Raw genomic sequence first — 72,089 nt, 5'->3', positions numbered from 1 at the left:
CTCTTGCAAGAGGTAGCCTCATGTGATATTCATGTGAACTGCATTAGACTGAGGAGAGATTCTCACTGGTAAATATTACAGCTCCTTGGGAACGTGTAAAGGTAAAAGAAGGCAGGTGTCAGCATGGCCTAAAATAGGCTGTTCACCTCCGTGGGAGGTTCATAAGACACCCGGATGGGATGCAGACAGACAGTGAAGCCCCACGCAGACTCTGAAGGCTGTGACTAGTCTAGCAGAGGCGGCATCCAAGCACAGCCAGAAAATGAAAATGCACTTCACAGAAACAGGAGGACGCAACTCCTCTGACTGGCAAGCTGCTAAACCATTAGGATCACAGGTTTCCATGGGCCTCTGTGTGGCACCTGGGTTTCTGTCTGCAGCCTTGCAGGTGGCAGAGAGAAGGCCCCAAGCGTGACATTTGCACCTCCGTGATCTGTAGTTGCAAATGCTGCATTGCACCTGCAAATTTGTGCCCTGACCCTACGGGTGCTCTTCAGAGCCAGCTTCCAGTGGTCCCTCAGGACTCAAAGGTTAAGGCCCATGTCATTGGACACCAACAGCATGCTATTCTCCTTTGAGTGGTGTAGTGTACACATCACCACAGACAGAAATTGGATGTTAAAAAGCATTGCTGGTCACAACATGAGGACAAGAAGTCAAAGGGGAACAGCTTCTCCCCAGATTTCTCTCTCCACATATAAATCATGCTGCATCAGTCTCCCCACCATGAAAGCTTACACCCTGAATCTCTATCTGCACTTTCCCATTGCCCCGAGGAAGTCCAAGGAGAACATTTAGGGGCCCAATGCTGCCTTCAGTGTGCTTTGTATTGCTAGCATCTGTACTTACAGACATGGTCTATCCCAGCAGCAATCCAATGAATAAAATGCACAGCATTAACTCAGAGTGTGAGCAAGGTTGCAGCCTAGTACTCCGAGTGCAGCATCCTGCACACTTCTGGCTCCTGCTGTCCTCTCTGTAGGAACTGCCAAAGTATTTTCAGAGCCACTAGTCACCGAGAGCCAGACCGGTCCTTCCAGGGACACAAAGGAGCCCTATAGATGGTTTATAAAAAAATGAAGTGCAAAGTCTCCAGCTTTCCTAGTCCCTCTGTAAGTCAGAAGCAGCAATATAGAAGCCAACAGAGCAGGGCCTGTGAAAAACATATGACAGAGACAGTGAGAGAAAACTATTTTTTTTCTGGGATCTATAGAGACATTATGGAGATTTTGTGGACAGTGGAAATAAATGTGAAAGGTAAAGAGGAGGAGCTACCTCAAAGGACAGCTTAATTCCCATTTCGGTTGTCTCTGATTTTGGAAAGAAAATCTGATGTACTGACACATAAAAAGAACGGGATACAGTATATGCTGCCAGAGACAAACTTCCTCCTGCCATCATATTCGGGCATTTTTGCTATTCCCCATGCCTTTGTTCCCTTCACCTTGCAGAGCTCCTCACTGCTGCCCCCACAGCCAGGATAGCATTCCTAATGCACAGCTCCAAAAATCTCCAGCGCTGTTTCAGCAGCAAGAGGAGAGTTAATGAGGCTCAACACACTTCCTTACCAAACTTTATAGGGGAAACCCCTTGAGTGTGAGCAGGAAATCCATCCTATAAGCGTTACAATGTGGGCTCAGTTCCTCAGCTAGAAACTGAAGAAAATACCAATATTTTCCAAAATATCAAATACTAAACGTGGGGGGTTCCCCAGCCAAATTTCCCTTTGGTTCAGAGGGGCAATTTTTCATTTTGGTATTGTTTTGATTTCTGAAATAATTGATTATATACTTCAAGAATATTGAAAATTTCCTGAAGCCAGATTCTGCTGCCTGTATTTATGCTGACTGTGTGCAGGCAATCCTAGTGATGCTAGGAAAAAGGAGTTTTTTACTACAAGGAAGTCTAGAAAGAATTGGACCCTTCCTAAAATCCATCTGAAAGATGGGGAGAAGCAAAAAGACCCCTGTGTTTCAACAAGTACATTTTGGCAAATACCTGAGCTGCCCGATGATCCCAAACAGAAAACTGGGGAGGCAGACTGCAGTCTTTCTGAATGCCTTCAGCAAGCCCAGATCCCCTTCCGACACTCATACTGGGAGCGACAGCAGAAAAGGAAATCTTTACGAGGGCAAAGCAAATGCAGCTGCAAATCTGGGAGGCCAGGTAAAAGGATACGCGAGCACATAAAGAGAAAAACAGGTTCCCTGTGCAAGTTTTCCAGTCCTCTGGCTCGTTGCTGCCCCGGTCCCAGGATGATGGCCCTCACAGCATGTTTTTCCAGGTACACTGAGCCCGGGCTGCAGAGGCAAACCACAGATCTGCTCCCAAATGCACCCACTTCCCATCTTTGGGCATGGTGCTCAACCTTCCTGGGGTGCCCAGCAAGCAGGATAAGGCCCAAGGCCTGTTCTGCCCCTGGGACCCTGTGGTTTAGACATAGCCCAAGTGCCACTGGAGGAAGCAGGCGCCTGCAGTGTACAGGAACAGATTTTTTTACGAGATGCTGTTCCCTTCCCATCAGCGAAGGCAATAGAGAGCCCTTTCTCCTCTGGAGCTTTAGGCCGGGGAGTTCACGCAGCCTCCTTCAACTGACAGGGTTCCAGCTATTGATTTTCCCGACTTGCTCATAAGTTAATATTTACCATAAACATCTCGATGAGAAATTTCAAAAAAAGAAATGACATTTTCAAAACAGCAGAAGCCGGGGAGATAATGAACCAGACACAACTTTAAACAAGATATTTTAAAAAGCATTAAACCTTCCTTCCTTCATTTTTAATTAGTAGCAAAAAAAAGAAAATATGAAAAGAAAAAAACCCAGAAGGGTGATAAGCTGTTTTTATTGTTGAGTTCATTACTGTGATTATTTTGGGAGAGAAGACATTTTTCTCTTAATTCATGAGCCAGAAACGAGGTCTTTGGAGGCTGCATTAAAAAGATCTCCTTAAAATAACGTCGGAGAGATGACTTTGGTGGAAAACTCAGTCTGGCTTAGCAATACCCAGGTGACCCACAGCAGGCTGCTGGGGTCCCAGGGGTGTTTTCCACCACGCTGCCCTGGAAATGGCAGCAAACACATCCCCCAGCCCCTGCCTGAGGACAGCAGCCGACGAGTTCACCGTCAGTGAGGGCAAAGCATGAAAGAAAACACACAGCCGACGGAAAAAAACGGTGCGCACACGGCGGGGAATAATATTTCGCTTGTGTGGCAGCCGTCCTGCTCTGGCAGAGTAAACAGAGCAGGTTACCCAGCCATGAATGTGACACTGTTTATAAACAGGAGCCCCGCTGCCCGGGGACGTGCGTGGGGAGCGCTGGGCACGCGTGAGGTCACCGCACCACCTTTTAGGATCTGCATCAATCATGTCAGCGCCGCATGAAGCGAGCCATTCAGCCCGTGGGCCTTGGGACAGGTAGGGACTGTTAGCGGGCCCACCGCTTCTCTTAAAATGCTCCGGGGTGTGCTGGTGCACCCACCCAGCGTGTCTCAGCAGCCCCTTCAGGAGCAGAAAACGAGGTGAAAAAGTGGGTGAAAGCAAAGCTGGGGAGGTAAATTCGGAGTTAGCCTTCACCTCTGCAGGAGGAACCGTCCTGATGAAGGTGGTGGTGGGGAAAATGCAACGGCGTCGTGGCCTGCTGGATGGCTCCTCTGGTTATTTACCAAGCACAGGGAAAAACCTGACTTTTTGCCAGAGGAATCAATATTTCTGTGATTAAACAGAAGCCACTTGGTGCACGGGCTTGCACCTGAGTGCCTGCGATTTGGGGGCTGGAGAGGAAGGCAGAGCAGGGACAGAGGTAGGAGACCAGTGCACGACCTGCTGCCAATTCTCTTCTGGCTCCTTGGAAACTGCACATCCCGTCTGGATCACGAGAGAATAGTGATAAAAGGCCAAGGCTGTAGCTCAGGACACAAGTGGCAGAGACCAAATAGAGCCGTGTATCACTGCGGGGCTGTCCTGCTTTTGGAGGACCATAGTCCCTTTTGATCCAACTTGCCCAGCTTCGGAGACGGATGATGGCATCAGGGTGGGTGCCTGCAACACTAAGGATCTGGCTCGCAATCTTTAACTCTGCCCAAATTTCAGCTTAATAACATGTAATTATGTAAAATAATTGTAAAAATGACAATTACACATGAATCATGTGTAATTATGCAAAAGAAATGTAAAAAAAAATATAAAAGCAGCACAAAATCCTTATGATACATTGATGGTATATGGACATGTACTATTCACTACTCTTAAATGCAAGTTGATTTAGAAATATTACTTTGACCATAAATCAACTGTGTTCTGTGTGATTCCTGTTGATCTACAGCTGTGACGCTTTCTCAGAGAAGAACAGATGTAAATATCAGAGCAAATTGGGAAGTGTTCTGGGAAATGTTTTTCACTGAAAAATGTGGTTTTGTCAAAATCAAAGCCTTAGGGAGGAAAGGTTTTCTTTTTTTCTTTTCTTTTCTTTTCTTTTTTTTTTTTTTTAATGAATATGCCATATTCACATACAATTGAAAAATGTTTTAAAAATGATCAAAATATTCTCTTTCTGTACTTTCAAAAAAAAAGAGTTGTAATCTTTATGCTGAAATTAAGCCTCTGTTTTGAAATTGAAGTAAATTTACACTAAAAATGTCAAAAATAAAAAACACTTAAGTAAAAACACTTCAAAGCTTACCAAAGAGCAAGTTTTCAGAACTAGCTTCTTTTAGACCCAATCTAAAATTTTGTATTTTATTCTTTACTCCATAATTTTTCCACAAGATTTCCACTTTGGGGGCCAACCGAGACTGGAGAAGTTCTGTAATTATGCAAAGTACGATAAAAGCAGAAAACCATTTGCTTCCACCTCTGCTAATATGCAGATGTGTATTTCCAGCAGACTACAGAGCGATCACACAAAGCTCCAGCATCTTCTCCAGAGACGCTTCACCAAGGCAGAAAGGAAAGGATGCAACCCTTCAGCCAAGTCACCTCTGCTCTGTTTCCACGGTCCCGTTTTGGACTTGAGGGCAAGGTTTTGACTTGAGGAGCAACAGGGAGGTGCTCTGGAGCTGGTGCTTTCCCTCCCTGTTGAGAGGTGGCACCTTGGTGGGGTCCCTGCCTTGCACAGGGCTCAGGTCTCTGAGTCTGAGTCCAGTTGAGGCCATGGCCTGAAGAAGCAGGGACCTGCTACAGGCCTCTTCTCACTTGAAATGAAGCCCTGACTGAAAAACAAAAGATTTGTGGTTGGGTTTGTTTGTTTTTGATACTCTTCCCTTCTGATGGTGAGTTCTTTTCAGAGGCAGTTAAATACTAAGCATCAGTCTGTTAAATTTAGTGACAATTTCAGGTGTAGGCGGCATCAAGACAAGGACAATTTCAATTTCACACCAGCAAAACGATTATTTATTTTGTGTTTGGAAAGCAAGAGTGCTTTCTATTCAAGACCAGCTTTTGTTTGAAATAACACAGCCCCGTGTCTCCATGGCCCTAATCCCAGGGGCTCACCTCTGCAGGAAGGACCTCTCACAGCCAGCACCTTGCTGGAAATTGGGGGGATTCAACAGGGAGGCTGAGGTGCCTGAAGCACAGGCTGGGACTTTCTGTGCACACCTGTCCTAATGCAGGAAGGGCTGTTATTATCCTGGGGCTTCCCCAAATCTGGTGAGAGCCTCTGAGAGAAGAGCCAGCTGCAGGATGAGACCTGGGATGGGCACTGCACACCTGTGCTTCATTCCTCTACAGCAAAGAGCTTCCTTCCTTAAGGCTCAGGTTTTATATTACCAGGTAAATTTCCTTTCGGCTTCATTTGCATGGAGCAAGAGTGACATTCTGTGGCCAGTCAGATTTATGGCAGCTCACTCGCGTTGCCTTTTTTCCCTTTCCATAAATACCTCGGGGTACAAAACTGTCCTCTGCTAGCCTTTTGTTTTGTTTGTGGCTTCTCTCGCTCCTTGCAAGAAATGAAACCAGAGGAATTCTCAAACACATTTATGTGGCGTAAAATCCCCGGGGACTGCTTTGCCACGAATCCCTGACAAATTCAGATGGCTATGTACTGATTATTATTTCATGAGAGCGTCGCCTGATTGTAATGTAAGTAACCAGGAGCACAGAGAGCACACAATGCAGTCCTCAGGCTCCACGCTATCTGGCTCAGCCTACCGTGCTTGGAAGGGATGAGGAGACCACGTTCCAAAAACCCATAAAAAAAATCAAGCAGAGTGCTGTTTGAAACAAAGCACTGGGCTTTCTAAGCACTCATGTGCTCCAGATAACACACCAGCGACACTAAATTGAACCCGTTTAGTTGTAAACATGATATTACACTTGACAGTTTCCAGTGGTAAAACACCAGACAGTCCATGCTGGGGAGAGAAGAAACGCTGGGCAAGGAACAAAGCTGATCACAAGTGTCCATAAAAGGGGCAATTTTGGGGGGGAGGGAGAGAAAACCCTCACCGCTCCAGCATTTATCAGTGGTTTGGAATCAAAACTAAGCTCAGGCACACGTGGCACCGAAAGCAACCTGCCCGGTTTCAGCAGGCACTGGAGTTTATGTTGTTCCACTGTTTATTAAAAACGGATGGGAGCACTTGACAGAAAAATCAAACTTCTGGTCATGGCTCATTAATCTCTGTTGTATCTGTCAGATATGTGTGTCTAGAGTTTCAACAAGGCTCTAGAATCGGGATTGCCGCTGAGCTCTGTTGTTTTCTCTAATTTTGAATGAGGAGAAAGGCTGCCAATCACCGCCGGGGAGCGAGCGGGGTCACTTCCTCAGCCCTTTGCCGTGGGCATCTCCCTGCCCCGTGCTTTGGGTCTGGTTTCAGGGGCAGTGAGCACCTCCTTCCCCTTATCACCACCCAGGGGATGGATGGCTGCTCGCCACCAGAACACATCCCTGTGGATGTCGGGGTGCCAGGAGGATGATGTGGCAGTGGATGCTCCTTCGTCCCCGGTCCTGCTCTGGCAGAGAAAAGTGTTCGTGGTGCCCGGCTGCTGCAGACAGCAGAGCCCCACCGGTGTAAAACCAGCATAAGTGATGGGCTCAGCAGGCCCTGAGTGGGCTCAGCGGGATGGAGACGAATATGGTACGAAACAATTAGCTGCAGATGGTATAGAAATCTCGTTTTCTGGAAATACAGATTTTGCCTGGAGATCTTTCTGTATATATTGGATTTGTCAAGCCGATAATGACTTGAGCATTTGGAGGGGTAGGAGAAGCCACTGCAGGGCCAGATGCGGCTGCGATGGGGAGGACAGAGGGTGTGTTTCAGCCTCAAAATGCAGCCGTCACACCAGTGCCACCATCTCAGTCCGTGGCCATGGGAGGTGGAGGGCTGAGGCACCGAGCAGAACCAAGCATGGAGCTTGCCTGCTGCCTCCCCGTATGCCACTGCTTCCCTTGTTTGCTTTGGATGTTGCTGATTGCAGTCTCTCACTCTTTTCTTTCCCCTTTCTCTCTCTCTCTCTTTTTTTTTTTTTTTTTTTTTTTTTTTTAATTACCAGTGGTGCTGCTTCCAGAGCTAGCAGTGCTGTCAGGCTCTTCCAGCGCTCGGCACAAGATTTTGCTGCTGCTGCCCTGGGTTTCCAGCACAGAAATCAAGGCAAGGGGGGCTCCCAGCTCCACCAGCCAGAGGACAGGCTGGGGAGTCCTTTTAATCCTGGTGCCAGTAGCACGGGTCTTCTCCAGGCACAAACAGTGGATGAACACAGGTCAAATACAGACATAGAAACATTAAAAAGATCAGATTTTCACAATTTCAGGTATGTCACTGCCAGACAATCACTCCCTTGGTACTCATAACCTATATGTTTTATATATATATATATAGTGGCAATAGTGGGAGCATGCTGAACACCTGTGTGCCAGCTCCATTCCCCAGGAAACACACGGAGTCTCCCTCCAGGGGAGGTCTCTCCACGTGCCAAAACCTGTCCTCACCCACTGCGCCAGCCCCTGGTGTGCAGGCATGGCTGTGACCAACAGATCCCACCAGATCCCTCCCGAGGATGCTGGCATGGTGTGCCGCAGATCCAGTCTGTGGGCACTCAGATGGGCCATGAGCAAGCCACCAGCAGACAGCAAAAAGCAGAGCTTGGCATTTCCAAGGAGGGCAGGCACAGCCCTGCTTTTCTACACAGCTTGGCCATGCTGAACCCCTCACAAGACCACTTTGAAATCAGGGTATGAAGCATTTGTCCCATTACAAAGCAGAATGTCCTAGCAGATCTTAACAGACAGGGTGGACCCAGCCTCCTGCTCATCTACCTGCAATGTGGTGGGCTCTTCTAATCCTAAGAGCAAATTCCGTTGTCATTACATGAGCTCCTAATGCACAGAATATTTTTCCAGTGTGGGGCCTTTGGCGTGTGGATTACCAGGATGCTTGATCTGCTCGCTCTTGCAGACATGTGAGCAGTTACACTAGCTGCTATAACACGCTGCTGCTCAGAGAAGCCTGCACAGCTATATATATTTGTAGCATATCTGAAGCCTCTCTGTATTTAACACCTTATTATTTTTTTTTTTTCAATAAAGCGTAAGTGACGTAGGAGCCATTTTCAACAGTCGCATCTCCACTTAAGCCCAGATCCTTTAAGCTATTCAAGTACTTAGATACATGTGTATATAGATATATATATACCCACATGGAAGTGTTTAAGGCACCTCGGCGGTTGGATTACCAGCTCCCACTGAAGTCTGTCCCCAGTTCCAGTTTCCTCACAGTCGTGTAAGTTGTTCCTTTGGGATTTAGATACTGAGGTGACAGGTACCTAAGGTGCACAATAGCTGGATGACACGCAGAAGATAAAGATGGGTGTTTGAGCACCGTGGGATACAGGATCATCCTTAGCTGAGTGGCAGCTCAGGAAAAGGCTGTGTGGCCCTCCTAGGCATCTCCTGAGCACCAGGGGCAAACTTGTCAGGCAGTAAGTGCAGACGGGCCCATGGGGGTATGAAATTTGTTATGATGATACAGAAGGCATGGCACAGAGAAAATCTCCTCTTAAGCCAGCTTTTTGGGACCTGAGCTCTCCGAAGAGTAAGCACCACAAGTCAGTGTGGACATAGCTGGGAGAAGAGGGGGGATCCTCACATCAACCTGCTGGAAGTTCAGATTTGGTTGAAATACAGAGTGGGGTTGTGTTTAACGGCTACACATCAGGGTCTGTAATCTATCTTCCAGAAAGCTGATGCAAGCATTGCCGGGCAGTCAATAGCTGAGTGACCTCTTTGGGCTGTGTCACTTCCTAAATCTATGCATCAGTCAAAGATACAAACCATCATCCCGGGACTTATTCTATTCTACCATCATTTGGGGTTCTGGATTTTATTCCAGGAGACACAGAGAAACCTGCTCCAACTCCACTTCTATCTGGGAGACAGAGGATAAAGGAGACCTTGGAGCCCCTTACTGTGTGTTATGGCAGAAGCACTCCTTTTCTTCTTGTAAGGACTTTGTGCCTCCTTGGAGAGGAATCAGGAGCAGCCACTGTGTCCTCTGACTTCATGGTTTCCTTTCTGCTCTCTATTACTGGCATTTTTTTTATTTTTATTTTTTTTTCATGCATCTGGTACTTGAATAAAATAAAATGCTGTTTTCAAGTGTGTAAATATACAATAATAAGTTACTGGTAGCTTGTTGGGCAGGATAGTGAAAAGTAATTACGAATGTTTTTGTGCTTAGTAAACAGTATGGCTGCAGATATTCTCTGCTTTGAGCTGCAAAACCAGAAACTACTACAAAACCTTTTGTTATACGAGACAATATGTCACTGAGTAAAGAATCTTTTGTGAAGGGAAAGGTTAAAAAAAAAAAAACAACAAACACAAACCAATGATATTATATTGTTATGCTGAAAAACAACCTTTCTTCCTAAATCTCTGCTTCTACCATTAGCTCTACAAAGCTCTTCTTCTTACCACAGAATACATCAACTGCAGGTCTCCAGTTAACTCATGTGTGAAATGTGCTTGATACCAAATGAATGGATGATCATAAAAACAGCGTTCTTTTTTCCTGGAAACACAAACCAGCGGTGATACGTATTGCTTCTGTTTTCAGCCAAAGACGATAGTACCAGATGGCTAACACAACCGTAACAGCTAGCTGCATCTGGATAAAAAGTTTGGATGGTGTGAGCTAATCTTTAAAAAATGCCAGATAACTTTTATCTGTTTAAGTTATGTTAGTACTCAGCATATTTCCTGCTCATGCGATGCTCAGATTGCTCAAACATGCCTTAGACAAGTTCATTAAGCATCATTAAACTGAACAAAAGGCTAGTAACCATCTTTACAAAGTCAGAGGTCAGCTCCTGGGGTATGATCCAAGATCCACTGAAGGCAATGGGAGATCACCTCTCCCTGATTTCTCACTGATATCTCACTGATCACTGTGCCCTTTGAATTAGGAGCCTAGAGGTTATTTCCCCTTGTCTGCATCTATTATGGCTTCAGATGAAACTTATACTGGTTAAGGAAGAGAACAGAGAAGACCACTTGTCCCTTTGGATAAAATGACTGGACTTCTCATAATTAAATATACTTTTTCCATGTGAAAGCAAAAATATTTGGGTAACGGTGTTTGGCTAGCTATGTAACCCGAATATTGAGCAGACAGAGAAGAAATACATCTTTTTACTGTATATGATTATGAGACAGACAAAATCATAATTTGTAGGGAGGCCCTGGGCTTAGCATTGACACAGCCAGGTATCATTTCAAATTAGTTTTAATATAATATCCTTGAGAATCAGCTACAAATGAAATTCATGCACTGTTGGATGGGAGAGTTGTTGGCAAGGTTTTTGAGGAAGACAGTTCACTGTCTGTGAACAGTGAGAACAAAATCTGTGGGTGATGAACTAGGTACAGGCTTGCAGAAGACATTGTTACTTCTCTCCACAAACTGTGCCAAGCTACCAAATAATAATCCAAGTGCTAGCTGTTGGGTTGTTTTTGGCTTTCTTCCCCCTCCCATTTCTTTCCTGTAAAGACATCAGTGCAGCTTCAAATGCCACAGTTTCCATGATAATCTTTTCCACAGTGTCTCAGACACTCTACAGGGAAAATCTCACGATTACCTGGTTGGGAATTGCTCAATGTTTTGTGGTGTTAAAATGTAACAAACATTTTAGTATCTTTGATGCAGGAACATCCACAAAATTGCAAGAATCATACAGCCAGGATGGAAAAGAGAATGGCCTTGCGATGACCGATGCTGTTTCTTGAACATTAGTGGGTTTCTTTGTTTAATCTTCCTCCAGCAAACAAAAAGTGACTTGGCTTCAAAACAATGGGGAGGAGAGAGAAAAATAAGTGGAGAGGGTACTAGTGAAAGATTTAGTTAAAGTCTATTCTTCTCTGTTGTTTCTCAGTATAGGGGACAATGGTTTGAGAACAACAGGATCAAGTCACAGCCTGGATGAAGCAGATGGGGCAGACCACCAGGCAGCGGGTTCCCAATAAACACTGTGGAGGGCAAATTTAACTTTTCTCACAGACCAAAGGCCATTATAGCAGTGAGAAAGTGTGACCTGACCCTACTCAGCCTTCACATCCATCTGCTCCTGGGAAATCCTCATATAGAAGGGCCACCTGAACTGGCCCTCTCCTCCACCAGCAGCGTGGGGATCCAGAATAAGAATTGTCCAGCAGTCTTCTACAGAGGGGAGGATGGTCATTGCCTCAGACCATCTGGCTCAGGTGCATTGTCTTATCCTCTCACCTGGAGCCTACATTGTGCTGCAAGGTGAGGTGCCATGCCAACAAACGATGCTCTTGCATAAAGAAGCTAGAGACATCAGTGGGAAAATGGATGTTGATAAGGGAATGCAAAGGAAGAGTGAGCCAACATTGTTTAACATCATGGTCAGGAGCTTTGGTGAACCTGGCACTTTCAAAGCATGAAATGAGGTAAATTTACGGTCATCTGATGGGAGTTCCTCCCAAGGGGAAGCATGAGCAAAAGGCTGAAACTGCTTATTTGGGAGTATGATAGGTGGGCAGGAACGGTTGGCTTAATGGGGCATTTAGATCCAAGAGTCAGTTAATGGCAGTGGTCATGGGACAAGTAGGAATAGGCAGTGAACTTCAGAAAAATGGAAACAAGCAGTTTACATCAGTTGCAATACAGGAACCGGAGTAGAAAACAGTGGAGAGAAGCTGCAAACTAAAAGAATAATGTTTTCAATAGCAGTCAGAATAGGCTTGAGTGGCACTCAAATTTTCATGATTTGACTGTCATACTTGCACAACTTTTATCTGAGCCTTCTTTCCCTTCTCAAACTTGGAATAGACCCTAAGACATCCTTCAGTGACCCCACTGAGGAGTCGCTGAATTATAAACCCCATAGACGGCTACTACATGTTGAAGTTTTTAGTGTCATTGGTCTCTGAGAACCACTACTAGTCTACTGCAGGTATATGTTATGTGCCTTTTCTAGATTTTGAGAGATCTTGATGTTGAGCTATTAGCTCCCATGCCACCTCCCAAGCCTTTCCATAGTCTGAGCTGTGTGTGTACATAGCCATAACAGCATGCAGATCTGATGAAAAGGTATTAAACAGATTTTAATCCCATGTATGGAAAAGTGTGAATACATTTTTATGTCTCTTTGGGCATATATCATTAGACACAGAGACTGACAGACAATAAAATAAAAATAATCATCCCACATATTGTATGTCCAGAATATTCCAATGTCAGTAAAGTTGTTTCCATACTAACTTTTTTTTTTTTTTTTTCTGATTTGTATTTTTTTCAGTTCTTTCTCACCAGCATTTGTTTGTTTGCTTGTTTCTTGGGTCTCTGAAAAAGCACAGCACAACTCCCTTTTGTATGTCCAATATCTACCATTGCCTTTGCTTTCAGACATGAAGTTTCCTAGACACCAAAACAAAGCATTCTGCACAAGCTCAAGAGCTTTGCTTTCATACGTCACAAACTAGGCAGTTAATTCCCACATATTTCAGTGCTCTCCTAATCCAGAAGAAAACTGCACTTGTTTGAGTCCAAAGTCCTAATTTTTGACTCCTTTTTTTCCATGGGAGTTATGAATTGACCAGGCTATACATATTCAGCCACACTATACAAAAAATATGCAATATATGCAAGGCCAAAAGAAAAGAACAAGAATGGAGTCTGATTCTGTAGCCCAGTGACAACAGGAAGCCCATAGGAGGGTACAGCAGTCATTACTTCTGATTCCTGCCCTGCCCCGGCATCTTATCCTCAGTGTGTAATTCTTAGATAGTTCCTGGGTTGCTGTAACAAAACCTTGACTACACCTTCAGTTCTGACTTGGAAAAAGTGGTCAGACTGCATGCATAACAGAGAAGATACCGCAACTACAAAATCAATAAAAAATGCAAAGGGCACTCATTGTGCAGTGCAGTCCCATTAACATATCACACACAAAATCTTAATTTTGTTTTTTCCTGCCTTTTTTTTTTTTTTCTTCTTGTAACCATATGGCTTTAACATTATATTAAAAGTCCTCTCTGCGTAATGCCCAGGATGTGCTCAGCAGGCATAGCAGGAACTGAAATGTGGGCTTCTGAGTTTAGTAAATTTAACCTCTGCTGCTCAACACTAAATACGCCAGTCAGGCGAGATGCACTCCATGCCAGCATGGGTTATGTTAACATATTTGTTCGTTGTCTGCTGTAACTGCTCACACCCGTATTTTCAGAGCAGAAAAGAAAGACCAACAGGCCTGAATGATGGTGGATTTCAGTGTTCCGGGACTCAAACTTAAATAATAAGACCTATTTTTAGTATTAAGACACATATGCATACACAGGGGTTGAGAGGGAGGAAAAGAAAAATACTCAGCATGGGTGTTAAGGAGAAGAAAACAGCATCTGCTTTGCTGGTTAGTATTTGGTGCCCTCTTCTGCACCCATCCATATTTTTAAAGCTCTTTACAATCAGAGAGGAGCATCTGTCTGTCGTCCGTCTTTACATAGCTGTGCTTTGCTGCTAGGGGCAAGGGGTCATCCCAGCAGATGTCAGCCATCGTGGTGGTGGGAAAAGGAGAATCTTTTCTAGGTGAGGGGAATGGATTTGTTAATATTGTTGAGATTAGGAGGCTATGAATAGAAATTAAAAAATATTTAACTGAGATTTCATTTATAACATCTAAATTATTATATTAATAAAAGTAAATTGTGTTTTGATCGTGACTGAATAAGAAACATACCGTGTATATAAGGTATATAATCATTTTAATCACATGCTGATCCCAGGACAATCTCATCCCAACATGTTATGAAATTACAAATAACATATAGTGCACACAATTCTTCATAGTAATTTAAATGTCACTTTGCTAAATGAACTTGAAGACAGATTTGCACTTCTTGAATGCAGAATCATTCTAATATTAATTTCTATTTTTTTCCATTACTGAAAGATAATTTTATGCTAGAATTTCAAATACTTAAATCCAAAAGGCTCACTAATTCTGTTCTCAGCTTTTGACTTTCAGCAGTACCAAATTCAATAGGAAAGCTTGTTAACTACCTTTATCTTTTTACGCTGAACCTCACTGCAGATGCACAAGCAAGGCATTGCAAATGTCTTACAGCAGTTCTCCACCAGTCTGTCACAGTCTGGGCAGCTCTTGTTTCCTGTAGAAATATTAATTTGTTTTGAAGAGGGATGATGCAGAGGTTATCATCATGCCAGCTCACAGCTCCTCCGGTGAGAACTGAAGAGAGCAGTACTTAAATCATAGATGTTATGAACATGACAAGACTCAGCTTCCTGAATGTCAGCCCACCTGAGCCCCTGACCCAGGGCAGGGCTGCTCAGAAACATCATCCTACCAAGAAGCAGAAGAATGAGGTCTGTTTTTACCCTCCCAGGTATGCCTCTGTTCCTGCCTATTGCTGGTTGACTTCATGAGAAGAAATCCATCTGACATTTTAAAATTTACTTTCTTGGATACATAGGTTTGAGCAGCTGCTGCTAACCTCCCCTACAGTTTTGAAGCCAGTTTGTTTTCAGTCAAGCTAAACCTTAGAGCCAAAACTGTCAGACTTGGGTGACTACATTCCACACTGAGACAGCAAAGCAATTGGCCTGATCTTTGAGGATGAAAAACATTCAGAGCCTGCATCAATCCAGCACCTCCAAATCTCAGGCCATCCATTTAAGTGAGCAAATGCGCATTCAGCTTCCCATAGATTCCCACTTGAAAATGCTGGCTAGTGTTTTCGATTTCCTTCAGTAATAAACTGCCAGGCTTGCTGACTTGTGCTGCAAACTGTTACCTTCTTTTTTTTTTTTTTTTTTTCTTTTCTCACTTTGTGGGAGGAAATGTATGGCTTAATGTAATTACTAAGTTTTATACGTATGCCAGAGGGTAGGTAGAAAGGGGTATGCCATAGAAGGAGGCTTGGAAAAATATACAGACTGCCACCCTGAGCAGACATCTGGCCTCGAAAGCTCTTGCAGAGAGGGTGCACTCGGGTGAGCCCAGGAGGTGCGGAGCATCCTATTGTCACTCAGCAGATCTGAGCAGCACCAGCAGTCTTGCTCTACTGGGTGGTCTGCAGGAGCACACATCCCAAATGCAACCCAAAAGCCGACTTTAGCCATAATGTTGCTCAAGTAGATGGGATCCAAATTTCAGTGTGATGAAGCTTTTAGCACTAAATGGCTGGCCTGATAACAGGTGTGGTGTAACAGTTCTCCCTGTAGCATGGACTCCATGGTTTACTCCATGGGAAAGCCTCAAGGATATGTAGTCCTTCAGTGCCTTCTGCTTATGTAAAGAAGTCAGCCTTTTCTTATAAACAATTAACTGGGGATCTTTTTTAATATATATATATATATTTAATTAATTAATTAATTATCATTATTTTTTAATTCTGTTTTGTTTTGAAGCTTACTCCAGTAAAGAAATCCATAAGATGTCCATACGCAGGTCTTACAGGCCAGCAAAGTACAGACAAAAGAAATTCAAGTGTTATTTCAAACTGTAGTTGCTTTCACTCAAACAGAGCTAATAGAAATAGAATAAGTAATACACTGATAACTCATTTTAACTCTTCACTGAAGGCACATCCATCTACAGTGCACAGGAAGTGATTTTACCTTTGCATTTTTTGACTTAGATGGCTAATTAAGAGAAGTTAATCTGAACAAATTTAAACTATTCAAAGTTTCAGCCTGAGAGATTTTTTCAGGTTTACATAGATCATATCAAAGTAACTGATTTAAACTTTTTAAACTTTTCTAATGTGGACAAGATCAAGTGCAAAAGCAAATATGAATACAGACTGGGGAAAAAAAAAAATCCCAGAGTTTACAGTACTTTTTTTTTGTTGTTGTTTGGGTGATGCCTTACACTTTTATATCATGTGAAGCTGACCATCCACCAAAAGTACCAGTCAAGGAGGTCACTGAAATATGGAGTTGCCCTTTGCTTGTATTTGGATAAGTCTGATTGATAAAACATTGTTCAACATTATTCAGGAATGACATCAAATGTTTTGCCTCCATAGGCAAAACATTGCAGTCTAGACTGAGAGGAGGCTTTTGACATCCTTGCGTTATTCTCAATTTTGCAAAAAAAAAATCACATTGAATTCATGATTAAATGAAGGCATTTAAAAATACTAAGCCAAAGCTGCTCTGAACTTAAACAAAGATGAAGTACCAGTGGAAAGAAGAAGGATGTTTTCCTCCTTTTACCACTGTACCTACAGTTTTTGAAGGTGATTAACTGTTGTGTGCTCTAATATTAAAAGGTTTTTTAAAAGGCATTTTATTGGGAGGATTTCTGATTTAAAGAGGTGCTTCAGGAAGTAATCAGCTGTTTTACTATCCTGTTGAGATAGCTATTTCTCTGTCAGTGTAAACTCAAGTAATATTCATATCAGTTTAAGCAATGCTATGGCATACAATCACAGAATAAACGGCATGTAAAGCGGCTTTTAACACTGCATCATCTACATAGTAAAAATATATGCCATTAATAAAATGTACTTAAAAAGACAACAAAAAGGTTGACAGGTAAACTCCCTAGGAGCAACAGGTTTTATCACTACACTGTCATCACGCTTCTACAACCTAATATAACTAAGATAACTCCGATGAGTCAGTTAAACCAGTTGTTCTACCAGGCATGACAGTGAGGCTCTGAAAAAGCCTATTTTTTACTCTAAATATCACCTAACACATCCAGCAGCTAGCAACATCCTCAGTTCAGAGATCATGAGGGAAACACTCCAATCTGCTACCTAAGCTGGCTCATGACTGATCAGAACACCATCACTTCCTGATGAGAAACAGCTGAATTCATCCCATTCTAGAACTATAGCATGTTATTTAAATATATCAACAAACAACTGAGTCTCTTGTAATCGTATCTGAAAAAAATAACTCAGAACTCATCTGACTAGAATGAGCTCTGAAAGTGTGTGTTGCCACCCAGCTCCCCATGGGTCAAGGCAAACGTTCCTTCACCTGGTGCTAGCCACCTCAGCACCTCAAAGGGACACTAAGGCCAGGCCACCCAGCCTGGTGTGAGCCCAGGTGTGAGGAGGACATCTCCCCCAGAGGCAATATCTATGTAAAGGGACCCAGTGTCATCGTGAGAGGGAATCTTAGAGAGGAGGTGTTTTCCTCATATTCCTGAAGCCAGGGCCTAGAAGGTCACACTCCCAGGTCCATGTCTACTTCAACAGAGGGCAGGGGAGAGGGAGGCAAGAGGAGAAGAAGGCCTGGATGAGGATGGAGAGGGAAGGATAGAAGAGTGCCTGGGGGAACTAGAGAAGGAAGCATGCTGCCACGGAGACCACTGGACCAGCAATTGGTGGCTTTGGTTCTTTTGGTACTCTAGGGTTACACACTAATAAATTAAGGATTGTCAGGGAAAAGTCCTGGGCAAGGGAAGTCCACCAGCTGTACTCTAAAATCACATTTACAGTAGCTCCTTGCACAGTTTTGGTCTGTGCTAACTAGAACTTTGCCATGCATAGTTCAAGAATTAATGCAGCACCTTCCTACCTTCCTAGGGATGTTTTGGATGTGGCTGCCCTTTGCTGAAGGATAAGAACTTTACAAATAGGTTTTCAAGACACTTTGAGACAGTTGGCCTCAATGCCAGAAATGGTTCATGGGATTCTTGGTCTACCACCACCAACATAGCTTAAGGGTCTTCCAACTGAAGATATACTCAGCCTCTGCAGAAATTCAGCATCAGATGTTAGCTGTTGTTCCCAAAAGGTCTGGAGATGTTGACAAGGTGTGTGTGACCCTAAGAAGGTCAGAGCACTCTTAGACATGCCTCTTGAGAACAGCCCGAGAGTGGTAGTGTCATTCTGAACTACTTGTTAATGGAAGTGAGGTATTTCTCTTGGTGGCTTCCAGGAATGCAAATGAAAACACCATGGAGCATGGGCTTGCAAGCAATATGAAAATGAAAAGGATTATACATCTCCCCACTCAGGTATTTATTTCAATAGTTGTAATGTTTCAGATGAGAGGATATGTCTCACTGCAGTCTCAACTTACAATAAACACAGATATGTTTGATAATAAACACATACTGTGGCCCACAGAAAGTACAATCTTGCCTTACTGCTATGTAATAAACCTCCTGGATTCCTTTTATGTAATTAATCAATGCATGGGGAAATTTTTATTTTAACATCATGTTACTCCTTATCTATTAGAGCTCACTCCCTGGAGAGACGTATCCCTAATTATCATAATTACCATAAAGTTCAGCTTCTGGAAATTTCATATTATACATTTAACTTTTGGCATCAAAAAATGTGAAGTGCAAAGTACATATGATGTGCTTTTCTGAACAACTTAACAGTAATAGTATCTACTTCCTTGCTCCATACAATTTTTGTACTTCTGACGTGGAATTACATAAATGCTATGCACTCTTCTCTGTTACCAAAGTAAGGGAAAGCACTAATTTGCTTCAAAAACACTATACTCCTTCCTTGTGGTAACTATTCAGAAACTGTATTCTCAATTTTAAGAAAAATTCTCATTGAAATTCCTGTAATCATAATAACAGGTAATTTTGTGAACTCTTCTTTCAGGACTGACTAAAAAAAAAACCAAAACAAACCTTCTTGAACAAAAGTCTTCTGTCTACAGATATATTCATTCCACTTGGCTAACTTTCTTTTTGTTTATTTTTGAAAGGGTTACAGTGATACTGACATACCAGGATAGCTCCCAGCAATAATAAGGCATTAGATGCTTTCCAAGAAATAATGGTTTCTCTGCAGCTTCTAAGTGATGGCCTACTTGGTAAATGAGTTATTCAATAAATTCTGTGAACAAGAGCTTTTCCTCTTGGTTGCATTTACTCAAATGTTTTGGATGGACACTAGATCTATACTTTTTTTTTTTTCTTCTTTTTTTTTTTTTTTCTTCTAACAATATGCTATAATTCTTTCTATGGATATATAGCCCAGGGGAGTTGTGGAATCTCCTTCTCTCTGGAGACATTTAAAACCCACCTGGACATGTTCCTGTGTGACCTGATCTAGGTGTTTCTGCTCTGGCAGGGGGATTGGGCTATATTATCTTTCAAGGTCCCTTCCAATCCCTAACATTCTGTGATTCTGTGACTCAGATAACCCAAATAAAGGATTTAAATGGTGCGCTTCTGTCTCACCATCATCCATTTATCTTCATTCCTTCCTATTTGGAATTTTCACTTAAGAGAAAGCCTACTTTGTTAATGTCTCTCTGTGTTCTACTTTATTCAGATCTGCTTCTTTTACTTCTATATCTTAATTTCTTCAAACATTGGCTTACAAATTCTTTAAATATTAACTAAAAGACAGACATCTTTATTGTTTTGTGTTGGAACTGCTCATAGTGTACTATATATGTCATGGAAATAAAATAAATTTAAAAGCCAGATTTTGATCTATATCAAGAAAATCTACCATAAATAATACCATAACAGCTTGTTAACAGAGAGTGAGAATATTGCTATGTCACAAAGGATTCTAGATTTTTCCAAAGACAAATAAAACAATAAGCCATTAGTATTAAAATTAAGCCATGGAATAGGGAAGAAAGTTCAAGAATGTGAACTTACTTTGAGCTACCCAAAATAATATAAAATATTCCAACAATCATGTTTTTATAGATTAAAATTATAAGTATAACCGGCAGTTTAAGGGGAAGTTATTTAGAGAAGATGAACCATCTTCTTATAAAACTGGTTCTGATTCTTTAAAAACATTTGGCTTCCATCTGCTACAAATTATGAAACAAGCACAGAATAGGTATAAAAGAGAGAATATTAATTACACTTTTTATTCTTGTCTTTGATTTATGGATATGATCATACTTGTGTTAGCATAAACTAGCACTATACATGTTGAAGTAAACAGCACATTTTAAAGTAGGAGTTAAAAGCTAGTGGACAGCTTTTTTCCCCCCTGGAAAATTATAGAAAATAGTATCTCAAATAAGACCATGAGCACTGAACTTCTCATCACACATTTGAACCCATCAGCCTCAGTCTATGTGATTTGGCTTTAAGCTTTCTTTTCTGAGTGTGCCTTCTAGGTCTCCACTGCTTTATTTCAATGAAAAATGTGCTTGTATTTTAAAATGTTTTGACCAACCAAAGGAAAGACAGATAGTAAATGGTTTGAAAAGAAACAATTCAAATTAAATGGATCAATTTTCAAATGTCAACTGCATTACAGTACTTTTTGACTCATTTTGAGCATATGACTCTCGTGCCTCGTGCTGCTGCTTTAAATCATAAACTGAGGATAAGAGAGACTAAGTATATTGACTATGAAATCCAGAATCTTTTTAGAAGTCTTTTGCCAAGGGATAAAAGAAATCTGATGATAGCAGTAAATATAATGAATCCAGAGTACACCATGAAAAACAAAGTAGTGTCTTCCAAAGGCATGTAAACTATAGTTGAAGCAATTCTACTGAGCCCACCAAGGAGATTTCCATTGGCTATGGTGTGATAAACATTTATATGATAGGTGTAATATGTTTTTTTCCCCTCTAATAATGTTAGAGATTTTGAAAATATTTTCAAATGTACAGCTGGTAATTCTTAAACACTCCTGACTGTTAGTCCTGTCCTGTCTTGTGGTTTATGCAGTTTGAAAATGTAGCTCAGGTAATGGAGAAAGGCATGGCAACAAATAATGTAAGGGACTGTAAGAAAAGCTCTTTCCTGGTGGCAATTTGGTATAGCAATAATAGCATAATAGTTAAATGTATGGCCACAGCTCTGACTGGAATGGAGAGAGCACTAAGAAAAACCCTTAATAAGGTTTTGAAATAAGAGTTTCTGATATGAGATAAATTAATACCTGTTTTACAAGGAGAAGAAGAAGAAATTAATTAAACATTACAACTCTAAAAAGCACCAACCCTTAACACATTGGCTTTCTGATATTATATTTTGGGAATCTCTTAATTTTTTTTTTATTTTTTTTTTCAGCAGAGGTGTGAATACCCATACATCCTTACAGCTCCTCCTTTGGGCCAGCTTGTTCAGATGTCTAGAGTAGGGTTCAAAGGGTCTTCAAGAAGTATGTGCATATCTTTGAAGTGTAAATCAGTTGTTTAATGTCCATCACACACAAAAGGTAGCTAGGATTTAACATCTAAGCTTGACACACTGACAAGGCATCTGAAGACTCTTTGCTGACCAGGCAGGCATCAGTCATGGGTGGGATCTCCAGGGCTCCTGGGAACAGTCCCTCAGCAGAGCTGCTATCATCTACCACCCAGTCAAAGTCTCTGGCCTAAAAAAAAAAAAAATGTAATGAATTGGTCCTGGAAATGCTTAGGACCTGGTTTTGGGTCATTTAATAATGTCATTTAATGTGCCACTGATGGCAAAAGCTTTGCTCACCAGGTGAGGAGGTCTTTAAATAAACGTGGAGAAGAATCTTGCAGTTGGTTCAGAATTTCAAGAGAAGAGAATACCCTAATTTTTGCCATATATTCAGCCAATTATTCTCTGCCTTCTTTATTGGCATCTGTTTTTCCCAGAGAAGTAAACTATTCTTCAGCTTCTGTTCACAATTCAGATTCTTCAGATACAAAAAATGCTCTGCTATTTGTGTTTAATTTTGCTATAATCCTTGACTGTACATTTCCATTATTGTGCTTTCTTGACCTTACATTTAACTTCTGGAGGTTTCTAAATTTTACCTGTTTCAGAATTCACTACCAGTAACTGCAATATAATTACTCAGTGATAGTCACAACTTGTTTTACACATTGCAAAAGCTAAAACACATACATTGCCACTACCTAATACTTTAGCTGGTAATTCAGTAGATTATTGCAAAGAAGGTTGGAGAATCAATGAGTGTCTTGTAATGAGTGAGCAGAAGACTCACTCAGATATGTCAATCCATTTTGCCAGATCTGTTCTACTCCTGGAACAGAGGATCCAAATATTTCACATCTGATTTACATTGTGAACATGAGATGAAAATTTGCTTTCTCTTAAGAATTTCAAACAATTCCAATTTTGTGCATCAAAAGATTATATTAATCTGAAAAAAAATATGAAAACGAATGTATGTCTGCAAACGTTCTCTACATAATTAGAGGGTGCTTGACTATCATATTCTGGCAGAGTGTAAAAACCCATTTCAACAAACCTACATAAACAATTAAAAATAACAATGAAGCTACATATCATTTGCAGAAAATTTCAAACAGAAAGAAACAAAACAAATTTTGTTTCCCCAGGTCCTCATTTTTCCTGGTCCTCATTTGTGAGGCCAACTTCTTGTAGGCTACCAAAACATGTTCAAAAAGTGACCAGAGTGTAGAAATACTATCTCGTGTGTAGAAATACTTTACCAAATAATTCACCATTTCATTTCATACTCTCCATTGTATGTCTCGTTGGATGAAATGGCATTGTGACAAAGCACCTCACCAGAGAGTTTTCTTATTTCTAAGTATAGTACACATCTGTATTTCTTAAAACACTCCATCAGCTTGAGCAAGAGGTATCATTATCAGGTAAAGATGAAGAAATAGCCTTGACAGGATAGGAAGGAAAATGTCCATATCAAGACAAGAATAGCCCTATCAAAAAAAGCGATGAGAAAAGGATAGGTACAAACATGTAAGGAACATTTCTACCTGCTGTGTCTCTCAGCCCTCTATCCAGACATCAAGAGAAAGTACTTCTAATATAGAAGAAATAGCCAAATGCCTAACCATGAAAGAACTGTAAATACTATTCACAGGAGTAAAGTTACTCATTTGCTTGAGCATTTTCAGAATAAGATGTATTATGACAAATGCATCAAAAGGCCTTATCCAGTGCAAATCAGCACCTTGGCACGGAGTACATAAATAATGTTGCAACTGTTTGAGGGGTATGGAGGAAAGGTGGATCTTGGTTTGCTTGTTTATTTGTAGGTAGTTTTTGTTTGTTTGTTTGTTTGTTTGTTTCACTTTTGAGCATCAGTCATTTACAGCATTTGATTAATAAAATCACAGAAGATAAAGGATAAATCCTACTTCAGACTTCTTTCCTTGAGCTCTCCCCTAAGTGGCATCTGCACAGAGCCACGGAACTGCCTGAGGTCTGCTAGAGAAGTGATTTCTTGGAATCAGCATTACGTCTGGGACAGAAAGCATCTCAGGCTCCTTCTTCAGCTCACCCTTTTCCACTTAGGGAAATGTTTTTTATAGCAAATGTTAGAATTGAAAAAAATTTCCTGTGAAGAGTGACAACGCTACTAGTTTTTCAGGAAAGCACCTGTAAAATCAAAAGTAACCTTCCTTATCATTCTACTGTTTAGTCATTACACAAGTGGTGACTTCTGCCTCTAGTGAGACTGATGTCCTGCTCTTAATGGCTTCTGGTCCCAAGACTGCTAAACACTGCAGGGAAAGTAGTCATTGTTAGTTCTCCTATTGTAGCAGAACATAAATCTTAAGAAAATGAACATATAAAAGCCATTTAGACGGGATCTGATCAGTGTCATAACTGCCATAGGCAAATCAGATTAATAAGGTCAAGCCAGTCTGTGGGCAGGATCAGTAAGGTATGGAGCTGTCCCTGAAGTATGTGTAAGAGTGAAATGCCAAATGATGTGATCTTTTGTGGTCAAGTTAGGCTTGCCTTTAAATTCTGATTCAGTGCTAGATTTATAGGAATGTAGAAGAATGTGTGCTGATAGCAGAGTCCCACAGAAATACAAAACAAAAGCAAAGAAAAATATCTGTCCCATTGATCCCAGAAAAGAGTTTCATGTAGTTGACTTCCCTTCCCTTTATTTTCAGTGCTTAAAATTATTATTATTATTTTTAATTTTGAATAGCATCATATTTTCCTTGAAAACTCCACTCTAGATTTTTTTTCTGAAGATTCCTTGCGTAAGGAGTTTATGCTTCTTTACACATTTGATCAGAACCCCAACAGAAACTCTTGATGAAACTCCTCTTTATTTTGTTATTTTTAGTCTAACCAGAAGAGTGGAAAAACAGTGATCACAGCCCGCTTAGTAGGGGACAGTGGAGTCCTCTCCCAGGAGATATTTAAGAAGCTTTTCCATGTTGCTTTGCTTTTATTTAAGTAAACTGAAATGGTTTAATGTGATTTCTTTTAACCATATTTTATACCTAAGTACAGTTTGACCTTTGCATGTAACTTTATAAATGACTGGGAAGACTTGGCCAAAGAGACAAAATGTCTGGCATCCTTTTGAATAAGCTGGAGCCTACTTACCTCTGCAAGGTTCAGGATAATTTGCTGCCAGCCAACCATGTTCGGCTAAGTTGTGACAGCACATTATAAATGACACATGACTTGTGCCATCAACATGCAGGTAAATTTGTCAGTCTGTGACACTGCTCACAGAAGTTGCAGAATCCTTTCTCTTTTCCCCCAAACCCTGAAAACTTTCCTCTGTTTTGCCTCCTGTTTTGAAAGAGAGCTACCATAATCTGAGAAATGCAGTTGCTTGCTGCAGATGTTCAGATTTAGGCTGACGTACAGTATTGGCTTCTCACATGTGAGGAGGTGATGATTCAGGCAGTTTCTACTGATACTTAGAATAATATCAATTATGAGTGTTATTTCATGAGTTAGCTCCAGACTGGATCATTTGCCCTCTTAAGCTGAAGGTGCCAAGCAAATTTAGTTGAAGAGGGCAGAGTAAGAGATGTCAAAACAGAGCCTGCTCTTCCATCTGCGAGTGACTTCCACCTCTGTGCCTGTACCCTGCATGAATTTCACCTCCAAAGAGACCAACAGAAGATTATTGTGGACTATACCCTTCTTTTGCTGCAGAAATAAATATGGGAAGCATCTTTTCCAGGTGTCCTTCTGGCTGGCTCTTCAAGTGCTGGCACCCAGAGGGCAGACTGTGTGTAGTGCCTCATTGCTGTAAGAACAGAGAAGCCAAAAAGAGCCAGCAGTTCCTTTATCAGAACATCTGGGGAGAACATCTGTATTGTGTTAGATACTTGCTTTTGCTGGACTCTCTATAGCCTTCAAATCATAAAATGAAGTACCTAAAAATATTATAGCAGGTATAAAAACATTATTTATTATCATATTTAGTTGTTTTATCATGAAAGAAAGCAAATGATCCCAAAGCTTTTATATAGATTCAATACAGACATATGAACTTTTTTTTTTTTTTTTTTTTTTTTTTTTTTCTGGAAAGAGTTCTACGGCAAAAAACTGGCCAGATTATTTTTGTTATTTGAATATAGTAGTCAGAAAGTAATATCAGTACTTGGTGCTTTTTTTCTTCTTCCCAAATCCAGATTCAATTTGTCATTCTCCTTCCTTGTTATCTCTGTGAAAGATGCTTCATATGTATTTCTTTAGACTTTCAGTGGAAGCCCTGATGACTCAGAAGCTTCTGCTGCTATTGCTGTTTTAAAACCTGAAATCTTTAAGTGATACTTTCTTGGGCTTCATTACTTCACAGATTTGTCCAAAGCTTGTTAAAGTAATTGCAAAGCTTCATTTTCAGCTCTGATTTGGCCAGTACTTTGGTCATCATTCCCATTTTGAGAAGAAGAAGAGATTTAATTCCCCTGAATAACCATTTTGACCTCTGTTGAGCATCTCCAAGAAGCATGGAAAATGTTAGATGCAGTATTTGCCAGTTCCCAAGCTCCAAAATACTCCAAGGATAAAGAATGCACAGCTTTCTTCTCTGATACTCTCTTAAAAGGTGAGGCTTATGCCTTCTTCTTCTGGAGGAATGCAGAAGACCAATGCAATGCCCATCTACGCCATTTGAGGTGACACCTTTTCCTTCTGTAAAAGATAAAGCACTTCTGGAAAAGGCACCTTCTGGAAAAGCAACAACGATGACCCCTTGTTCTAAAGCCCAGTTCTACTGGAAGCTCCTGGCAGAGTACGTGAATACACCAGAAGGGCAGATTTGCCCTGCCTTGTTGTGCAGGTGGCATCTCCTCCCTCTAACACTGAGCTGCTGAAGGTGGCCCAGGGAACACTTGTGGTTTTTTTTGACTTGTCAGTTCCTGTTCAGCTTTCAGTGGGCAAATGCAGTCTCCTGCCAGATTATTTTGTGGCCAAGGTGACCACATTCTCAATAACCTGACCTCCTCCACAGGAGTAACTCGGTGCCTAGGGCTACAGTGCTCCATGGGGTAGATAGCACTTGGGCATCAACTGTCTGCTGCTCCGTGCCTGCACCCTGCATGGATTTCAGTCCAGTAGGAAAGATGTGAGACCACAGTAAGGAGAATCCCAGCCTTAAAGCCAAGATGGAGCTTGCAGCCTGACAAAGATATGTATGTATGGAGTCCCCAACCTCGAACAGCATCCGTAAACTGCACACAGACAAATTCCTTGCATCGTCCCAGGAGGGCATAATTTAAGAGGTATTTTCTGGTTATCTTGTGAGGTAGGCAGGACTTAACAGTGTCTGCTCCCTATCTGTAAGTGAATCTTGGGAAGCATATACAATTTGAGAAATCACTGCTTTCTTCCATTTATTCTGAATATATGTACGTCTCCAGTACTTAGAAAAATCAATAATGGAAAGTTTATAAATCTGAGAAGGTTCAGTAATGGGAAGAGCAATAAATTTCCTCCTGTGTGATGAAGAGATAAAATTACAACTGCTCTGTCTACAGGCGAGGGAGATTATTTGTATTTCTGGTTCCATTTGGGGCTGTTCCAGCCAGCATCACTGCTCAGGGAAGATTACTCTAAAATCAGCACCGATGTGACTCAATCAAGGTCACTTGGTTGCTGGGCCAGCGCTAAGGCCTCCTTTATTTAGCTGTATAGATGCAGCTTATGGGTCTAATGTCAGCTCTGACTCCGAGCTGCTTCTAGGATCAGTAGTGACATTAGTCTAATTATACAGGGATAAGAAGTCTGATGTGAAACCAAGTCGAAAGCATAGCTCTGAGTGATTCTATTATTGAAATACTGAATCAGCAATAGCAACAGTGATAAACATATGGAGGCAAAGCGTATGGTAGACAAATGACAAAGACACGTTACATAGTCTAAAAGCACTTGCCAACTAAAAATAGGCCCAGACACTGCATTTGGATCTCTTTGGGCTGACTCTGGCATCCATGTGGAATAAAACTGTCTTCAGATGCCTCCAAATTACATCCATACAAGATCTCTTTCCTTCTGAGAACTGTTTGTAAATTCAATGGGGGTTACTCGAGCACATAAATTATGGTAGAGCTGGAACATAACGCTACGGAAAAGAACACTCCCCAAAAAGCTTCGCAGTGCTCAAAGATACACATCAGCTGTGTGTGTGTGTGTGTGTGTGTGAGTGGTGTGTGGAGGGAAAATAAAAAGAACACCAGTGCTTGTACTGTGAAGAAAAGATGAAACAGATGTGGGGCTGTGATCCAAAGTGCACTGAAATCAGTGGGATTTGGGTACCACCTTCCTCCAGGAAGAAGGAAAGCTGTCTGACGGAGAAACCAGAGGGCACTGCTTCACAAGCACAGATCCCTGGTGGTGTCACCTCTCCTGTTTTTGTGCTCACTCCAAACCCCTCTCACAATAACATGAAATATGATCCATCTGCACTCAGTGTTTTCACGTAAATTTGTTTTATTTTTACATTCAATAAATACCGTTGGAATAATGATTCTTGAAGCCTCTCTCACAACAGACTTGATTGACAGCCCCCTAAGTGCTGTGCCTTTTATAGCATAACATAATTGACAACCCTTAGGTAGCTAGCATATGCAGTCTACAAAGTGGAGTGTGCTCAGTCCACATTTGAAGAAATCTAGGTACAATGAAATAGCTGTTCTTATTATTCATTTTTTAAAAGTAAAATTAATGTGTTTGCATTTAAGAAAGCATGACTTCTGGATATATCAGCCTCAAGCCTTTCAATAGTGATGAAAAAAATCAATGCAAAACAATTTCAATGTCAAAAAACACACACGTGCCATAAAATATTGAGAAATTACTTAACTGGAACAGAGTTAAAATACCGCTGAATTATTTGCATTTTTAACACGCGTTTTGTTTTTTTTTCAAACACATACCAATCAGCTTCTGAAATACAAAGTTTTTGGTTGAGCCACCCTTCTCCAGTGCTTTCCCTAGCCAAAACCTCAAGCTGTTGTTGAATTTCAGTTGACTGGACCTGGGTTTTCCTGAACTTCTCTGGCTTTAAAGAGAAATCAGAAGCTGCCCCTGGCTAAGATCTGAGGAATATTCTCCACATGCGGATGCTCTGTCTCTGCCACCCAGCTTCTTGGTCCCTGGACGAGCACTGGTGTTTGGTGTCTGTTCTGGCACAGGTGTCACTTCAGCCAAAATGCTCACAGATTAAGGAGGAAAAGCACAGGTGAAAGAGAAGAGAAAATAGTTTCTAGGAAAAACTTCAGAAATCAAAAGCAAATCTATTATTTCATTTCTGAAGTAGCGAAGAAGTGCAGAAGTGAAAACACTACAAAATTCAGACATCTCTTCAGAAGTGGATTTAAATTATAATATCCTGAGAAGTCTTAATGCTCCTAGAAAAATTTCTTTGGTCTTCTGATTCATCGAGTCCCACTGTCTGTGCTGCATATTAGCTCTTTCGATTGTGTGACAGCAGATCCTGCTACATCATCCATGAAGACCTGCCCTCTTCTCCTGCATACATTTTTTGTGTGTCTAAGCCTTTGGCTCATTGCAGGTCTGGAGACTGTATCAGGGAAATATCCCAGTATATTTTCCTCATCTTTCTACTCTTCCATCTACCATTGACCACAGCTAGAGTGATGCTCAATGACCTGAGGTCTGACCCAGTACTGCCATCCTTGCTGTCTTCTGTCTGCATCTGTGGGGCAGGGAGCTGAAACTTGGTGTGCTTTTTTGCCCTGATTTTTACCATGCTTGTCACTATCACATGGATACGTGTTTCTCAAGCAGGTGGTATTCACATTATCCATACCGGTAACCTGTACGCAGGCTAGCTACAAACCTCATCTCTGATTACAAAAGGATGCCCTGAATCTCACTGCAGGACTGTGTGAGTGTGGGCTGGTAATGTAAGCAATCAGCAAATTTGGACTGAAGCACAGCCTCAGGTCTGCACTCCAGAATTTGCATACACTACAGATGTGCCCCTCAGGCTGTCCCCTGACCCACGTACATGCTACGCTCAGCCTGGTTTCCTTATTTTGTATTCAGTGATTTTTCACTTCAGAAATCTCAAGCCTTGCACAGAACTGCCAGTTTTCTGAGTCTCAGGCTGTCCCTGAAAGACAGACTCCAAAGCTTTTGTTATCCCCAATTATATCCTAACCCTCATTATCTAGTCTCCAAACAAGAGCAGGTAATGCGTTGCAAACAGCAGTTCCCAGTTGTGTGATTGTGTAGAGCACAATTAACAAGTTGATGCCAGTATATGGGTAATAAGGGTCACATTTGAACAAGTTCCCAGAGTCGAGCATTGCCCAGCTGGGCTCAAAAGGACATTCCTGCCACACATAAGACTGAAGATCTACAAGGGCTTAGCAAAGCATCAGGACAGTTTGCACGGATTAGGTATAGCATATACAATCTGTCAACTAAATACAGAGATAGAAAAAGAAGCCCTTTGGAATTAGTCTTGGGTAAGTAGATTAAACATGGTTTTCTTGCATTTTTCCTTAACTCTGTCTTAATAAACTTTTGACAGAGGGACGGTGATGCGGGAGCTGAGCATGTAAATAACTTCCACTGATTTTTATCTTAATTTGGCTTGTGCTAAAATGTGATTTGGGGCTGGTAAATGCAGAGTCGTGTCATCTGAGCAGAAGTGGGAATCCTTCCAGCAGAAGGAATCCCACCGGAATACATGAACCGTGCCCACCACAAAAGCCATTTCCTTCAAAGCATCCCAAGAAGTAACTACACTCATTTGCATTTGGCTGCATGATCAGTCTAGAAACTGGTGATAACCCAGGCATCTCTGGAGAAATGTCTTCCAGGGAGACAAGCAAGTCCTTGGCAGTAGCAGGATGGTTGGAAAAGTACCTGAATCAAAGGATTTCAAAACAATTTGTGCAAAAGTTTTCTATCTTGAAGGGATAGCAATTAATTTGTAAGAACTGACCACTCTGAAAATCCACAAGAGGCACAACATGGTCCTTTTCACTAAATACTGGACTCCACGTATACCGAGTTCTTCATTCACGCGAATGATTTTACAACCTCAGACTAAAACCATGGATGGTATATAGACTCCCACGTCCTTGAAAACATGCTGGACTGCAGTAGCATTTGGCTTTATTTCACAGTGGGCACAGGAGTAAATGGGCTTAAGGAGTGTAGGGAGTTGGATTGACATCAACCAGCTTCAGAGTGCAAGCAGCCAATATTGCATAGGCAGCCCTGCTCCTCGGATTTAATTGACAATTAATTGTATGTGGAGAATGAAAGCAGCTCACTCCAGCGGCGCTTTGCTTCTAGACAGCTGGCAGCGGTGAGAGGTGACGCTTGTTTGGCACGGTGAGGACTGAGGAACTCCTCCATGCTGAGCAAAGCCAAGCAAGGGGGCAACAGGTGGCAGATGAGACTCGCTGTGGACCTTCAAGAGGCTGAAGCACCTTTGGCTTTCTCTACCTTTCAGCTCTGCTGGCCTCTCCACGAGCACATCAGTAGGACCGTGACCCTAACCCGACCCACTTTTGTTCTCTTTTGGAGAAACAGCTGCTAAACAGGTACAATCCCTACACACCATGTGAATGAAAGCAATCTGCTGTTCCCAGGGTTTGGTCAGGTGTGTGCAAAACAGAGACGTTTCATCGTTTGCCTTTGGCACAGGATTCATAGCAGTCACTTATATATATCCGCATCAATAAAAACACTGATGGTTTCATTTTCACTGTTGGTAACCTTAGGAATAAATACCTATCCAGCCGGCTTCTCCTTGACCTCCCCGCGTGGGTGATTGCCCTTGCCCATTGCCAGTTTTCTTACACCCCCTTTTAAATCCCAGGAAGGAAATCTTACTTACTATTGAATGGGAGGAAGCAAAGGCCACCAGAGAAAAGGTGAAAACAAAAGCAAACCTGGAAAAGCTGAGATTGGCTTCCATTGTCCTCTCATATAACAAGTGCTTCTAGAGAGAAGGCCCCCAAAAGTCTAGAGTATATATACATATATTTTGAATTAAAAAATTATTTTTTTTCCACTTTTCCTGTGGCACAAAACACTATTGACAAAATCCAATCACCTCTAGGGGTACATATACGCCATAAAACTTGGGGAAATAATGAACACCCTCTGAAGCCCTTGAGGTTCAGCATCCAGACTAATGCCACCTTGGAAGGTGACAGCATTCATCCCAAAACCCCAATCAGCAAGACAACTACACTACCTCTAAAAAAAAGGCATTTTTTTACTTTGAGAAAAACTAAAGGTGAGGATGAAATAAAACTTCTTGTTACAGCTGCCAAGAGCAGCGGGGTCACACCAGACTCACTGCAACTTCTGGGTGAAACAGGTCTGGAGGCTTAAAAACAGAAAAACAAACAAATGAACAAAAAAACACTTTTTATTTGAAGAGCAGTTCCACCTGTTTTAATGATGTATGTTGTAATTGTACCATGTATTGGCTTTAGCTTGTTAATCACCACGTCGTAGAAGATTTTGAGTTGGAAGGGACCCCCAAGGACCATCAAGTCCAACTCCTGGCTCCCCATGGGACCCCTAAAAATCAAACCATGTGTCTGAGAGTGTTGTGTAAGTGCTTTTTGAACTCCCTCAGGCTCGGTGCTGTGCCCACTGCCCTGGGCAGCCTGTCCCGGTGCCCGACCCCCCTCTGGGTGCAGACCCTTTCCCTAACCCCCAGCCTGACCCTCCCCTGTCCCAGCTCCATGCCGTCCCCTCGGGTCCTGTCGCTGTCCCCAGAGAGCAGAGCTCAGCGCCTGCCCCTCCGCTCCCCTCGTGAGGGAGCTGCAGGCCGCCATGAGGCCTCCCCTCAGGCTGCTCTGCTCGGGGCTGAGCAAACCAAGGCGCCTCATCCACCCCTCCGACACCTCCATTTCTCCCCCCGCCCCAACGCCCTGCCCGTGCCCGGCGCAGGGCAGCGCCATCCCCGCCCGCCCTCATGGCGGCGCAGCGCGCAGGCGCGGCCGCGGCCCTGCCCGCCAATCGTCGGCACCGGGGCCTTCCCCGGGCCGTACCGCGCCGCGCCGAGCCGGGAGCTGCGGTGATGGCGGCGGCCATCAGGCGCCTGCTGCGGGCGGGCGGCCGGCGGGGCGCCGCGCTGGTGGCAAAAGCGGGCGGGCCGGGATCGCAGGTGAGAGCCGGGCTGGGCCCTTCCCGGGGATGCACGGGGGTTGGCCGCGGGATTTGAGAGGTGCCGGCGCTCAGGGGGTCGCGGTGTGATTAAAAATCTGGGCTGCCGTGGGTGCAGGGGCGGGCTGGGAGCCGTGGGGTCGCGGCGGAGCCGGCGGAGGTGAAGGGAAGGGGAAGGGGGCGCGGGGGGAGGGATTTGAGCGGCCGTGAGGTCTGCGCGGGGGTGGGTGCTGACCGCTTATAGGAGCGCCAAAAGCAACTTGCAGAACAGTAAACTGTTTCCCCAACTATAATAGCAAGAAGTTGTTATATCTATATAAAACAGTATAATAATAATAATATATATGTGTGTGTTTTTATGTTTTTTAATTTTTAAGCTTGTCATGTTGAGAGTGGAAGTGGCAGGGTCACTGTAATTCCATTCCCCTTACCTCTTACTGGACAATAGGTGTAGTCTATTCTTCTAATAAGCAAAGCGTGGATACTTAGTACAATTTATAAAGAGAAAATGATCTAGCTTGGTCACTGTCTACTGCTTCTGTTGTGATTGTATAACTCTCTTCTCAAAAAAAAACATTTGGGGTACCTTATATGCTATTTGCGTTTGATTGGGACCAGTGCTCCATGTGAACCACTATATCTGTATCAATATTAGGAAGATGATACCACCTTTCTCTGCTGACAGTGAACACAAAACCAAAACAAGTGACCTCTGTGTGCTGCATGGCTTTGGGAAAGGAGGTGGTTGAAATCTGCTGGCCTACAGCGTGGAAGCAGCTTGAAAATGGTGCAGGTGCAAACATGCCTCGTAAATGGGATATCTCCTTTCACCTCCGTAGCTATGCCACATGGTAAAATAGAGTTTTCTCTTGAAAGTTTTCTCTTTTGTCTCTGCTTACCCTTTTCTTCCCTTGCAAAAGCGTAGGAAGCTTGATTCCTCTATTGGTGATATGCATTGGTTTTCCACCTGTATGCCAGTGAAGCAAAATTCATGGGACAACAGTAAGCAAACAGGTCCTTGCTCCTTCTCATCTTGTAATTAGTAGGCCAGTGAACTTGAAGCTGCCTGAAAACAGCTGTTTTTTTTTTTTTTCTGAGGCAACTTTTACAGAAACCGATTTTCTATAAACTGACTGTCTCCGTGGAAAATAAGGATTTGTTTTAATCCTGTTTTAATGCTAGGTTGTTTGGGGAGGGATTGGTCGGGAAGGGTTAACACTCAGGAGCTGGGTCCAGAAGAGAAGGCTTTGCCTTCTCCCTCTCCTGGTGGAACAGCCTGTTATTTCAGGGGTGCTGTTAATGGCCATCACTACTTCTGAAATGGTGAGGCTGTTGTCTGCAGTAATGCTTCATGAAATGTGTAATAAAGTAAATGCAGACCTCTGTGGTTTACCCTGGAAAGCCGAGGAGCGGGCTTTCTTGTTTGACTGAAATGCCAGAAGCATTCGGCTCTGCTTTGCAGTTCTCGCCTGTACCACCCATGAAATAGGCCTCTTATCCCCGAAGAGGTACCCAATACAATAGATATTAATTTGCATAAGAGGCTGTTTTCTAATTATGAACAGTTTGTGTGTCCGGGGACTTTTGATTAGTGACGAATTGAAACCAGGGAAGAATGTGAATAGCTTGAGGGAAGGAGGACAAAAATGAGAAAATTACAATAGAAATTGACAGGAATAAGATGAAAGCAGTCTTTCTAAAGTATCCTGTTTAAAGCATAGCAGCCAGAAAGCAATTTTGGGCCAAGTAATAAGGAATCATATGTTCATTGACAAGAATTACAAATAATTAGTTACTATTAAGACAAGCAGGACAGAAGATGAATTCTTTCCTGAGGAGTGACTGCGAGAAAAATAGGGAATATGTAGATACCTTCCTGCTTTCTAAGGAAGTAATAAGAACATTGCCAGTAGAAATGGTGCAAATTTAAAATTGTGGTGTGTGTTTGTTTGTTTTGTTTTAATTCTCTGTGTAAATATAATCTTACAGAAAACATAAATTAAAAAGAAAAAAAAAAAAGGGCAAACGAGGACTACCATTGCACTTGATTCTTATAAGCCACGGAGAACACAAAGCAACAGCAGGATCTTCAGCACTGAGTTCTTTCTTGGGGCTATTTTTAAGCCTTTTGTGGCAAATGAACATCTGTGTGTTCATGTCTTTGTGGTTGCATCCAGACCTGAAGATTGCTGCTGTGTTTGTATTAGTTATAGGAGGACTGTAAGTATTTCGAGCTATTTGTATTAGCTTAACTAAGAGAGGCCAAGTCAAAACAGTGATTGTGATCTGCAGAGGACTATTTCTGTGACTCTCGGGGTGTTTAGTTGTTTCAAATGCTAGGGTTTATTCTGTCCCTCATGATAAGAGATCTCATTACTCTAAGTGTGGGGATTTTAATAATTGGCCAAAGGTACACTGAAGCTACAACTCCAGGAGAAGCAGAGACAATTTAATAATTCTCTGGAAGAAGTAAAGAGAGGACTTAGCTTCTTCCTTCTCCCTGTTTCAGCTGCATTCCCCGTCGGCTTTGGCACTTCTCAGAGCCTTCTCTGAATTGCTTTTGCTGGCTCAGCAGAGAGCTCCCTGCTCTTGGGGAGGACACAGGAATTAGTGTTCTGCCAAGGCCAGGCAGCTGAGCTGGCTTGAGGAAGAGTCTGAGTGCCAGAGCGAGCAGTAAGTAGTAGGTAATGGGACAGGGGGAGGGCAGTGCGAGGTCTGGTGAGCTGTGAGATGCTCTGCCATCTGAAACTGCTCATCTGAGCAGTGACATGCTGAAGAGGTTCAAGATAAATGGTGTAGGGTGCTCTTTGGTGAACAACAGTTGGCATTTTTCTGATTCAGAAGGGATTCTTCTTCCATCTTTGCATTTCTCTACTCTGTGTCCTTTTTTCTGGTGATTACCTACCACCCTCTCACCCCAGAAGGCCATGCAGATAATCAGTTCTCTCTGGTCAGTTTGTGGAATAATTAAGCTGCAGAAGACTTTGATAACGCTAGTGTTGGAGAGGCAAAATAGTGCATGCTATTGGCACTACGCTGAAATTGGGACACTGCAGCCCTGATACTGAAGTTCCTGATCCTCTGCTAGAGGTCTTGATTGAAATTAGTCATCCTTTGGTAAAAGAAAAGAAAAATTTGCCTCCCACAAACATCAAAAGGTAAGTGTCCCCTGACTTATGACTTCTGAGCTGGAACCCTGCTCAGCAGTGGATACTGATGAGAATTACCCTGCTTCATTTTCCAATCATTCTACCTGAGACAATGAAATAGCTGAAGAAATGTTCTGGCACTGAGAAAGCAGGGGGGCTTCATAGCCTTTCCAGAGCCTTCAGCAGTGGTTGTCCGCTGTGCCGTGGGACATGGGGCACCCACGTGCTTCCAAAAGCCACAAGAGAGCTGCCCTTCTTTTCATACTTCACTATAGGGTGCCTTTAGGTGAATGCAAAACCTCCTTGTGTGCTGTTCTTTATTATTATTATTTTATTTTTATTGTTCTTTTTTTTAAGACTGCATCTGTTGATCAGTTCTGTGTCTTGCTTTTGCTGGATGTTCCTAACATGGGATATTACTTTTTTTTAATCAGAAAAATCCTGCTAAATAAATAAAAATAAATAAAAAAAAAAAAAAAGAAAAACTTAAAAGGCAGGTGCAATACAAATATGTTCAATAAGAAGAAAAGCAATTGCCAAGATTAATGTTAATGTGCAGAAATGTTCACCTTCTAGAATGTGTTTATCTGTTTACGGGCATTAAACAATTGGAAGAAAGTGGTTTTGTGAGTATACCTGCCTTTTCTAACTTACTACAGTAATATGTTCAATCCTGTTATAGGTATGCATGGCTTGTTTTACTATTCATTTTATGTAGAGCTCACTGTGCCAAAAATACAAAATAAATCTCTCATTTTTGTTTTGTTTTGTTTTGTTTTTGTTAGACGTTGAGGCTAATCTATACCACTACAGCAGCGTGGAAGAAAAATGTAGCAGCCTCAGGACCTGAAAAGTACACAGAGGCATTTATTAAAAAACAGATTGAAGAGTTCAACCTAGGAAAGAGACATTTAGCCAACATGATGGGAGAAGATCCCGAAACTTTTACCCAAGAGGATATTGATGTAAGTACAGTTGCTCTGTTGGAGAAGTAATTTACTGTAGAGTTTCAGATATTGAAAGCACTTTACTTCAGCATGAGCCCCTCAGCTCTCTGTGAATTTTAATCAAACTGTCAGAATAAGAAAGACTACTACTATACATTGCAAACATTGCAACTGTGACTGTGAATAGAGATTCTACTCCTGCTACCAAGTGAGGTCAGGCATCACAGTATAGAGCTATATACCATATCTTGCTAAAGCACAGTAGGTTCTTTTTAAAAGTACTAATGGATAATCCCCTTGATCTGAGGTTGTAAGAGGCACTGTGAAGGTTTATGTAGCACTTTGAAACGTTTACCCACAATTTGACCTGCTGTGTGTATTTAGGTTGGGTTTTCTTGTATGATACTGTGGTTGCTGGTAATGCAAATTAAATTTTATAGGATGTTTTACAACTAACACTCTGGCTTAGCTTAGGGATTTTAACGTAGACCTGCATTTAAGCTCATATCAGTACCTCAAAACATACTATTTTATTGCCATTCCCTCTGACAACTGACAGGTGGGTGGCCTCCTCTTTCTGCGTATTACTTAGGCTCGTGTATAGATGTGCTTTCTCTTTAAATTTTTTCTTTTTTTAACGTCCAACTTGTGCTTCACTTCTGTCATTTCTTTTATCACACATGAGAGGCAGTGAGGAGAAATGTCATTTGGTGACATTCAGTCTTAGGTGAAGCTGCATGAAGTCTCGTAGCCGGAGCTTTTTCTGCGCAGCAGTGATACTATTACTCGAGCCATGGCAGCACAGTGTAGCAGTGGGTCCCCCAGGGTTGATGTTGTATGTGCCAAAAGAGGTGTACGTGGCTTAGTTTTTCCAGGGGATTGTTTTGCTAGCATGGTTTTGTCACCTCTCTGTGGCAAACTTGTGTCAGCGTAGCTGTGTCCACATAGGAGGTTGTGACAGCATGCTTATGCCAAAGAAGAACTACACCTGTAGGTGGTAATGCAGGATGATTTCAACCACATTTGACAGAGAGGCTTCAAAATGAATTTTTTAAACTTTTCTGAAAATAGATGGCGGAGTGAGAAGAGACGCAGTTAATGGCCTGCAGAGAAAAAGGCTGAAATGAGACTTGAGTCTTGTCAGGCATCACAAAATCCATAAGGGAAAGTTGACTTTGAGTCAGAAGTCCATAGGAAATCAAACTTCATGAGGACGAAGCTATGCACTGGTACTGTGGCTGCTTTCTTTCAGAATCACAGATATCACTTTGCTCTTCTAAAGACAAGTGGCATTGCAGACCCTTCCGGTCAACAGTGAAAGTATTCATTGAGCCATCTGGGTCAGCGATAAAAGCCTGCTTTACTCTGGCTTTACTTTTCTGCAGTTTTTAACAGACCATAGAATTTATTTTCCTTGCATTTTTCAGATGTTGTTTTTTTTTTTATTATTATTTTTTTTCCGCTACGTTTAATGACACATTACAAGAAAGTAACTAAAAAAGGCATGCATGCGCAGATTTGTCAGCAAAAAAAAAGCCCTCTCATTTTACTACAGATGCTGCTCCTGATAGTTTAGTTAGCTTGCCTGAAAGGTTAAAGGTAGGACAGTGCATTTACCTGCAGTCTGGATTCCTTCTCTTGATAGAGTCTACAGGGAAGGCTTACAGACAGCAAGACTGCAAGTGAAAGGTGACCATTTATAGTCAAGTAGTTGTTCTTTCTTTATGAATCCACAGCCCTATTATAATTTGCACAACATTAACTGAGCTTCATAATTAGTAAAAGCAGATTCATTCTGAAAATTAGCTTTAACACATGCAGTGCAGGTGATAAGTATGTGACCTCTTTGCTGGCTCTGTTTCTTAAAAGATGGAGAAGTGGAGCTAAAAGAGTAGTATTTTGTTTAGGGATACCAAGTATCTGCGGTGCATGTTTAATTTCTTCATATTCCATCAGGTGTTGGAAAATACTCAGTCTATAATAGTGTCTGCTATGCATAATTAAATTTCTGTTATAAAAATATAAAAGCTGCTTAAGCACTGGCAGGAGAATTATCAAGCTTTACATTTCAAACAGAAATAATTCTTTCTGATGAGTGCTTACATCGAGCATGTGAGCGCTCCATGTCTTCTACTGTTAATCAGTCTGTGCAGTGTATTTCCAAAGTAAGCATCACAGGATTCTGTCCTTCACTAGAGTTTTAGGTATAGTTTAATAGAAGCTAAACCTTGTAAAGTTCTAAACTGGAAAATAAGTTGACTTGTTAATCCTTCTCCTGGATGTTGTGGAAGCAGAATTGCCTCTTATCGATGCTTTTATTTGGGAATGAAAAGTTAAGCTGTGCGTTACAACTGTATTTCTGGAGGAGAAAAAAAAAATCCAGCAAATTGATATATAACTCTGCAGAAGTCTACCAATTGCTTTTTAATTGGTATTACAGACCTTGCTCTGAAGCTGAGATGTTTTATTCTCCTATGTGTGAATACGTGGTATGAAGTTTCTCTAATTGATTTGCTTTGCCCATTCCATTTGATGTATCATTTTTCACAATATTTCATAATTTGTGCTCATTTCTAATGAACAGAGTCGTTAGGACAGGCATGTCTAAGTACAACTGACAGCTAACATTAGGTGCCAGATGCAGTTTATAAAGCTATGTAGAACTGCAGAGAACAGTTTAAATAAATTAGCACCTGTACATTAGTCTCACTTGCTGGTAATTTATAAGCGAATCAGTAGAGATGACATTTAGGTAAGTCATTGATCAAGTTAACAGCTGCATACCCACTGCCCAGCTGGGATACCTAATTAATAGAGATTGCAGTCCTGACCCAGTGCTTTTTCCCAGTGGAGGCTGTAATCCTTTTATTTTTTGATTTAACTTTAACTTATGGTTGTAGTAAACAGCCCACCTTCATTTTCCACTGTCAGTCCTGAGATATTCTACTTTAAAGACCAGAAATCTAAGTAAGATTAATATAGGAAAAGCATCTTAATCTCTGTGACCTATTTATATGCCAGTATTTTTATTATTCATTTCCATGCAGTTGCTAAATGCTCTCTAAGATAGGAGGAGTTCATCATGAAGCCGTACTCTTCCCCATAAGTTAGCAAAACTTGAAAGCTGGAAATGTGTTAATTTTCTTTTGCTGTCTGCTGTATGACCTAATAGATTGTTGTCAAGCAGATGGGGAAAAAAAATCTAAAATACACATTTAGAAATAAATATCTTCACTTAATATATATTGTTGCAAAAGTACCAGTAAGGCAGCATTTTCAGCATGAAAATGTTATAAACGTGAGAAGCTTTGTTCCTTAGAGGGTATGGTTTCTTTCAATGAATTAAGACTTCTCTAATGAAAAATGGGTGATACTCGGTTGCTTTTAAAAATGGCTCAGAGCATCTGATTTCTAAGTAGCGTTCCAGTTTTAGCAACCCAGCCTGTTAGAAGTGAGTGAATATTAACATACGTGAAATGTCAGGAGCGTTACTCAGAACAAAATACGTTTCTGAACTTCCTCATGTCTGTAAGAACATGATGTCCAGCACTGTCCTTACCAGAAACACTGGGGTTTGCACTGTTTATTTAAATAGTTAGTTGAATCTAGAATACTTTTATAAAACTTCACTTTAGTGGAGACAAACTCCACATCAGTCCATTTGAACTGATGACTGCTATTTTTTTTTTCTTCTTTCGAATACTGTTCAGTCTTTTAAAAAGTTACAGTGAAAATAAAGAAACAAATATTTATTTCTTTCAAAAGCTTTTTGCTGTCTAAGCTCTGGACAAGATATCACCTTTTTAGTTTTGAAAATGTTTAATTAACATAATTTAATGTTAAAAGAAGTGTGTTTTGTTTTTGTTTTTTTTTTGCATTTAATGGCTGTAATTTTTTTCTCAAGTGATGGGGTTAAAATGCTGTCTTTCTGCTTTTCTATCCACATCAGAATTTATATTTAAAAAGGCGAGCTGGATTCTTGAGCCTTCTATGCCAAGGAAGATGCTGGTGCAAGACAGCCCACCTGGGGTGGAGTTTTTTTGAATATTTATTTTCTACAAAACATATTTTTTCAGTGGATGCTCCTTAGCTTATTTACACATGATTTGAGCAATGAAAATTAGAATGTTTTGTATTTGAGAAAAGCTCGGGAAGGCACTTGGGCAAGATGAATTTGCCCTGTCAAATCTCCCCAATTCATGGCGGGTAATTTAAGGATTGAAGTGCCTCAGTGTCCCTCCCCTACCCCAGTATGACTCGGTCAGCTCTGTTGGAATTAAGGTATCAAATTCCTCAAGGTATTTCTTAAAAAACAAACAAACAAACAAACAAAAAAAACGAAAGCAACCCTTCCTGACCCAGCTGAACCTCTCTCACTCAGAACTAAAGTCTGTTGAGCTTTGAGAAAAGCTTCCTGGCTTGTAGGTAGGAAGGGGAGCGAGGACGAGGAGTCAGCATGTGCAGCATCCACGATGAGGAGGGAAGCTGAGGGTGTGGCAGGTATGTTGGATTTGCACAACATGCCCCATGCAGCGCCGGGCAGTTTATTTAATGAATTGTTTTGCATGTAATTTGGTTGAAGGACTGCCAGATACAATTTTTGATAGGGATAGAAGCTTGTTCTCATTATGCCTACTGGCTCGAATTCAGACTTTCTAACTGGAAGGGAAATACTATGTGGTCCTTCAGCAGTGTAGCAATGTCTGAGATAAACCATCTTGATACTAATGTGTATTCGTTGTGATTTAGCATTTTAGCAGGTGTGATTACAAAGGGTTTTTTCCTTTTTTTTTTTTTTTTTTTTTTTCTGAATGGCTCAACAGAGTTTAAAAACAAGCACCTTCAAACACCTTCAAATCCTTAGAGGAAACTGGTACTTTTTTTTTTTTTTTTTTTTTTTTTTTTTTTGCAGCAACTCATAGCAAATGCAGACTGTACCCATTCCACCTTTTTTTCCAGCAGTTTACATAGTCATTTTGGAAACACCATGCTGTTACTATGTACATGGATTTTTAAGCATTTCTGTTGAAAATAATTATGGCTGTGCCTTTTCTAGAAAGCTGTGTTCTATTTTAGAAAACAATGGGAATAGTGGGGTTTAACAGATAGAACTGTGAAGGAGTAGCCCAGAATCTGTGGAGGTTAGAGGAGAATGGATGAATCTTGCCTACCTGAAATGATAGCCTAAGGAAAGCAGCTCTTGGTCAAATTCAGTAAAAACTGAGGGCACAGCTATTTAACACGAAGAAAGTCTTCTGAATAAAGGAGAGCAAGACTTTACTTGTAGTCTGTTGCATCCCAGGATAGTTCTGAACAGGTTATAAAGGCAAATACTCCCTGATAGAAATACTCCAAATAACTTTCCATAAGAAAGGAGAGGGCAGGAAGACTACTTATTTTCATTTTGGGAAAAACAAAAACCCCAACAGCATAAAAAAGAAACTTATAAAATAGGACTATTATTCTTTGGCTAGTTGATGTGTAGAGAGCTAAAAGTAGGTGTTAAGATTCCTTAATGCAGGGTTTGTTTATGATTTAGCATGAAGGACATGCGACTCAAGCAATATAAAATAAACTTCCAAGATGTAGCACATTTCAGATGGCAGACACTCTCCATTATAAATGGTAAACTGTAAATTTGGCATTTATTAAGGTGTCAGTAGCTGTTTTGATTGAGATTCCGGAGATGCTTGTATAACGTCTACCTCTTAAGTACACGCACAGTCAGTCTCAATATCCTGTAATAAATTCTTTTAATATATTATATAATGTGTTTGTTTAACATCATTTGGCTCACAGCGGATTTCTCTATTGTCATCATAATTAATCCCCATTTGTTCATAAATAGGTGTTCACCTACTGTGTGTATGCATAAAATGCCCATTGACTAACAAATGGGAATACAGTAGTCACTAAGAGAAACAAAATTACCATTTCATAAAATCAAGTTAAGCCTTTTGTTTGCTTCAGAATTCTCAAAATTTCTGTTCAGAATACCAGTAGGGGATTAATGAAAGTAATAGGTTAGGTCCTTTTACACTCCATGCATATTAAATCTGTTGAAGCACTGACAAACTACTCCATGTCCATGGAAAAAACGATCAGCAAATAATAGCCCTAAGGTTGCCTGACTAACAAAGAGGCATTCTTCTTAAGAGCAGATTTTTAATTGTGATTTTATTGTAATTCTACTTTTCCTTACTGTCTAGTGGAAATATAAGTGAGGCGACAGCCAGAGGGTTTTATTCAGTTATTCCATGTTATTGTACAAGCAAATGACTTCTATCTCAAGTTCTACTGCCTGCTGTCTGAAGTTGACCACAATCGCCAGAGCCATGCATCTGGGGGGTTTTGGTGGCTGTCTTTGTCTCTTCCGTTTCTGAAAACAAATGGAAATGAACAGCTCTCATATGTTAGTAATGTTTTATAATAAGTTTTCCCTGTTCAGAAATGTTCAGAGATGTTCAAAAGCTGCCTGGAGATGCTCCTGGGCAGCCTGCTCTGGGCTGCCCTGCTTGAGCAGGGGTTGGAGTAGGTTGCCTCCAGAAATCTCAACCCCCAACCATTCTGTAAATACAAATATAAACATTTATGTTTCAGTTGCACTGAAAAGGGACAGTAAAATGATGTTGAATGGAAACACATGCCATTGGGTTTAACCTTGTAAGCTGCTTTGCTTTGCATTTTGACAGAATGACTTTGAATTTTGTCATTCCTACTTTATTTGTTGGAGACAAATAATACAAAGTTTATGTATCACAGGAAACGCAGAATATTGGTTAAGTAAAAGAAAGTGATGCATCTGGTACATTGTACTCCGTACAAACAGTGGTAAATCATGGGTGTGTAATGTCATACTTGTTTCTAAATTGTTTTACCAAACCCTTAGGTATCGAGAAAGTGAGAGAATTAATGTTTTAAAAAAGAAAAATGGCATTTAGGAGTCTTGCTTTGCTGCGCTATTAGTTCAACTTCAGCAAAGATTGCAGTGATTCACAGTTGTTTCCAAATGCAGTGTTTAATGAAATGCTTATTTAGGGTATGTAAAGTATCTTCTAAAAGCAACGTTTGTTGTGGCAGTAGACTTTGGGAACCTAAGTCTATAGAAACTGGGCTTCCAAATTTGCAAAACTTTGTGTCCAGTTGTTTTGTGTTTGAATAAATACAATTCTCATGCTCAGTTTGTCAGAAGGCACTATTAACAATCTCTGATATTTTCAGAAAGATTAATAAAATGTAATTTCTCATAGAAGTTGCAGCATTTGAAGTTTTAAGGAAAAATGAGTGTTGCATTTACTTATTAAAAAGGTGGTCTTTGCACTCGAGTAGTTCTGGTGAGTCATTGTAAATGTGTACTGTTATAAAAAATAAACTTTGCAAAGGAATGTTCACTCATTCTGATATATTAGATTGCAACCTTCATAATGAGATTTTTTACTCCACCTGCGGATTCCTGAGGAAACTGCTTTTCTTTTCCACACAGCAGATATGTGGCAGTTGTTGTTAACTGTTTTGCTTATGTATGTGCAAAAATTGTTCAATTTTCTGTATGAGAAAGTACCTAAGCAATGTTGTGATGCTTCTTTTATGGAAAAATTACATATGTGATCTCTGCTTTCAGAGAGCTATTGCCTATCTCTTTCCTTCGGGCTTATTCGACAAACGAGCCAGGCCCATGATGAAGGTAGGAATTCTTGTTGCATTTTTGAATAACCATAGCATGATATTTCAAGTAACTTTTTCCTTTTGATGATATTTATTTGTTTATTTATTTGCAGCATCCCACAGAAATTTTTCCAGAACAGAGGAGTAAGTGTTCATAATTTTTTTTCCATATTCTTTTTCGAAGTATTAAGAAAATTTGTATATGTAGAATGCCTTATTTTCACAAATTTATTTTTATTAGGAACAATGTGGGGGAGGAAACTGATAAGACATGAGCAGTACAAAGCCTGATCTAGTATTCTAGCTTTTAGGGTAAAAAAAATAAAAAATAAAAATACTGCTGGGTTCTGGAACACCAGTAGCCCTTTGAGGCATAGTGTGAACTGATTATGGATAAATGTTTTTCATTGTTTAAAAATAAACAGCAGGTAGAATGACGTGCAAAATCTGTTGAAGTCACTGGAAAACCTTTTGTCGAATTCAGTAGCTTTTTTGTCAGTGCTGTCTATCACATCCATAAAATATTCATTAATGCTATTTTAAACCAAAAGTTTTCCTGGTACCTTCGGTGCTCTAAAAGCAGAGAAATTACAGCCTTAAAATTGCCAGTTGAGAGAATAGGGGGTGATGTGAATGGAACCTCTTCCCATCACGTCTCATCTTTGACCTGGAAGTCTTAAATCTCCATTCGATCCATACAGTCTTCGGCCTTGCTTCCTGAGGCACCCAGAGGTCAGTGATGTGCCAATATGTTGTTTAGTGAGAACCTGGTTGAAATCACCAAATTAAATTTTACAAAGAATTTTACAAAGTTGTTTTTCATTTTTTTGGCTGTTTAGCATGAACTCTTAGCATGGATGTGAAATTCTCTATTCGCTGAACTATTGAGTCCCATTTAGAAACTTCTGATAATCAGTGGAATCCCATCATTTTCCTTCTTTTATTCCTTCCTTCCTTTTACTGTTCTGGAATCAATAGATTCTTTTTGAATTTTGTGCATCTTCTAGAAAGATCTCTGCATTGCTAGAAGTCTTGGAATGTTAGCTATTAAATGGTATCACACATTAATTTCTAACTTCACAGTATCATGAAATAGAAAGTAGAATGCAAAGGGTAAGACAGTTAATCATAATTATGCAATTTTAAAATCTAAGCTACTACTGTATATGTTTCCAGGACCAAAGAGTTATTTGAGATTCTAACTCTGTCCTGAGAACTAGGATTAGTGTAAATGTATGTGTCTAAAATTAACACTTTTCAATAAATATCTTTTTTTTTTAAGGCAGCTTTTCTTGACTGTGCATTACATCTTTAAGAATTTGGAAGTACAAAACCATATACTTCAGAATGTTTCCTGAATAGGGATTTCAACTAAACGTGCTTTCACAGCCACATAAAGAGAAATTCATACATTCCCCCAGTAGTATACCTGGTTAAATACCCCCAGTGTTCTTTCTGTTTTTTTTTTTTTTTTTTTTTTTTAATTTTACATCTTTTTATTCCACTTCTGCTGTATTCTGTGTTAATGTTTCAGTGCAATACACCAGCATACTTATCAGACAGGTTCTTGGAGTCTTATCTTTTGTCTGTAGTTTGCTTCAGCTGAACTTACTGGATAAAATGGCTGGCAGTTTCTTTACAGTTCAATCTTTTAAAAGCTCTCAGGTGTTTATTTTTGTTAGTTTTCTGTGTTTGGAAGAGATGGGTGTAATGTTAAGACACTTAAATTTGATACATAATTTTTTCTTAAGTTGAAATTCATGTCCATAAATAGCTTTTTTTTTTGATAAATAAGGTAATCTGGATGTGATGAATTAAACAAAGCCTGTTTTGTTGCTGTACTAATTATGTAAAGCATAGCATAGGTCTTGTGTTTAAATATCCCACAGGCATCAACATGAACAAGCTTTAAAATCTCCCAAGTTCTGAATATTTGCAGTTACATGCAAAAGACAATTGTATGAATACTAAATTTGTTTTAGATGTGTTATACTAGTAAGTAATTTGTTCAGAGTTTAAAGCACTGTTTTCCAGAGCAGTTAATATTTAGCCTTTTGCCATCATTATGTAGATTTCAATTGTCCCTTAATTTGTACTTCTTTCTATTCTAAAATGGATATTTGCATCTGTAATACCAACTACACAGTCTTTGAAAGTTCATTTAAGATGTGCATGAGGGATTCCCTTGTGTTAAAAGATGTTTAGAAGTATTAAATATTTACTTATAATTGCAGCTAGAGTTTTGATTTTTTGTTTGTTTTTACCAAGGTAGTCTAAATCATTAGATTTCCAGACAGGTTGTATACCCACGAAATGTCATTGTTCTCTGATATTTTAAAGGGTAATCAGTATTATGGAAGAGGTTTGTAACTGCAATTAAATACAAATATATATATATATATATATTTTTAATGAGTGTATATTGCTTTCTTGTCTAATCTTGCTTTTCATTAGAAATCCAGTGGGGAGAAGATGGCCGGCCATTTCACTTCCTCTTTTATACCGGCAAGCAGTCATACTACTCATTAATGCATGTAAGTATGGTACCTGTAGTAAATAATGTTAGTTCCCAGTCAAGGACACATTATTCTAGGGATGTGTATTAGGAGCTCCTGACTTTACTCAGTGTTTTCACGGTAGGCCATATCAGCACTGAACATGAAAGAAATGCTAATTTTGGCCACAATATCTATTACTAGGGGTGTTTTTATGTCAAGTTTAAGAGAACAGAGGATAATAGTTCCTGCGTATTTTTTGGTTTATTTTACAGTTTTGACTATGATCTGCATCTGAATAGTCTGACCGCTTTCTTATAGGCTGTACCCACTTAGTAGCATAAAGTTAGTAGTGGAGAATGTGTAAACAACAAAACCAGCTAGTCCTAAGAAAAATCGCTGTAGAATAAAAAAAAAAAGTTTTTTTTTTTTTTTTTTTTTTTTTTCCCCTTGAAGGGCAAAGCTATAGGAAATGTTATTTGTGCTGACATTTAGTATGAAGAAAATTTGCATTTAAACTGCTTAATTGATTTTTCTAAGACTGTTTCATTCATGCAAACTTAAGGCTTTTTCTGATTAGCATGGTTCCAGGAGTAAAAGATCTGCATCTGTTTACCTTTATGGTAGGGTCTCATTATGTTCTATCAGATACAGCTTCTGAGTCTTCACGTGGATTATGAATAGGCACTTCATATCTGTGACCATCAATAGCGCAAGCATTATCTACCTCCTTAGAAGAGTTTATGCATGTTTCTTATGTGTACTTATAGGAAATGAAAGCATTAATGCTGTATGCAGAAATACTTCACTGGACAGTCACTTCGGATTTTGTTTCCTCATTAGATAGTCTTAAAAAGTTATTTCTGTGATTAGTCTGTTCTCAAAAGAATAAAATTTACGTTGTTGAAGTCAGTCCACAGTTTTACGGAGTGCCATGATTTTATTAGAATTATCTGATGTTTATTTGTGTACTGCGTACCCAAAGGACAAAATCCCCACTTGTCAGGTACATTTATTTCTTTGGGAGAATAAAAAACAGCCCCCCTCTTTTTTTTTTTTTTTTTTTTTTTTTTTGTTGTTGTTGACCTTGGGCAAATGAGCTTCTTGCCCTGGCAGAAATGAAATGAATGATAAATGTAGAGTGTATCTTTGCTGAGTAATGGAGCTGCAGCATAGGCTTTCCACAGAGGTTTTCTCCTGCACAGCCTGAGGCAGCCCGAGGACCCCTGCTGTTCATTTAAATAGGTATGTCAAATCTGCCTCGAAACGCCGCTGGTTTGATCTGTGGTAATATTTGTGAAGGTTCCATATGGACTTGAGCCCCCTGCAGTGCTAAGAAATAATGTACAACGCTTCATGGTGCAGACGCAAATTTTCTCTGAAAAGGGATGCAATGCTGCGTTTTAGCTGTCGGAGAGGATGATGGAGCTGACGCGCTAGGCCTGTCAACTTGTTACACGGATGGGTTGCACGCAGCGAGGCTGTGGAAAATCTGTGCCTTTTAACTTTTCTACTTAATCACGGTTGTAGCATTGCCTTTAGACTGTATGCTACATTAATTCTCTTCCTGCCTTCTGCCTTTCATCCCAAGTTTCACGGAAAAAAGTAAAGCATGCAGGTCTTGTAGAGGAGCCTTATCAAACAGCTGTCATCTGACAAGCCATTTGCATTTGTTTTGGCTGAAACGGAGCAACCCAAGGGCAAGATGTTTTGTTGCATTCCATCATAATGAAGAAATTACAAATTTTACAAGGAGCACAAGTTTATTTTTAGCTCTTCCAAGCAGTTAGAAAGAGTATGCAAGATTGCCTTGGAAATCTCAAAGAGAATAGTGTGCATCTTGTTTCTAACAGTGGCAACCACCTTCAAACAAAGCCACTTTGACAAACACAAATTTCATTAGTATAGGATATTTAAGTACTTGAGCGTTCTTAGAATGTTTCTAAATATCTTCATTAAATAGAGTTCTGTAAGCCTGAATCCATTAAAGGAGATTTAACGTTTTTTTTTCAGTCAGCCAAATGAAAGACGAAATCTGCATGAAATTCCCAATGTTGTTTTAACCTCTTATTAGGCTAATGTGTATTTAAGAAAACATATTTGTAAGTCTCAAAGCTAATTAATTTGGCTAGGAAAAAAGAAAGGTTGTATGTTAATACAGTGTAGTGTAAGTAATCAATCCCATTTGAAGATGTCCTTAAAATTGCTACGTTAAGTCTCATAAATTGGATAAACGTAATATTTAGCTTAAACTTGTATGCTGTTAATTACTACACAGACTCATGTGGAACTTCACTTTTATTAATTTCTGGTGGCATAAATGGTCACAGCATTGTTTGTGTAGTTAATGCTAGGGAATAATGTTACCCACCTAGTGAAAATAGAAACCATATGTATTCACGTGTATTATAACAGCCAATATACATGTTGCTATGACTTGAATATTAAACGAACTTTCATAAAGGATACTCACTTTATACTCCATTGTTGCCTTTGTTCTGCCTGTTTGAATAAAGTTTAGCTGTCAGGGAAGGACAATTTATTTTACTTTTGATACACAACAGAATGGTTACTGCATGAAACAGTTTCACAAGTATTTGCTCGTATATTTGATCATCATTTAACTTAAAGGTTTTTTGGAGAAAATGTCATATTTTAGTAATGCACAGAGCAAGACAAAATGGTCTCTTCATACCAGTCTGTGAAGCAAAATAGTAATTTTATGTAACTGCTACTTTACTTTTTTAGAAATATCAGATTGTGGATAATATATGCAATACAACATTTTAACTTTTTTTTTTTAAAGTATATGCTGAAGTGAAAAAAAAAACATGAAGAAAGGCAAAATGATATGAGCTCTGCAGCATATTTTAACCAAAATGCTACAATGCTAAATTCCCATTTAAAAAAAAAAAAAGGACCAAGAAACCCTCATTTTTCTAGGGTTCCATTTGCTAATTTCTTCCCAAAATTTTTATGTAGGGTAAAAGAAGAATATTGCTTTGTGTTTTAGAAGACTTCATCCTTACACAGATCTGAAATTTGATACCTCTATTAGAAATGGAAGCATTTTAGCACATAGCCAATCTTGTAAAATCAGCTATTTTGATTGTGTACTAGCTGAGTTTACAAGACACACAGATGTGTACATTCATGAATTGGACTATTGAATCCTGAAGTGATTAGTAAAATCTTCACCTGCCAGCTTTGAAAAAGCAAGTGTGTCTTCAGACGCTTTCTTTAGCCTGTGGGGAGTGAAGATCTGTCAGATAAATTATTGGGCATTACATGCGATTCCTGATTTTGCAAAGACTCATCCATGTACTTTACTGCACAAGTGAGTGGTTCTTTAGTCTGTTGACTTCATCTCTCTACAGACATTAAATGCTTGCATTAATTTTTTTTTTTTTCTTAATGCTTAAGACCAAAATTTTATCTCATTAGAGATTCAAGTCCACTTTAATTGCCAGAAATATGCAGGAAATTATATTTAGAATTTGACTTCCATGCCAAAATGTTTTATAATACTATTTTCTAATCTTACTTGATTTCATCTCCTGTGTAAAGGTTTTTTAGTTAGGGTGTTGTTGGTGTGTTTTTTTTTTTTTTTTAATGACCATTGCTTCTATAATTTAACCTGAACATTTTAAAGAGATCATCTTAATTCCTAAAATATCATCTTTGTGTCTGGTTTGCTGATTTCCCAATACTCAAAGTATTCTGAAGCCCCTGTTCCAGGGACTTTCCAGAGATACCTGACCTGCAGCTAAATCCTTTTCCCTTCTCTTCCATCCCCACGACAGCTTCCATACTCATTCTTCTTCCAGTCTAACTACAAATGCATAAAAAAAATTCTTGGTGTCAGGCACATCTCATACCTTCTAACCCAAACCTTGTGCCTGTTTTGCCTGCACAGAAAACTTTTTGCAGCCTAATAGTCAGCTCTGAATAGAGCTGTTAGGATTATGAAAGATGATGTGATATGAATGATACCCAAAGTAGTGCTACCATAGATCTCTAAGATAAGAAGGTACAGATGTATTTCTGAGGTTTGGGAGTATATGAAAATATGATTTGTTATGCCCTTTTATGTGATGTTTCATGTTTGTAAAGTCAGAGTATGTTTTAAATTGAAAAATTTTCCTACTTCCTACCTGAAATGGGTTATCTCTGTCAAAACTGAAAGATTTCTGGAAGGCATATCACTATAATATATGAGTTCTTGTGCAGTCTCAAGGAAAAGTGGGAAGTTTTGTACTGCAGGATTTTATACTGTGGAGTTATTCCAAAAATACTTCTGTTCCACGGTGCTGTTAAAAATGTCATCGATGACCTGCGTCAAAGGCCTCAGTGAATTGTCCCTGTTTAAATGCTTCGAGTGCAGCTCAGATAGCAATCTGTTCTTAGTTCATGTACTTTAAGTACACATATTTTTAGTATGTCAGCCAGTGTTTTTTTATATCAATGGATAAATCAGCTTGGACAGTAGATGTTTGTAACTAAGCAAGTTGTTGTTTTTTTGTTTTTTGTTTAAAAAAAAGAAAAGATTGTAAACTTGCAGAAATCTCATAGCATCCTGTTGCAAGTCACGACATTACTTGTGTTAAGAACTGGAATTTCAGTGGTTAATTTTTAACAGTATGTTTCTGTCTTGCTTTTCTTTTAATAGTCTATTCTTTGTAAGTAGTACAGGAAAAAAAAAAAAAGATCCTTCCCTGTTCCCGGTAATTCCTAATCTGTAGTTTCCCTAGTATTTGCTAAAGTCCTTACATTATTAAAGTATGTGAAAGTGGTTATAAGCTTTGTACTTTCACTTGTTAATGAAAGTAAATTATTTTACACTCAAGCACTTTGCTGTAATACAATTCTGTTTTGTTTCAATATTATTTGTAATTATTTTTCCAGATATTCCTATTTCTAGTTTAAATCACTGCTGTAATTCTTAGTATTAGATGTAATACTTTAAAACAAAATAGATTCCAAAAGTTTCTGAAATTAAGAAACTGAAGATAATTTATTAAAAAACGTGTCTCATGTAATATCTTCTGTGTGGCTTTATGGATGTTTTTGCTTTTGGTTTTCTGAAGTTGTAAATCCCTGTCACAGCATGATTTGAAGTTACATAGCTAAGAATTTTGAGAAAACTGTTGAGGGGGAAAAAAGTACTGAAAATGTAGAGCCAGTATATCTGTAATGTTTGGAGGGGAAAGGAAAAAAAAAACCAACAAATCAAACAAACAAAAAAAACCCCACACAACTAATTCTGATTATGATAAATTTAATTGTGTATGTTTTTGTGGATGTGCCTGGGTAAGAGGGAGTTCTGATTGATACAGACTACTGATAGAGCTGACAATTCAAATGTACAAAAATCTAGCTAAATGAAATAATTTACAATTTTAAATCTCCTCACTATTTTGAGAAAGACAAGCTAAAATGCGAATGCTCTGTGAAAGATTGTGCAGTATGTTCTGGAGGCATATCCGTTATATAAACGTAGCTTCTTTTCTGTATACATTTGAGAATTTTTGTAAAAGCACGTATAAGAAGGCAACAAACTGAAGAACAACAGCACAATTCAAAATTAATTACCTTGAACTACATATGAAAATATTACACCCACTGTCTAAATGTTTATTGGTTTAGCTTTAATATGCTCTTTTTTTTTTTTTTTAACTTGATAGAGCTCTGTTTTCTAACCTCTTGAGTTTTAGATGTTTGGAGACCAAAACCACATAAGCATGTTTTACATAATAAAATCAAATAACAAATGAAAAAATGCATTTAAATTCTTCTTCGTATATATTTTAGGATACCTATGAAAAACTGCTAAATGTTCAGAAACATCAAGACCAACTGGCAGCTCAAGACTTGCCACCTCAGAAGGAAAAAAAGTACGTTTCCAGTTGGATTCCATATTGATATTACTTTTCTTAAAATGCTTCAGTATGCTGTTTTTGGCACATGTCGTAGTCTCCCATCCTACCTGCCTTTTATTCCGTTAACACATTCTCAGACTTTTTCCCTATTCCCTGACTGAATATTTGTATGTTAATTTCAGGTTGAAAGGTCTGTGTGTAATCTGTATGTGTGGAGTGCTCACTGCTGAAATAGGGAACCCCCAACTATATTTCTTGCTATTTAATATTTCTTAGCTCTTTTCAATGTTCTCTCCTATATAAGAATTCAAAAGTGTGACTTGAAAATATGTAGAGAATATCCAGTATTCTTTGTCCGTATACGAAGTTTCCTAATTATTTCTTTAGTAAAGTTTTTTGAAAAGGGTAGTAAGATTTTTATGAGAAAATAAGGCCTGTGTAAATATCAAATATGTTGTTTAACTGTTGGAAAAATCCTAATATCTGAAGCTGAGCTTTTTAATAGTCTTTCATTGATTGCTGTTCTTGAGTATTTTTACTTACCAATGTTGATTCTGAAGAGCATCAAAATAGTTAATTCCACTATTTTTTTCTAATGGCTTTGTACAGCTGAATCATCAAAGCTGTACTTATTTTAGAAAAGTTTATTTGGTTCGGTTTGTTCTAATATCACCATTAACGGTAATTGGATTTGGTTTCCCTTCTTTTCTTTAACTTTTCTGGTGTGCATAGTAAGCTTTTTAGCTTGGCCATAGCCACTGGACAGAAAAGATGCATGTTAACCAGAACAAGCTGTGAAATACTATAGTTGTTGGTTTCTCAGTGCATACTGTCAGGGTTGTCTTTGAAATGGATATATGTTTTATAAACTGTTCACTTCTCTTAGGCTGCATTCTTGATCTTTTTTTTAAATATATTTTACTCTTTCTGCAAAGATCTTGATATATTGGAATGTGAAATCAAGCAAGTATCTAAAAGAAATGGATACAGCTAGGAAGGTTTGTTTTCAAGTGTTTACCAATTTTTATATAGTTACAATTCAGACACTGGAAAAAAAATTTTGATTTATGTTCTTGCTGTGTATTTTCTGGCCAGGTTTGTGCGCCGTTCCAGTTGCACATCGTGTTGGTTTGTCACTTCTTAATCTCAGCCATTTATCATTTATGTTAGGAAGAGAAGGGGTTAATTTGTTGAGATTATTTCCTTCTTAAATACCAGAAGTGCATCTTTGTTCATGGTGTGTGTGTGTGTGTATATATATAGTGTCCTGTGAGCCACAGAATGTTTTATTATAGATCTGTATTAGTTTCTAAGCAGACGAGAACAAATGAATTTAGTTTCTTGGTGTATGCTGCTGAAAAATAACCTTAGAGAGCTCAGCCAGTGGATTTACTGATGTGAAAAATGACCTAAAGGTGGTCAGGGTTGAAAGTTTTTGTTTTCCTCTGTTATGTTTGTAAAAACTCTGAGAGTTTAAAGGGTTTAAGGGATGTAGTACTTCCTTTGAGATTAGCCTCAATAATTTATCTCCTCAGTGTAGGTAGGGGCTGGTAGGAACTGTTTTTGTTTTTGTTTTTTCCAGCAAGCAATCTGTCATGGACACACTGTAAAATTAACTGTGGGGTAGGAACCTGATCTTGAAAGACTTAAATGTGCAAAAAGCTATAAGCTTAAACTAAATAAATCACTGGCTTCACTGGAAGTAGCTATACGTAAATACATATACTATATACTTGAAGCTGTCAGGGTTAGGTACTTCTTAAGATTTCTGTTAAAACCAGCACTGTCTCTAAGTAAATATTTCTTATGCCCTGACTCAGAAAAACATGAAAATCAGAACTTCAGAAGTACTACTTAAAATCACCTTGAGTAGGAATGATTTTCTGAATCAGAGCTTGTTCATTAGGATTGCTTCTTTAAATATATATTATAAAAAATTAAAAAAAAAATCCTACAGAGGTAAGAAAGTTAGTGCTTTGCCTTAAATTTACCTGATAAAGTTGATGTGTATATTCATGGTAGCATTCTGTTTTGTCAGACACTTTGTATGATACATATTTCCCAAAGACTTCACACTTTTTTTTTTTTTATTTGTGTTAACATCTCTGTATGAGGCTGTTTTCTTAACTTCTGCTTTTTCTATTGTTGGTTCAGTTTCTGTACTGAGCAGACCGAGTTTATATAGTAGTTAAAATACAGTATGGTTGTTGTTGCTGCATTAGTACCTTGACCATACTTACTGCTAGTAGAGTTTGGTATTGAGCCAAAGAATTGGAGACCACAGGCAAAATTTTGTTGCTTAAGTTTTTGTTTTTTTTTTATATCCTGCCTTCTGATGTGTTTCTTTGTTGCTAATAAACCAAACTCTTCCTAGCAGCAAATTTGTCAAACTAAGTTTTAAGCTGAGGAGAAGATAGATTATTCTTGCAAGAGTAATCTTGCTCAATATCAGACTTCAATAATATGAATAATGTGTAAATGAAATACATAATTTTAATTTGGTAAATTCAATATGTGATGTTACCATTTCTTTCAAAAGATCTTTTAAAATCAGCGTAGGCCTTTTTCTATTTACTATGGGAATGTGATCTGTATTCATTTGTGATGGAAAATATATTTCTGAGCTAAGACTGTATGTGTGGTCCTTTGTGATGTAACTCTAATTGCATGGTTAATTAAAGGGAGGATATATGTGATATTTTAAACAGGAACCTGGTTGGCAGCAGATGGCTGACTAAGACGGAATTGGAAGAAATGTTGTTAGAAAAACTGTCGGATGATGATGTAAGTAATTAATCCTTCTAATCTTAAGGAGGCTTGTGTCTTAAAAACATGGACTCTGCATTTTTGGATACTGTAAAGGCATTACATAGAGGCAGGTGCTCTTCAAAAGAACTTTCTTTCCATAAAATGCACATGCTTATAGCACTACTACATTATTTTCATGTTCTCTTTACCCTGTGTCCCTTTTATATCTAGCATAGTACAGAACAATTAAGGGTTTTCCATTGTTGCTAACATAAGTTCATTTTTTCTTCTGGTAGCTTTGTGGTAGGCCTTGTCTCTTTTCATCTAATTGTGTTAACAAAAATGGAGCATAGTGACAGCTTGTAATAGAAATAAATAGTTATTTATTCTAATTACAGATTAAAAACAGGGCTAGAACCTCTTCTCTTTATTTTAGGGAAAGGGTGAATGTTCAAGATGGCGAAACGTGATGGATTTGTGTAATGGTAAATCTGTAGAGGGTGTTTGACTAAATCTTAAGGCCATGATAGTGATAAAGTCACAGAGAAGGATGAACTAAGGATTCCTTTTCTTAGCAATTGGCTACAGAATCAAATATCAGAAACAAGATATAAAGCTAAATAGATCTGTGGTCTCATCTGGGATAGCTCTTTTTACATTCTCCTTGATATGAAGTATGGGAGGAGAGAAGAGGATTTTTGTAGTTTTGCCAGTATCAGTAGGCTGTATCAGTATCAAGATTTGGAGTACTTTACATGCTTCTCTGGGAATAAGACTATCAAGCCTGATAGTCATCCACTTTTCTTATTCAGAGCTTTTTCCTGCAATCCCCTAAATAGCATTAGATTTGTAACAGCAGGTTTAGTCTGTGTGACCAACTTTGGTTTTCTTCGGGAAGTTTAAGCTTGAGTATGAGAATCTAACACTGAGCATTCCAAATATTTTTTCCACTTAGAAGCAGTACTGAATCACTTTTTTGCCCTGTGGACAAGATCATTACAGAATAGCATGGCAGCAGCAAACGTACCCTTTGCTCATTTGTCATCCAGACAGTAACATGTCGTGGCTTACTGTCTATGAGTAAAGTGGAAAAGTTTTCAGCAGTTTTATGTCCGTAAGTGTAAGTTAGAAGTTGCTGTTGTAAGTTCTCCATCCTGATCTACCCAGGAGATTTCAGCTATCTTGCTCCTAGTAGTAGTAGTTACAATCTCAGTGTTTTCATTAGCTCCTGTGTTTGGGATGCTTGTTTTTCCTCTTAGAGTCCCAGAAACTAGTCTAGTTGTACAACCAACCAGTTTGGTGTTCTTCGCTGCTTGGTTTTGTACACTACATGTCTGTGAAGATAGACTGCAGTAGACTATAAAAAAAAGACTTGTTATGTCCTGGCCTCTCAACATGTGAAAACCCCAAAGCCCCACTAATGTTTAAATGCATTTTAAATACCTAGGTAAGAGCTGCTAGTGTTACCCACTCAAATTCTATTATTTTGCCACTGCAACAAAATATTCTGTGGTGTTTGCTGTATTAAACAAAATCAAAGCTATTGATTTTTTTTCTTTTCACTCTGCAAATTAACTGTTATAAGCTTTCTTCATCTACAGCCACCATAATTTTTAAATTTTTGTATTATTATATTTCTGCTCTTTGAAGGCTTTGCCACAGATCTGTGTCAGATTGTTAGACAGAAGTAGCTTTTTGAGTGATGTCGAGTTGCAGAAGCGATTGCTAAATTACCAAAAAAAGACTTAATTTTGTGCAGAAACTTCTAGAAGCAGAAGAGAAAATACTTTTCATAACAACTGGTGAGTTAAGAAAACTTCAAAAATAAAGATGTGATATGTATATGAAAAATCCGTTTTAAAAGCTGGCATACCTTTACATCCTGTGACCCAGCTATCTGGTACTCCTGCCAGTAACACTTCATAACAGGACATCCCAGCTTTTAGCACAAATGGGTTAACACAGTGGTGTTTACTCTTTAATCACATGTTGAAGAACTTCGGAGGAGGTGTAAGGGGGAAGGAGAACCACACAGTAGCAAAGGATAATTTATTTCAAGAGGTTGCCCTTTAAGTCAAGTATCTCTTGAATTTTTAAATAGCTTGATTGTTCGGTTTAAAGGAAATCATAAACATTAAAGCAACTCAGCTTGAACAGCCAAAGATAGATAGATAGGTATTTCCTGTATATATTATGAAATATAATCATTTAAGAGGCTCAGTTTAGTGAAATAAAATTATTTCCAAGTCAATGAATATGCTGACTTACTGAAAATGAGGTAAAAATCTTTTCCTTTTGCCATTTTAATGACAACAAAAGAATGAAGACCCCCTCAATGTTTTCTTTCTAAAAGCGAGATGAACTTCATTCTCATACAATAATCCTGTGTTACAAAGGGGTTGGTGGTTATACTTTGAATTAAAGCTTCATTGTTGCCTGAAGAAAGAACCAGGTATCTTTAGTCACACAGCAAATGATGCATCTGCATGCTGTTCTTAAATCAGCATGTAGGTGCAAAAGTGTCATCTTGTCAGAAATCATCAATAAAAGTGAAGTAGGAAAGATTAAGTACATAAAAATAGAAAGTTTTTAGCAAATACAATTACACTTGCATCCTTTAATGAAGTTCTTGTTGTCTACAGTATTCGAGATTTATTCAACTTTTACAAAAACTGGTGATGATGCCATGTGGTAACATCGAGGAGAATTATATAAAAAAGTTTTCCAGAGAAATCTCTGCGCAATTGCAAAAAGTTGTTATTGAGCCCTTGAAGTATGATGAGCAAGGAGTGGCCTTCAGCACCGGTGAAGGTAAAAATTTCAAGTTGGCTGGTAAAGATACAGAATTTTTTTCCTCTTCCCACTAATTTCTGTATAATATTAATGTATGTACAACACAGTTTCGCTATTTCTTCTTATATGCTTCTGTGTATATGGGATTTATAATTGTTAATTATGTTTTGACATACTAAGTTAGGATTCAGATTGGTTTAACAAAGTCAGATTTTGGCACAGTCTGTCAGCTATTAGTTCTGATACAGTACTATCTATGTAGAGAGGACCTCACTGTGCTGCACATTGTACAAGAAAAAAAAGAAAAAAAGACTTTGCTGTGAAAAGTTGACTGAACGTAAAGGATGGGGAACTGGGGGATCCCAAACACATGGAGAATTCTGTGTTGGTTGCATAGTATAAAAGTGGTGTGCTTAGACCACTAAGTAGCCTTTATCATGACTTTTGTAGGCAATTCAAGAAATGAGAATTTTGAAGACGCAAATAACAAATAGGGCATTTCAGTATCTACAAACAGCTGAGGAAAATGCAAAGAATTTGAAAATTCTTAAATTTTCAAACAAGTTGATGAACTGTACATTATGTTACAGAGACAGGATTCAGTCACTGATACTGAGACAGGGGATGTTAGAGAGAAGCTATGAGGGCCTGTGCATCTTCTAAATACAAGTGGCTTACATTTTCAGTGAAGTGACACACAGTGGAAGAATGATATGATATGATATGGGTGATTGATTAGGAAAACTAATGCATCAAAAACATGGGTAGGAAAGCCTGAAGATTCTTCCTGGACATAGCACATGCAAGTCTGTGTCTGCATATGCACACTTTGTGCTGTATGTTTAAGAGGAGCATGTGTTCTTAAGCAGTAGGAGGAGGATAAGAACGAAAACCTCAGAGAGCTTGAGGAGCAAAATAGCTGATGAGCTCTGTTCTCACTGGGTTGACTTCAAGATGATATGAAAACAAAGAGATGTGAAAGAGCCAAACTGGAATTTAATCCACTGTTAGTTTTCAACAGTATCTTCAGAGTAGTAGTTGCTGAAGTTCGATAAACATGCAACCCATCTTAAGAAAAGACATCTCTATAAGTTCAAGAACATTCTCGTTTGTGTCCCATCACCCCCCTTAATTAAGCAAAATGTCTAATGTGTTTCATTATTAGGGTTGCTTCCTTTCTGCCCCCAGAAGATTGGTCGTAGGCTTTAGCACAGAGTTTGTTGTGTTTTAACTTGAAGCTAATGTGTTTACAGAACTGAATTGCAACTAGTAATTTCAGAGGAAACAATGCTAAATGATGCGTAAGCGTTATTTATATCAGCATATTTAGTGTTAACCTTTTCCATGTGAATATTCTTAAACTTCTGTATGATTTTATCAAGTCTTTAATATTAAAGACTTTGAAGCTGTGCTTATGGTAAAATAAGCGTTCAACAGTCTGTGTATTTTCACACACTGACTTCACCAGGTCCAGAAAGTGGCCCTGACCTTCTTAATAGTATTGATTAAAATGTATTGAAAGCTGACTGCTCACTGTCTGTATTTACTTGTTTCCTCCTTCTTTTTTATTATGTTAGCCTCCAAAAAACAAACATCTGGTACGGTTTGAAAGACTGAAGATCAGCTTAACTTCTTAGGTATTTGAAATTTTGTAGAATATTGAAGGCACATAACAGATTGCTTTTAATTCCTTTAAGGTGCAAGAAAAACTTCAAGAGCTACTGTAACAGTTTATGACAATGGGACTGGAAAAATTACGGTGAATGGAATAGATGTTTTACATTACTTCCCAGTGCTGCAGGACAGGTGAGAGCACTACGAAATGCTGTATTCTTAACGTACTGAAAATATGCTACCAAAAGTCATGCTATACTATTACTTTTGGTTCTGTATTGTACGCAGTTGATACTGGTCTTTTTTTTTTTTTTCCCCTGTCTGTCTATTTTATGAAAATTAGTCTTGCCTCTCCTCCTAGTTTCCAGGAGTGAGCACTGTAAGAAGTGATAGGTAAGCCTTGCTCTGTTTCTTCTCTTTCCCTTTCTGCAGGGATGCAGAAACCAAGAAAGTAGGATGTTTGGATAATTCAAATTTTGGTTGCCTTAAAAAGGACTTGCAGTTTTATTTGAACAAAAAATAATAATCAAAGGTGGCAAACCTCCTGAGAGACTTGTGAATTGTATTTGTATGTAATTACTCTGTCATACAGTAATGAGTAGAAGCAAACAAAGCAAGACACTTTATATACAGCTTCAGATCTTGAAGATGTGCGGTTTGCTATAGAAAAGACTTCTCAAAAGGGATGGAAAGCTTCCTTTGTCGACCCTATGTGATTATTTTATGTTGTGGTTTCCAAGCTCAAAAATAGAGGGAGAGATTTCTCAGTCTTTAATATTCAGATCTTGGCAGCCATAGATAATTAGTGAGACAAAATTAATTGCAAAACTGATCTTCAAGTACTTACCATTGGCAGTTTGAACATGATCCTTGCTAGTAATTTGCTTTTCATAAAACGGTTTAGGTTGGAAGGGACCTTAAATCCCATCCAGTTCCAACCCCCTGCCACGGGCAGGGACACCCCCCAGTAGACCAGGTTGCTCTGAGCCCCATCCAGTCTGGCCTTAAACACTTCCAGGGATGGGGCTTCTCTGAGCAATCTGTGCCAGTGCCTTATCACCTCAGAATTTCTTCCTTATATATAATTTAAATCTACCCTCTTCTAGTTGAAAGCTATTAGTCCTTGTCCTGCTAGAGAATTCCTCTCCTGCTTTCTTGTGGACACCTTTTAGAAGGTCTCTCTGGAGCTTCTTCTCTCCAGGCTGACAAAGTGTATTTTAGTAGGACATTAGGGATATAAATGCCTTCCTGGATCTCTGTCTGAAAGTTAACCATGTTTTTCTATATACTACAATAGGAAATATACGTAATATAATCTTACCTACATGTATATAATTTTATTTATTTATTTATTTATTTTTTAGAGAGCAGTTGTTGTTCCCTTTCCAGTTTCTTGACAGAGTTGGAAAACATGATATGGTTTGCACGGTCTCTGGTGGAGGAAGATCCTCACAGGCTGGTGCAATACGTTTAGCCTCTGCAAAAGCTTTGAGGAGTTTTGTGACAGAGAAGGAGGTGGAATCTATGAGGCAAGGTAGGAATAGAAATCTTATTTCAATGTTTCTTAGTGTGTTTCTGGTAATTAGCTGAATTAATACAAGAATCATTAAGGATCAGTGCAAATTTGAGTAGATAATCCAAGTGAAACCTTGTCTATTGTATGAATGGGATCTGAATGTAAAAATTGTTTCCATTTTTTTTCCTAGTTTCTTCTGTGTGTGTTTTAGATTATGTAAGCTTTTTTTTCATATGTTCATGACCTCTGTTAGGTCAATAAACCAGCTTATATTGCATCTATATAAAATCACAAAACATGCATGTATATTCACTATAAAATCTGGATCAAGCATTTGAGAGCAGTAGGATAATTAATATTTTATTTTACTTTCATAGTTGCACCTTGTTCATGTTTAAAAATATGTATTCTCAAAGTTAAACACTGCAGTGTTAACTTTAAAGGGATATTAAGGAGTGTAAGCATACTACACGGAACTAGTCAGACTAAAGGAACTTCTTTTCTGTCTTGCTTTAGAATTGACAATTTACCTAAACAAGATAGAAATTACTTGGTATTTGGTTCTCTAGTACTTGATACCTCTCAGTGATTAGATGCCATACTGCTGTAGCAAATACAAAATTACAAACAATGAGCTTTTTAACTATGTTCTTTCTGGACCAGTAGGGAATACCTGCGTGTATTACTTGCAGGACAGTTACTATTTTTCCACTCTGTTTCCACCCATGGAAGTAAAGCTGTATTCATGCTGGTGTTTTTGCAGTAAGTTTCTCTGATTATAGTTCTTCAGTACTGACAAGTGTAACTTGCTGGGAATACAAATTGGCATTTTAACTCATTTGGTATCTTTAAGGACATCAGTGTGATTCCAAACAGGTTTTGGACGTTGCAAAATACAGTTTGGAGACCACTGTTTTAGAATATGCTTAGTCTTTCAAAAGGGGTGCGTGCACCCCAGGAGTGCACAAGATCTACTGTGATACAGGAAGAAAATACCAGAACTTCAGTAGTATATGTATGTAATTTGTAAATTAATGAATATACATAATAGGGGTAAGTGCTCAAAAATCTTTTGTGGATAGGATTGTGCAATTAAAAAAAAGCTGAGACTACTGCTCTAAAGGCTCAAAGGTTCTAAATGTGAACAAAATTTGGTTACCAAAGAAAAGTTGAAGTGTTGGAGGATCTGATTAAATTCCTTTTAGCTTGTTTTATTCTGGACTTTTCCCCTTGGCTGTCTTGAAACCCTCTATTGTCATGCACACGTACTACTCCTACAATATTAACTAGTAACAGTAAACAAATGTGTGCTTCTCTGTGTTTTGTAGCTGGGCTTCTAACGGTTGACCCACGTGTGAAGGAACGAAAAAAGCCTGGTCAAGAGGGAGCACGACGGAAGTTCACCTGGAAAAAGCGATAAAGCTGAGTATTTAAAGAAAGGCAGAAAGCTCCAAGAACTTCAAAAGATACACAATTATGATTTAGAGCTGTTGTATAAATATATTTACTAATAAAGACTTCTTTCCATTATAACTGCTATGTTTTTTGTTGAAAAAGCATCTTTTTCTAAATTTATTTAAAATTGAAAAAATTCACAATTTGTCGAAATAATGCATTTTGAGTGCCAGCTTTCCATCTTAGCTGTACTGAGGTTAGTGACAATGTATGAAATTGTTGGTGGATTGTAACTTTTTGAGAAACGAGTATGTTCAGTGATTCAGCTGTCTAAATTCTGGACTTCACAGGCAGCTCCTAGACAGGTGTCTGGAGAGTTTTGAAGTGTCTCCCTTTTTGTTTCGCAGGTGTCCAAAGATAAGTGATAACTTCCAACCTAAGCTATGGTGGAGTTGAGAAACGAGTGAGAATGACACTGACAACTGAGGGGATGTTGACAGCGGAACAGTCACACAGGCTAACCTTTGTCTGTGGAAACAGTTTTCTCCAGGATGCCTCCCTAGGGTTAAGTGGGGAGTGATTCAGAGCAAATATCTAATTTTAGGTGCTCTGAATCACCCTCTGGAGGAGTCAGCTTTTTCTTCTTCCCCCAAATGCAGAAAGAGCTGAAGGGGTTAGGCTGAAGTTAATCTTCTCCACCCTTTAAATCTCAAGGGGCCTGATCAAGGAGGCGTGTTCTGAATATGGCTAATGTGCAAAGATAGCATTGGACTCTTTGCCAAAAACAGTCATAACTTTTTTAAAATCAGAAGCAGGAGGTGATGGCAGTGCTGCCCACCTCCTCTCTATAATTGTAGCCTTCCAAAATAGATCAGTGGTTACAGCACTCCCCCAAAAGCGCAAAACTTTGGTTTATTTCCATCTTCCTTCCTGGGACAGAGGTCAAATACATCGAGCATCCAGGAAAAGCATATCCTGTATCTTTCCCATATGAACTGGGCTATAGCAGAAAAAGTATGGTTCCTCAAGCCTGGAGAAAGCAGACAAAAAGAAATACAGCTCAGTAGATGTAGCAACAGGGCCCTTTTTAAGTTTCTCTAAGTGTGAGAACGCAGCCCTACCTCATGTTTGTTGTAGATTATGCCAAAAATATTGTACCTCAGAGGTACCAAAAGGTGCTAGCAGTCCACTGCAGCTGATAATAAATAGCTGTGAGTGATTTGTATGTGTCGTTGTTTTCCCAAGTGCAATTCAGGAGGTGGCATTAGACACACAAATCTCTTGGACTGAAGAAAACGGCAGGTTAGAAACTGGGTTTCAGCGGTCTGCATCCATGACTGGTGCATTTCTGACTCCTTGCTTCCCCAGAATCCCTTGGTGGTAATTTTGAACTGTCATTGTTCTCTGTTGTTTCTCAAGAATACTCATAAAATTTGGGCAAAATTTCTCTATAGAGTCACTGATAGCTTCTGTATCACTAAGCTAGTTCATCCCAACCAAAAGCGTGATTTGTTCAAGTTCAATTTAACAAACAGCTGAGGCAATTTACCTGGCTCTTTGAAAAGCAAATGGGGGCTATACAAGACATGTTTTACACTATAGAAAATGGTTTAAGTAACATTTCTGCTAATTTAACTCTAAGTTACTAATGTGTAGCAAGGTAACTCTATATCGTATTTCAGTAAAAGCTGTGACTTTAATAAAAGCATTCACTAAATATCCATTTAGGTACATAGGGCTTCTTCTGATGTTCTTACATACCAGATCGCGTACACAAGCATGACACACAGCAGTAGCATCAGATTATCAGAGTCTGTTTTAATTTCTTGTTCCCTTCCATTCCTTTTGCAGTCTCGTGTTTCAAACTACCCAACACATGTGTGTGCCAAACCTCTTACTCGTTGTCTCCCTGTGCCTTCAGATGTTTTGTCCAAGCAGTTCTCCTGATTTAAGTGTGGCACCAGTTCTACTTGTGTGGAGGTTGAAGCTTAGAATTCCTTGGGAAGATGTGCGAATGATGTCCTGTGGGTAGAGAGGATGTACTGTATGGGGGGAAGTATGAACCACGTTTGGGGGATCTTTCAGTGAACAGTGTCACATCCCTCCACTTGGAAAACAGCTGTACCTACGCAACTAGCATTTAGAAAACTAGTTATTAAGAGCAGACTGCAATTCCACAGACACGTGAATAAGTTTCTTACGAATACCAGCTTGGTAAACTCGGTCTCCCATCTTGCAGTCACTCAGGAGCGGGGGCTGGTGGCACTTCCTAATGTGTCCCTTGCCATCAGATTGCACAGTGAGAAGTACAAGGTACTGTGAAGGTTAGTGAGAGCGGTGCTCTTGAATACCTGTCTGTCTGTCTGCATCCATACCAGGCTGGTTACATTTCAACTTTGAACCACGTCCAGCGTGGAGCAACTTATCTTGCCAATAAGATTTCAGAAAAAGTATCCCGACTGTGACAGATACTTATACTTAAAACATTAAAATGTTTTCTGAATGCAGGCATAAGGAAGAAATAAACCTTCTGTGCTTTCTGGTCAATGTGTGCTGTGATTCATATGGCTTTTTTTTTTTTTTTCATCATATTGATGATTTGCTTTGAGGTAAGATACGGAAATTGGCTGCAAGACAAAAGAAATATATCAATGCAATTGATTTCTGGTAATTCTCACATTTCCTTCTGGCTGGTGGTTCCCACAATAAAAAGGTATAACGCTGTTCCTGTTTTGTATTAGTGCTGCTGTTTTACCACAAGATGGAGCAGTTTGCAATCTAATGACACTAGCTGTCTTCAAAAGTGGTATGTAGATATTTTGGAAAAAAATACGGATCTTCCCTATAAATACTTATTTTTGTAAAAACAGATTAAGTGTATTGGGTTTCTAAAGGGTAGATTCAGATTTTCCTTCCAGGATTTTTTTTTTTTTCTTCTGGCAAGAGAATCAATTTTTAGTGAGAAATAAATGTGGGAGAATGCTAGTTTTCAGCAATCTAGTTTCAAATAATAACTAATACCTTCAAGTGAGTATTTCAGATGATACGTTAAGACATGGCAGTTGATGTGTGATCTCTGAAAACTCTGGAGTTCTGATCTTTGGTATCGCATAGCAATAATCCTGATGCATTTTGGAATCTGTTTAGAGTGGACAGAGGGATTTTACAATATAGCTAACATTACATGAACATTGAGAGAATTTGTTCTTTAAAAAAAAATCATTTAAAGATTTTTTTTTTTTCTCAAAGCTATGTTTAAGTCATTGTCCTGTCCCTTCTTCAAAGGCCATAAACAGTATAAAAACGGAATAATACTTCTACTTCCTCTATAGAATCCTGGCTGAAAATAATGAACACAAACTAATGATGGTGATGAAATTTGCAATAGCAGAAAAATCAGAGATACATTTTAAATCAGTGTCATATCAGGTCGAGTATTTATCACAATTTCAAATGCAACACTTGAAAGTGACACTGCACCTCAGTCTCCCAGTCAGACTAGTCATACCCAAACTGTTTCAAATGGTTGATGTGGATGCCCTGTCCTAGCATTTGGTGTCCTACTGAATGTCCCAGTAGTCAAAGTTCAGTGGATGCCTCAATAATGTGTGTGAAAAATAGGCAGTGATTGAAAAGTGAAGCTAAGCAACCATTTTATCTCACTTCATTTAATGTTTCTTTTCTCTGGGAAGTATTGGATGATGATGCATGATGTCCCATACGCATACCATTGTCAGTCATCAGCAAGGGAAATTTTTTTTGTGTGTAGTTTTTTTTTCATTTTCTTGGTCCAGTGTCAGAAATAGAGATCAGCCTAGATAGAAAAACATGAAAATATAGTTTATTTTGTGAATGTTACAGATATCACAATGGATTAATTCAATCTCTTCTGATTTATCTATACTGTTGTTTTTCCTGGATATTTGGATCTTTTAAAGGAATTAACATTTTTGAGCTAGCAGAACTAAAAAGCAGTAAGAGTTTAGACAATTAAATTCACGTAAAGGTGCATACTGATTTCTGGCAATTTAAATAATATTTATTATGTATGTGACTAGTACGAGCTTCATCTTTATGGTTAGTTTCATAAAGTTCTTGCTCATAAAGTCTGTAGTTCAATGTGCTAAATCTTTAAGGCATTCAGGATGTGTGCTGACTGTTTCTGCATCGTTTCAAGGAATGTCATATTTAGATGCTGACAATACTCATCTGGTAAATGATGTAAATTAAGGGGTGTGGTGTGGTTCACTACCCTGAGTCTTAAACAGGTGAGTGCATCCTGGAAGCAATTGCAAGCTAAGAAGATAATACACTAACACTTTCTTCTGAAAGTGCCATTTGTCCTGTGAGATCAACAAAAGCAAAATCTCCTCTGTTTCAGGACTGGTGCCCAGTGCCTGCCTGCCTAGTTGCACTTCCCCTCAGTAACTGCTATTTCTCGTAAGTCAAGGTGAGGCACAATGCTGCCGAGACAAAGATGATTACACCAGTAGTACCAGGACAGAATTGATTCAAAAAACTCAAGCTGGTTTTGTACAGGCCTTCTTTCAGGTCCCAGAATGGTCCTTCAGGATTTAGGTAGTACCTTTTGAACTATAAACTTACATGTTTTGTATTTTGGACGCTGGATCACGTATAGGCAGTGACAGTTGCAAAACCTCTTAGATGGTGGAGATACCTGTTTTTGTGGTTTTTTTTTGTTTTTTTTTGTTTTTTTTTAACGTTCATATGTGACAGGTAAAAAGGTGAATCGAAGCTCATGGTTATGCAATAAACAGCTACGCTGCCTTCATCTGTTCCTCTGGAACATAAGAAAATGGGATTTGTTATTTAGTAAAAGTTCATTCACCTATTATTTCACTTGCAAGGTAAAATAATATATATATTTTTTTTTCTCCTCACCCAGCTGCAGTTAAATTCCTCAGAAATTAAAAGCTTGTTCACTAGTGAGACCTTGACACAAGTGCTGACATCCATTGTCAGAGACATTTTTGTGCCAAGGGTTCCTCTTGTATCTTGCCTAAGACAGCTCTCTGGTAGCTAATACTTTGCTAGGAGAACAGATGAGATGTATTGGCTATAATAGTCAGCTCCCTCACAGAGTTTCTGTCAAAGTCACTTTGAGGCTCATTCCAAATCCTCCCCAACATTACCTTGAAACTCCATTTAATTTCAAAGATTAAGCAATCATGCTTTTTTTTTTTTTATTATTTTTCCCCCCTCAAAGTACATTCTTCCAAAGCTGCAGAACTTATTTGTACTCCAGTTGCAAAGGACATTTAATGATTTTATTTGACTGAAGGAAAATGAGAAAGGAAAACAACACTTAGAAAATTTCATCAGAAAAACTTTGATTCTTTGTTGCTATAGCAGAAAGATTACCAGGTAATCTCTGCCTTAACTCATCTGGGCAAGCTGATTGCATCAGGTGTGCTGACGGAGTTGATACTGATGGGGCAAGTGTGCAAAGCATGTGCATGGCCCTCTGGAAGACTCATAGGATGCCTCAGACCAGAAACTTGGAAAAAGACTGCCCCAGAAGAATATCCCAAGGTAGGAAACAACTATTAAAAATAGGCAGGAGGCAAAATAAGAGCAAGGGCAGCGAAGGTGCTGGGACTACAAGCCAGCCCTCCTGGCTGCTGAAGGCTGGGGAGGTGCTGGGAGGGAGCCCACGCTATCACCAGCTGAGGAAGGGATGGGTGCTGGTTTCCAGCACCTCAACCCTTTGGGATTTCACTCTGTCTCACCCTCCAGAGGTGAGCAGGATGCAGGCCAGCTGGGTTGTCCCCCTGCAGCCAGGACAGAGGGGCTCTCATGCTTTGCACCAGCAATGAGCCCCTTCCTGGCAGCAACGCAGCCGATTTGAATGCCATTTTTCACCAACAAAACGAGGATGATAGTGTTTCATAATCCACTGTAAATTTGGTTTTACCTCAAGGAGCTTATCATTTACAAATGTGCTTCACTTCAGCATCAAGTCTATCAAATGCTTAATCTCAACTGTCAAGACTTTATCTGCTGCCTGAATTTGGCATCAATCTGATTGGTTTCTTTTGTGGAGAGCCAATTTAGGAATCAATTATATATTTTAATGGGCATGAAGACAGTTCCTCTTTGGTCATTGTAGTAGATTGCAGATTGTTGTCTGACATCACTCAACTGTGTAGCAAATTGTCAGAAAATGAAAACTCCTATTAGGACACTTAAAAATTTCTGTTTCAAAATGACTACTTAGCAGCCATTACAGCATCTTTATAGAAAAGTCACTACCCTCTTTACATCTGTACCTTTGGTTAGTTTCTTTCCCCCTTTCCAATTTTCTCCCAGCATCTTGCAGCTTGCCTATTATTTGGATGTATAATTAGAAATCCATTATTATGTTTTATGGAGATGTAAAGAGTAGGAAGAAAGCTGCGTAACTACTTTTTACATAGAGCATGCAAATTATCCACCTTGTGTATTTTGGCTCTGAATGTTCAGCAGATGTAGTTTCATTTCCCTTGGATCTCTGTTTACCCATTTTTATTGCTAGTCATCAAGTACAGCAGCAGAAAAATCAAAATAGGAGGGGGGAGGATCTTCCCAAAGAAGCAGCTTAGCACACCCCAATTGCAGAGTGGTATCGACATTAATGTGGTTCACCTACACAGTGCTGTCCATGGCCATTATTTGTAATAGATGGTCATGGAAACCGTAGGAGTAATAAATAGAGCATGAGAAAATGGTGACTGCCAAATCTGAAGAGTTGGGGAAGTGCTTTGATGTAAAGCGTTCCAGCCAGACAATATGCATACTGAAAAAGGATGTAGAATGGGGCTTGGACTGTATCTCACAGCTCAGAAGGAGCAAAAACCTCTTTCCTGAGCCCAGTTCTTCCAGATTATATTTCTTTTGGCCTTGCCCAAGTATAATATCCAGCCATGTGATACACTCAGGATCTCATCAGAAGTCAATGGAAATTTGATTGACTTCATGAACCTTTATGGACTTTTATCCTCTGTGAGATCTCATAGTATGGCACATCTCAGTTTGTAGGTTGCCATCCCTCCGTGGCTACTTCAGATTTGCCAGTCCAGGGAGGAGGTTCACCCCTTCTCCACCTCCCTCCCATGAGGCAGAGATGTCCTGAGTCAAGAGGCTCCTCCACTCTCTGAGGTTGCTCTGGTGGGGCTCATAAACCTGGCAAAGCCTCTGGAGCTGTGGCTGCCCCTTCAGTGCAGCACTAAATACCTAAATCCTTGAGAGACGCCAGCTTTGCCATGCCTTTGGGACGTCCCCTATTTGGATAACTATATTTGGATAACTACCAACATTTCCCTGGGTGATAAGACGCCTCTACATGAGGAGAGAGCTCAGTGCAAAGGCCTTAGAGCAAAGACTATTTCAAAATGGCATTGGTGGTTAGGTCTGATATAAGTGGCTCTTGGAGTGAGTATAAAAGTACTTTTTTCTTTTTATTTTTTTAAACGAGTGGATAGGGATGGGTAGAGAGTGAGGAGGTGGAAAGAGGTTTGACAGTGTCTGAGCTGGCTTCAAAGGAGAGAGCTTCCTTACTGGAGGTATGACACAGCTGCAGTACAGGAATCATGACTGTGCACCTAGTACATGTTGTTGTCACAGGCCTTAGTGGCTCATTGTAACATTCTGATTATTGCATTTTAAAAATAAAAAGGGGCAAAGTGTACCTAATGGATATGCATTTTAAAATGCATATAATTTTTCTGAATATTATTTCATCTAGATCCATAAACCAATGAGTAGGAAAAAACAACAAAACCAGACACAACATTTCTGTAATATACAGATTTTTTCCCCAGAGTTATCATTCTGAATTGCTGCTGGTCTTACTTAGCTTTTAATTTCACATAACTGACAAAATAACACGTTGCCCAAGAGTACTGACCTCTTTTAGTCACAGTAAGAGTAGGAAATATATTATGAACAATCAAGCATTATCATTAAATGGTAAAGTTGTAAGTGATCAATGTACTATATGTATACAATAAGATATACATATATAGGCACATAGATATTTTATGAATATATTATATGCATTACAACAAGCAATATGATTGATAGTTTAAGTTCTTACAGTGCTGTGCTAGGACGTAGGAAATAGGTGAGTCCTGCTCCCTTACAGAGCTTGTATGTGACTGCAGAGAAACAGCTTGCAGCCTGAGCACGAGCTGCAGGAGTTCGGTAATACTCAGAGTGTGAATGGAGTTGCACTGGATGTCCATTTAGCTCTTGGTCTTTCTGACAGCATCCAAGTTTCCCTTAGAGAGTCCAAGTAAGAGCTATGGCTGGTTTGGTGCCTGCAGCAGTGTGCTCCCACAGGCAATGTGCTTGCTCTGCCTAAGCCAGAGCTCTGCCTGAGCCAGGTGGGTGCCACGGTTACATCCTGACACGGCTGAAGAGTGACCAGACTGTGTCTGGGGACTCAGGTCAGCTCAGCCAGGTATGGACCAGAAAGACTCCAGCTCAAGCCTGTCCCACACTATGTGTCTTGCAGGTCCAGCAGCTGTAGAAATTTTTTTAATCACTAGTTTAAGAAGATATAGCTGTGGATACATCCAGTGAGTAGATCTGTTGAGGAAGCAGGTGCCAGTTTTCCATAGTTACTTTTAAGAGCCAAATTGTGCTTGAGTGCTGATTTTTAGTTTTAAGGCAATATTGAGAATTTAAAAACCCTCCTTTTTTTATTTATTTATTTTTTTTTATTTGATCCAGCTGGAGCTTGTACTTCCTCTTTAACTTTTTCTTTTATTATTTAAAATCCTTAATTATCTGAGACAAAATTGGTAAGGAAATCTGCAGAATCTAGGGATTCCACAGAGCTCTCTCTATAAACACTCAGGCTATTCACTGGTGCCAAATAGACATGTGCCAACTCTGAAACACCCACCCACTCTCTCCTTCTGCCGCAGCAAACTAATAAGCGCATTGATTACATTCATTTAAAGAAAAACACTGCTCTTTTAATCTTTACATTCCCTACGCTTTAGATTTTCTGATTACGAGAGATATCCTGTTTATCGCACGTCGAGTGGTGAAAAAGCTACTTGACACACCTCAACACACTAGATGTTTTAAAAGAATATTTTATAGGATACCAGCAAGTGGTAGTAG

General features: G+C 39.4%; 1 protein-coding gene across 1 annotated transcript; it reads left to right on the top strand.

Annotated features, from left to right (window-relative positions):
• The first annotated feature begins 32,621 nt into the window (after positions 1-32,621).
• MRPS9 (mitochondrial ribosomal protein S9) lies at positions 32,622-63,095 on the top strand. Its single transcript, XM_084306005.1, has 11 exons — positions 32,622-32,757; positions 36,691-36,870; positions 44,474-44,536; positions 44,631-44,661; positions 46,972-47,051; positions 52,824-52,906; positions 55,600-55,675; positions 58,282-58,450; positions 60,130-60,238; positions 61,411-61,580; positions 62,891-63,095. Exons 1-11 carry the CDS (start codon positions 32,671-32,673, stop codon positions 62,980-62,982), a joined length of 1,140 nt encoding a protein of 379 aa, XP_084162131.1. The 5' UTR covers positions 32,622-32,670; the 3' UTR covers positions 62,983-63,095.
• The last annotated feature ends 8,994 nt before the right edge of the window (positions 63,096-72,089 follow it).

This window comes from Netta rufina (assembly GCF_964035555.1).
Source record: "Netta rufina genome assembly, chromosome: 1".
Lineage (NCBI taxonomy): Eukaryota > Metazoa > Chordata > Aves > Anseriformes > Anatidae > Netta > Netta rufina.
The sequence above is the reverse complement of the archived record's forward strand: the minus strand, read 5'-3'. Positions and strand labels throughout refer to the sequence as shown.

Coding starts and splice junctions, on each gene's coding strand:
- MRPS9 (XM_084306005.1), top strand. CDS start 32,671: ATGGCGGCGGCCATCAGGCGCCTGCTGCGGGCGGGCGGCCGGCGGGGC. Junction 44,662..46,971: donor AATTTTTCCAGAACAGAGGA/GTAAGTGTTCAT, acceptor GCTTTTCATTAG/AAATCCAGTGGGGAGAAGAT. Junction 58,451..60,129: donor GGCCTTCAGCACCGGTGAAG/GTAAAAATTTCA, acceptor AATTCCTTTAAG/GTGCAAGAAAAACTTCAAGA.